Source organism: Haliotis asinina, chromosome 4 (assembly GCF_037392515.1).
Source record: "Haliotis asinina isolate JCU_RB_2024 chromosome 4, JCU_Hal_asi_v2, whole genome shotgun sequence".
In the NCBI taxonomy this organism is placed as follows: Eukaryota; Metazoa; Mollusca; class Gastropoda; order Lepetellida; family Haliotidae; genus Haliotis; species Haliotis asinina.
Window position 1 is genome coordinate 59,056,273 of NC_090283.1, and position 72,089 is coordinate 59,128,361.

Below are 72,089 nucleotides of genomic sequence, written 5' to 3' on the forward strand. Positions count from 1 at the left end.
GCCAAAAACAATCTAAAAAATAATTTTCTTGTAAGTTTACATTTTAGGCAAATAAAAACACTGGGATTTAATTTTTAAGTGGGAAAAATTAATCATATTTTTTTCATTCTTCTAAAAATACGGCAGGTGGATCTGTAAAACAAGAAATAAATTGGTCTGGCCTGAGCATTATGAAGATATAGATATGCATTCTATGCATTGAAACTACATTTTGTAAAAGAAATGTCTTCATAAGCATTATATATAGAGAGATTTTTATTCACTGACCCCCAAACCATTTATGTTTTTGAATTTTCTTCATTAACATTATGCAGGTACAGATTGCATTCATATATTTCATTGGAACTCCATTTGCTGATCAGAAATTTATTTGTATTCAAAGTTCAATCTACCATATTTCCTCTAGTAAGTGTCCAATTCTGAATGGAACTTTCCCCATACTGAATACCCAGACACCCTGCTGCAGGTAACTCTCAATGGTAACCAATGTGTGAAGCCCAATATCTGGTGTCCCCCATTATGATATTGCTGGAATATTGCTAAAAGCAGCATAAAACTAAACTCACTCACTCACTCACTCACTCAATGGTAATTCTCTCCTCCGTCATTCAATGTGTATTCAGTAACATATATGACTTTGACTGTTATGTTTTTCTGAAAAGAGGTGTTAGCCGGTGTTAAGATTTTGCTGTCTATATATTACAATTCTTCAAATGTATTTAAATGTATTTAAAAGTAAGGGCAGTAATACAAGATAACCTCTTCATATGTTTATTTTGTTTATGACATTTCAGGGTTGGTTCTTGCCCTTTCTTCCGTCTAGATATTGTTTAGCTACATACGTCTTTTTTCAATGAAAACTATTGGCAAAAACCCTTTCAACAACTATTTGGTGCTAAACAATATCTTTTCCTTCCAAATTTTTCAATTGAATTAAACATGAAGTTCAAATGTCTTTGTCCAGTCAGTCAGATTGCAGAAAAAATCCCATTCATTCGACAAAGTAGTTTAATTCCTGTTGTCTCCACCGTACAAAACATATCAACCATCATTCTTCACTCTAAGTCAAGACATCAATAAATTAAGTCAACAACAATACAATACAAACATTTCATTATGTTAACATAAATGAAATAATCAATCTTGGATGATCAAATGTTTCTTCTACGAAAAATGAATTGTAGTGTAAAGCTACAAATCCCAAGCACAGCTAGGGAGGAAACGGTACGTTCTTACCATGTTTCGGTACATGTTACAGCACAAGGTCTTCGGTGTTTGGATCATTTTGGTTCAGTGTATGAGATAAGATCATGATGCAGAAAACTGACAAGAGCCACACTTTACACTGTTTCATAACACCGAAAAAAATACCCATAATCTTTGTTATTGTGAATTTTATGACGAGATAGAAATGATGTTATGAAAACTGAAAACACTGAATTTTTGGGCTGCACTAGGGCATCCTGAACAGAAGGCATGATACTCCGGTTCTACTAATATCGTGGCATTCCATTTCACCCCTATTTACAGTCAGTAAATTTAAGCATTTAGAAGTTGCACTAATGCAACCTGAAACTGCTTAATGTAACCTCATACATATGTCAACATGCACCCAGTCCGCCACCATACAGCTGGAATTTGCACTAGTGCAACCTGAAACTGCTTAATGCAACCTCATATGTACATGTATATCAACATGCACCCAGTCCGCCACTATATAACTGGAATATTTCTGAGCGCAGCCAGGGGTGGAAAAAACCCACTGCACAACAACCCAGTCCAGTGCTGTTTTCTGCAAATTTGTACATCACGCTGTACTGGTGTCCAGTCGACTTTCCAGTGTTAATTATGTTATGTATTTAAAAAATCGACAAGAAAATCAGCCAGTATAGTGGGAAATTTATCAGGGCAAGTGATTTTACCAGTACATGTGCCACTGTATCGGAGTACACAAGCAAGTTTAAGGTTATTTTAGCAATTACAGAATACCACATAAAGGTATAGCACTATATTCCCAGTAGACTCCATCGGTTTGATATGCGTAGGAATACGCTGTTATCTGCTACAGTCAAAAAAGTAGTCTGGCTTGGCAGTATGACTGCCGTAAATGACTCTGTACATCCTACAGAAATAAACGACTGATTGAACTGAACATGACTTTATTACAATTTCGACCCCTGTGGCAGCGTACCAAGTGCATGTTTATGTTGTGCTGTACAAAGAACACAGAATGATGAGGACCTGAGGCCAGTAACTCTGATGATTACATGGACAGTGACTGAATGACTGTCACGATCACAGTGAGTGAGTTTAGTTTTATGCCGCACTCAGCAATATTCCAGCTATATGGTAGCGGTCTGTAAATAATCAAGCATGGACTGGACAATCCAGTGATCAAAAGCATGAGCATCAATCTGTGCAACTGGGAATCGATGACATGCGTCGGCCAAGCCACAGCGTCTGACCACCCCATCCTGTTAGTTGCCTCTTACAACAAGCCTAGTAAATATTCCTTTCTGAAACCAATATAGGACTTGATTTAGTGCTTTGTTACTTGCACTGGTCCAACCCCACGGTACAATGTGCAACCTGGTTATTAATCTCATTTGCACCAGGTGGAAGTCCATTTTTGAGTGGGTAAACTTATGAACAAAGCATCTAAATAATTCAAAAGCATATTTCTTTCATTACACTTTGCAATAAAAGCAGGGCATCTGCAATTTGTGTGGTGCAACTAAGTTTTTATCTTAGGTTGCACTTGGTGCAACTAGCTTTATATCGTAGGTTGCACCAGGTGCATATAGGTTAACATCTCTTCAATCAACCCTAGCAATACATAATTTGGTGGCACAACAATACATCAGTCAAATGTAAAGAAGCAAAACACTTTGTAAATATTGGTCAGGGATTGGGAAAGGCAGGGGCCATGGGCCATTTTGTTCGTTAGAGTAAGAAATAACCCATTAAAATTTGGAAGTTTACTATTGATATAAGGCAGTGGCCTATTCTAAATTGAGAAAAGGACTAATAATCCTCAAAATAATCCATTGTCAAAGTTCTCTTTAACAATCTCTGACTGGTATGAAACTTACAGGGCATGACAGCTGGGAACAGCGCTGAGGTGTTAAAGTTAATGTAGGATTTGTATGATCTCCCATGCAAGTAATTTCATATCATATCAGAATGAGAGATTTCATTTAATGATATTGTTCTCAAGACCGCTATGAAAACATCCTACTGAATCACGACATGAAACATGTATGTACAATACAAGGATAATCCCTGAGCAAACTGGCAGGATCAAGATTACATAAATTATGTCACATAAATACTAACTTGAGTAAACAAGTAAACATAACAATGAAATGGAATATATACATCTGTCATTTTAACTTTGCCATAACTAGAACATATTACACAAAGTGGACGTGGACATTTAGATTGAAGGTGAAGGTGAGTGAGTCATGTTTATTCTCTTGGTTCAGTGCTGCCTATTATCAAAATGTCAATGATTATTTCCACACCTTCATCCACTTTAAGTAACCATGGTAACTAGGGATGCCATGATACATCGATACTTTCTACACTGTATCAATATTTAGATTTGAAAGCATTGGTTTAAATGTGATTATGTATAAATTATAATTTACATTTTGCATTTGTATGTTTTTTTTAATGTTATGAGAGTTATAAATGATTTTTTTTTTCATGCACAGATGGGAAATTAGAACTTTTTAATCTCTGAGCATCAAAATAGTTGATCCTTTCATGGACAATCATAAAATGTGAAATATTAATGTTCAAAATGTAATTAATATGTATCATGACATTCCTGATGGTAACTAGAGTTTACTGAGACACAAGTGTAATCACACACTGCTGGGTGTCAGGTCTGCCCCTAAAGTATAAAGTATTAAAATGAAATCTGAGGGACAGTCTATTTGGACCCGTATTACAGAGGACCCAATTCATGAGAGTTTGCCTTAGAAGGCTGCTGCATAGTTTGACATTTATAAATATTTCATTGCTGCCTCAACATAAATTTCAATTAAATAGTTCTCAATAGATGTCCCATGGAAAATTCATTTGCTGGGCTGGTCCCACAGAAAGTTCACTTCTTTGCTGATTGGTCTCTCAAGGGCACTTTTCCAATATGTCTGCCAAAGTGATTATCTCCATTTCTAAGTAAAGTTAGTCTCAGTACTTTTGTTTACACTCCTCACCAGAGTCTAAGAAAACCTATTACCAGGTTGTGTCAGGTAACCTTTGAGTGACCTATGGCCGTCAAATCAAATGCGAGACGACTGAATAGACTTAACCAATCAGACAATGGCTACTGTTTAGGTTTTGGCGGGACACACAAAAATCCCCAGTCACTGATCCCTCAACAAATGAAAATCTGCTTAAAACACAGACATTTGACCTGTAGTACATACGCTTTCAGCTTTCTGATGACATGATTACAATTTCCCAATGTTTTCGCAAGATAACACCCTCTAATATTGACAAAAATGCTATTTTCAGCGACTGTTTACTCCCTGTTGACAGTGTTGTAGCATGTGTACCATACGCATCACTCGGAAGCAATCATACGTAAAATAGCACGCGGAATCGTTCAGGTTCAAACATTTTCTAGGTAAAAGTTCAAAAGGTATGTGCAGATCTCCACTTTCACAATTTGGCATACTGTGTTCTGAATGGTCAATCTCAAAGGTTACCTGACGCGACCTCCTACTAGGGTTTTGTTAGACTCAGATGAGGAGTGTAACGAATAATACTGAGACTAACTTTACTTAGACTGTATCTCCATCTAACTTCCTGTTTTTCCCTCTCCCTTTGCCTTTTCCTTTGTTCACTCCATCTCCTCCTTTCCTTGCTTTTTCCTCTACTTGCTCCAGTTCATCATGGAAAAAACCTCCTTCATCACTGGAACTACTCTCTGACAAAGCCACTTCATCCTTAACCTTGATCTCTGGCCTTTGACCTCTAACCTTGCCTCGACCTCTGCCTCGACCTTTCGATTTTCCTTTATTAGGCATTCCCAAAATTTCCTTTGCTCTTTGAATTCTGTCTTCATTTGTTGTAATTTGAGGTACTTCATTGTGGTATGCCCCCCTAACTTTCTTCAGGGCCTGTTTTACACGCTTACTGACCGTCTGCTTGGATTCCATGAAGTATTCTGGTTGAAAGAAGCTGTTGATTTTCACCTGAGTCTGAAAGGGTAAAAGACATGTTTTAGAATGTGTCTAATTTTTACATCCTTTGACAAATTAACTTTAGTCACATGAAAAATAGAGGAGTTAATACAATCATGAATTGAACTTCAGTGTTGTATTCAAGGATCAAACAATTTATAAACCTCTCAAAATATATGTGATGGATATTTCCACACAGTAATAAGTTATGTATGGTTATGGAATTTAGAACTTATATTTCAGCCTGGTGACCACTAAAACTGTTAATTGGCTATAAGCAAATAGAGTGTGGTAATTTCAATTTGTTCCAAATCATTGTATCTGTATTTCTACTGGTCAGATAATGGGTATGATATGTATAAGCTTGTTACATCCCAGTTGTATAACCGCTTTATACCCTATCCACATGACAATTTACCTGTCACTGACATATACATTACTGACAAGTTAAGCTCTGAGAGAGTGAGTGAGTTTAGTTTGATGCTGCACTCAGCAATATCCCAATGACATGGCAGCTGTCTGTGAATAATCGAGTTTGGACCAGACAATCCAGTGATCTTGTAATGATAAAAGTGTTCACTACCAGCCTTTGCCAATTTGTAACAGCTGAAAGTTCATGGACCTCCAGTCTTTTGTAGCACAGGACTATTCAGCTTGTATAACCCTGTAAACACTGATTCCCAGCTGACATCACGTAACTGGGCCTGACGTGGTCCTGAGATAATCTCCCACAATTCCCCAGGCAGGAAGTGCACTGCCTATACTGGGCCAGTACAGCATTGTGGTTTTGTGTTTATGTGGCCCAGTACAGTTTTGCCTGTAACAGGCCAGTAAGGTAAATACACACTGGCCCAATATTGGCTCTATACTGTCATACATTATACCAGTACCAATGGTACAGGCAAGAACGATGCCAGCACTGACCTAGTAATGTCATGTTAGCTGGGTTGTGACAGGTGTGACTCGCCATCTTGTATCAATAGAAAAATTTACAAAGCATATGATACAACAGATATACTACATAAACTGTAGGATCATTTCTGCCAAGTACAGTCTTTCATGTGGAGTAAAAACCACTGTCATATACAATATTTTAGACTGAATTTGTCTGCTGTAAAGTGTAAAACCGCTACTATGAACAATATTTTCTACTGAATTTGTCAGCTGTAAAGTGTAAAACCACTGTTTTAGACAATAATTTTATATTCAAATTGTCATCTGTAAAGTGTAAAACTGCTGTTATTGACAATATTTTATACTGAATGTGTCAGCTGTTATCAATATTTTATATTGAATTTGTCAGCTGTAAAGTGTAAAACCGCTCTTATAGACAATAATTTTTTACTCAATTTGTCAGCTGTAAAGTGTAAAAACCTTTGTTATAAACAATATTTTATACTGAATTTGTCAGCTGTTATCAATATTTTATACTGAATTTGTCAGCTGTAAAGTGTAAAACCACTATTATAAACAATACTTTATACTGAATTTGTCAGCTGTTAAGTGTAAAACTGTTATTATACACAATATTTTATACCCTATTTGTCAGCTGTAAAGTGTAAAACCGCTGTTAAAAACAATATTTTATACTGAATTTGTCAGCTGTAAAGTGTAAAACCACTGTTATAAATAATATTTTATACTCAATTTGTCTGCTGTAAGGTGTGTCTTGTTTGTTAACTGCAAATAACCTTTTCGTAAACAACTAAGACTGCATTTACAATCTGGTTGTGAGGCTAAAGACTAATAGTGGAATGACACCGTACCTCCTTCTTGTTGAGCTGTTTGAGGACAGGCAACATGAGGTCATCAGCCTTAACCTTGTTCCATCCCAGCTTCTCCTTGGCATAACTGACAAAGTCAAGGATCTTAGAGAACAATAGGTAAATTAACTATAAATTAAAATATATTTTTAAAGTCAAAGTATTATTTTACACTTGCTAACTGCTTGTCTCTTCACTTCCTGGGTTATAGTGAATACTTCTGATGTGTATAAACAGGTAAAAATCTCACCCAAACACACCCTTTCCCACTGTACGCAGAGGTTATAAAAGGTAAAAATCTCGCCCAAACACACCCTTTCCCACTGTACGCAGAGGTTATAAAAGGTAAAAATCTCGCCCAAACACACCCTTTCCCACTGTACGCCGAGGTTATAAAAGGTAAAAATCTCACCCAAACACACCCTTTCCCACTGTACGCAGAGGTTATAAAAGGTAAAAATCTCACCCAAACACACCCTTTCCCACTGTACACAGAGGTTATAAAAGGTAAAAATCTCGCCCAAACACACCCTTTCCCACTGTACGCAGAGGTTATAAAAGGTAAAAATCTCACCCAAACACACCCTTTCCCACTGTACGCAGAGGTTATAAAAGGTAAAAATCTCGCCCAAACACACCCTTTCCCACTGTACGCAGAGGTTATAAAAGGTAAAAATCTCGCCCAAACACACCCTTTCCCACTGTACGCAGAGGTTATAAAAGGTAAAAATCTCACCCAAACACACCCTTTCCCACTGTACGCCGAGGTTATAAAAGGTAAAAATCTCACCCAAACACACCCTTTCCCACTGTACGCAGAGGTTATAAAAGGTAAAAATCTCACCCAAACACACCCTTTCCCACTGTACGCAGAGGTTATAAAAGGTAAAAATCTCACCCAAACACACCCTTTCCCACTGTACGCAGAGGTTATAAAAGGTTATAAAAGCCCATCACCCGATGCCCGAGACAAGTCAGTTTTCATTTCGGGCAATCAAGTAATGGTATCTTACTTGTCCTTGGGCTACTAGATAGTTATCACTTATGGTTTCAAACTTCAAATAAACTTGGATCTCATTTTATATCTGCTCAAAATGCAGGTTATAAATTTCGGAATAATAATAAAGTAGAGTTATCTTATCTCACTTTGCTTTTTATCACTCATGATTATGTAATGAAATCAAGGTAAGCAGAAAATTAGTCAGGACGAATAACTTTCTCAAAGTCATTTGCCCTGAGGGAAGTGGCTTTTTAAAAAAAATTTGATCCCCTGGTAACCCAAAGACCAAGTCACTGCTGTTGTTCGTCTGTGATACGACTGGCGGTCCTATCAAATAATAGAGTTTTTACCACATTTTACACTTGGATTTTACTTCCTTTTCCTTATTTCCTAATATCGGCTAGGCAAGCAATTACTATGATAACGAAAAATAATAAGACTCATAACCTGCACAAGTGAGTGAGTTTAGTTATACACTGCAATATTCCAGCAATATCACTGTCAAGGGACACCAGAAATGGCTTCATGCAGTGCACCCAAGTGGGGAATCAAACCAGGGCCTTCCATGTGACAAGCACATGCTCTAAACACTAGGCTACCCCTCCACCCTGCACATGTTGAATTGTTTGTATCTTTGATTCAGGTTACATGGTAATGAAAGCAGGGTGTCACGTAAGGATACTCTCTGAGAAGGTCAAGGTCAGGTGACCCCCAGGAAAACGTCTCGGTTGACTCGTCTACTGTTGGGTTGAGATAGGCCTCCATGACTGCAGGATTGGGGAAACCTGCACAAAGAAAACAGTTACCTTTGAAGGTACAATCAAAACCATCAACACTTGTTAGAGTGCAATAATAAACCAAAGATCAAACAGCCACAACAAGCCATACAATAATACACCCAGTGTAATCAATCCAAATCACATAATAATCACAGTCAATCAGTCAATCAATCATGGTATCAATGTTCCTCCAGAAGAAGCTCTTGAAACTACTTACCCCCTTGTAATACAAACAAATAAAGCAATTTGAAACTATGATCGTTTGTTAAACAACTTTTATTATAACTTGAAAAATATTCTGAGACTTAAGTTTTCAAATGTCATGGTAAAATTATGAGGAATAGCAATCTTAATTGCACTTTAATCAATTTACTGTTTTGTTTAATGTGAAATTCATTGTTACGTTTTCACCGCAGACTATAATCTGAAATGACAACAACTTGCCAGGAAATCTTAAAGTCCAAACCAATGACACATCTACTTTGAAGAACAGCGATTCAGTTTGAAGATAACTTCCCTGAAGATAATCTGTCGATCAATACTGCCAAATCTTTAAGACAAACAAATCTTTAAGACAAACACTCACAACAATCAGTGTCAATCTGTTTCACTAATCCAATATTTAGATATTTGTCGCATCATAGAATTCTTCTGTCAAGTCGGAAGTAAGAAATAATTATGTCCAAAAGTGAACATATTTTTCAACCTTGATTGCAGCACATTTTCACTCCAAATTCATGTAGAGGGAGTACTTACAATAACCCTTATCACAACTGTCACAAATCAAGATTATTTCAGCAAAGACTGTTTGTCTTGCACAAGGACAAATATTACGTCAGGGAATTTGCTATGACTCGTCGACTGAATGGTTAAGCGAAATATTCATATGAAACTGAGCATGACATTTCATAGATAATTTCTAAAACACAACAATCTCAGAATAATTTGCAAGTATGATGAGTTGTAAAACATAATGTTTGGAACCAGAGTATTCATTTTCTGAATTTCCTAACTTCCATCTCGGATATCCCTGTTTTTAAAAGTCAACACAATGATACACTGAGGGGAAAGAAAGAAGAGAACATTGTTTCATAACAGTGTGCCTATGGTTATTCTCACCCATAATTATTTTCACCTATAATGCAATACAAAGCTTGTGAACAAACCTGGAAAAAAGCAGTGGGACACTTGATTTTTCATGAGTTCATTTATTTGTTTCCACCAGTATATTATGTAGAAGACCAGAAATCCTCCCTGTATTGTTATGTACTTCATGAGGCACTTACCCTCGTTAAACTCCATCTCCCGTAACTTGGCCCTGACTTTAGTCGTCATCGGCTTCTTATCCTGTTGCCGAGACTCATCCCACCATGCCCTGCACAAAGATGTAGAGTGAGTGATTGATTTTAGTGTCACGTCACTTTCTGCAATATTCCAGCAATATCACAGTGGGGAATACCAGAGATGGTCTTCACACAATGCAACCATGTGGGGAATCGAACCCAGGTCTTTTGTGTGATAAGCAAATGCTTTCACCTGTAGGCTATCCAACCACCTCCTTATAAGGAAGGAAGGTATAACAAGTAGAAGGCAAAATCATGTGGGGAATCGAACCCAGGCCTTCATTGTGAAGAACAAATTAGTCCTAGGCCAAATGCTAGAAAAGTCCCTATCTTTTAGAATCTCTCAGCAGCAGTAAATGTGTTATTCAGTAATTGGTATGACACCTATCACCTTCCAAAAATTCTTGTTGATGTGGAACTAGCTACAGGAGGTTTCAGGTTACTAAAAACTAACTGGGTTCAGTCCACTGTTGAAACAGTGTCCACATGTTCATAAACAAACAGCTTGAGAATTGATCACATTGTTTAATGTGTGGTGACAGGCACTGGTGTTCAACATGGTCAAGATATGCAGTATGGGTGATAAGGCTGGGTGTATCATATTGCCTGATTTTCATGATGTCTCTACATTTGGCCTAGGAGTAAAATGTTTTAATCACTGGGCACCCCAACTACCCCAACAGATATAGGAGTTATACACCAACTAAACAATTATCTCTAAATTACTCTATTCCTTTGTTTTTCAGAATAGGTTTTTGAAAAATGTATTTATCCTGCATGGTATAAGCTAAACATGGGAGTGAATGAGTGTGGTTTTACGCCGCTTTTAGCAATATTCCAGCAATATCCTGGTGGTGGACACTAGAAATGTCCTTCACGCATTATACCCGTGTGTGGAATCGAACCCAGGTCTTTTGTGTGATAAGCAAATGCTTTCACCTGTAAGCTATCCAACCACCTCCTTAACAAGGAAGGAAGGTATAACAAGTAGAAGGCAAAACTAAGTTTTCTGCTGCACGAGCTCACACACTGTATTTTAGTATTCATATATTAACATATCAATACTAGGGATGAAAATATTATTTCATTTTTAGCAAAATAATATGATGAAAACTCACACTCTTTCATTGCTACCGAAACAAATCAGACAGATTTACTCTTCAGGTGAGAAACAAGTAATTGTTGAAGTAGGGTTTTATGAAAACATTTATCATGTTTACTTGAGTGCTAGAAGTCCATCTATGTTTTGGCCTGGGAACTCTCCTAGGATCTCCAGAGCAGTGACAGGCCCCACCCCCTGAAAGCCCTCTGTGTAGTCGCTCCCACATAGGTATGCCAGCAGGATCAGCTTCTCCCTGTCTAGACCTGTAACAGACAAAGGGTGTGACATACAGAGGTCTTAACATACAGACTGTGTGACATACAGAGGGTGTGGGGTGTGACAGAGTGTGACATACAGAGGGTGTGGGGTATGACAGAGAGTGTGACGTACAGAGAGTGTGGATTGTGACAGAGGGTGTGACATAGAGAGTGTGACATACAGGAGGTGTGACATAGAGGGTGTGAAAATACAGTAGTTTAGCACATAAATGAGTGAGTTTAGTTCTGCACCGCGCTCAGCAATATTCAAGCTATATGGCGGTGGTCTGTAAATAATTGAGTCTGGACCAGATCTCCACAATTGGGAACCGATGGCATGTGTCAACCAAGTAAGCGAGTCTGACCACCTAATCTTGTTAGTCGCCTCTCATGACTTGCCTTTTAGCACGTAAAGGTTGAAACAGGCAATAGCTTTGAGGTTTAACTTACAGCAATATGGCATAGCTAGCTCAGAACATACAGAGGTCACAACAAGCAGAGGTTATGACATACATAATGGTTGATGTAATCATATAGCATCTAGTCTCAGCAGGAATAACAAGCCTGACACAAGGAGCGTCCTGACGCAAGGAGTGTCCTGACACAAAAGTTTCACAAGGGACTGAGTGAGTATGGTCTTACGCGTTAAGATTAAATTGTTACGGCTGAGTTCACTAGTCATGCTTAAGACATGGGTACGATTCCCCACATGGGTGCACAATGTGAAGGTCATTTCTGGTGTCCCAGGCTGTGATATTGCTGGAATATAGCTATATGTGGCATAAAACTATGGCAGGTTCCCATTTCGCCTATGTACCATGTCACCTACATCAGATTTTGCCTACAGTCTTAAAACAACTATTTATGGTCTGGTGACTGTTATTTCATGCATGAGTAATAAGCTAACCTCCTTCAGATATAAATGGAATCTCCCTATAAACACTGAATAAAACACTGACTCCCTTTAAAGACAATGATATCTTTTTACTCATACATTGTGAAACTGACTTAAGACAAGTCCGTTCTCTCCATCGGGGTGTACAGTCAGGCCGCATTAATCCGGACACTTCTGTTTTTCAACAAAAACTTTCAGATAGTGAAACGTACGGTCTACTGAAACTTCCCTTTGAAATAAGAACGAATGCTTGACAAGATATTTCTTGTAGTGGGCCTTGAATGTTCTTATGATGCCAGCATCTGTTGGCTGAATGTGTCGATGTGGTGTTTAGGGGCAAGAAATGAACTTTCACGTTGGTCAGTTTGACACTGGCACACTTGTGACTGGCAGCCACTGTCACAAAGTAAGATCACGTGTCAACCACGTGATCGCATCTGTTTGTCAAATGATCGCAGCCAATCACAAAACATATCTGATGTCATCCATGTTTACTTGTTAAACCGATATCAGACATACATTTCTGGATTAATGTCTCCTCCAAAACATCTGGGACGTCATGAATTTGCGATGACAAATGGCTTGATTTTGACCGATCCAGTGCCAGCCATTTTCTTGGTTGCCAGGATGTGATTTGGTCTGAGTTTATAAATAAACCCGCTTTGCGCCATTATGACTGACAAGTGTCACGTGCAGCTGATCTCATTTTGACACGATCAGCATTTTATACAGCAAGTAAGCATGACAGGCATTACTCAAACTAACCAAAAGTGAGACCTACTAATTGATCAAAATCACAAACTAACAATGTTTTCAACTCGGAAGTGTCACCTAACAATTACCACTGAATGGGGCTCATGGTGTGAGGGGATTATCCAAATCTTTTTGATGTACTGCCTGATTAATGAAGCAAAACTATGTGTAATTAGCTAATCTGTTACCGCTAACTAAAGTCCAGATATGGAGAGTGAAGCACTGGATTAATCAATCAACAGGTAATGAGTTTACATAGTAAACAAGATTGGTTACAGCTAGCTATTGTTTGGATATCGCGGCCTGACTGTAGTTTCTATTTCTCATTTGCTCCTATCTTTTCGAAATGGAATGTACGAAAAATGGGACCATATTCACTAGAATAAACCTCATTTCACTAGTTCCCAGAGTGTGTACCTGGTCCACCTTAAAGAATCAAAGATGTTCACATTTTCTGTCAGTTTTAATCAGTTTAAACAAAAGCCAAAAATAACAATCAGAATGCGTCCAAAGTACACATGTATGCACTTTAAACAGAAATAGAAAATACCGACACAACTCACCAAACTTAGCTTGAATGCCAGAAAAGTTGTAGAACTCAACAGATTTCTTCTGATTGAAGAAGTGTTTGTAGACCCTTTGACCACCAAACAGCCAGACGTCACTGTCGTCAGTGATTGTTCCATGTGTCAGCCCCAGCATGTCCAGCTTGGCGCACTGAGCTTCTGCCTCCATTGGACTTACAACGTAGGGGATCCCGAACAGCTCAAGCAGTTCCTGCAAAAGACAACAGAGTTGTTACACAAGACACTGAAAACAACTCTAGCAGCTCCTGCAAAAGACAACAGAATCACTACACAAGACACCCCAAACAGCTCAAACAGAACCTGCAAAAGACATCAGATTCGCTGCACAAGACACATCCCAAACAGCTCAAGCAGCTCCTGCAAAAGACAACAGACTCACTACACAAGACACCCCAAACAGCTCAAGCAGCTCCTGCAAAAGACAACAGACTCACTACACAAGACACCCCAAACAGCTCAAACAGAACCTGCAAAAGACATCAGATTCGTTGCACAAGACACATCCCAAACAGCTCAAGCAGCTCCTGCAGAAGACAACAGACTCACTACACAAGACACCCCAAACAGCTTGCACAGCTCCTGCAGAAGACAACAGACTCACTACACAAGACACCCCAAACATCTTGCACAGCTCCTGCAGAAGACAACAGACTCACTACACAAGACACCCCAAACAGCTTGCACAGCTCCTGCAGAAGACAACAGACTCACTACACAAGACACCCCAAACAGCTTGCACAGCTCCTGCAGAAGACAACAGACTCACTACACAAGACACCCCAAACAGCTTGCACAGCTCCTGCAGAAGACAACAGACTCACTACACAAGACACTGAAAACAACTCTAGTAGTTCTTGTAACAGGAATGGATTGCCCTCCCTTCTGGGACTGGGAGCTCCAGAAATTAACCTCCGGGCTTATATAACATGTTATAACCACACATCCTTAAAGCTTGTGTCATGTAAAGGCATCTACAGCAAGAATTAACAAACCAAAATGCTTTCAGCTGTTTTATTTTATTATTACTATGCAGAAGGGAATATCAACTAAAGAAATCATTTCAAACTGACCTACCTGTGCCTCGACATTCATCTGGTCCGAGATTGAAGTTGCCAGCCGCTCCTGACGTCCCCGTTCAGCCCGTAGAGTCTCACTCTCATTCTCCAGCTCATCCCGCATGTCCTCCAAGTCAACCTAAAGCAGACAAATGGTCATCTCTGGACACACACTGCCATAACAATAATGGGACAATACTGCTGGACTTTCGAAACCTTTAACCCTGAACCACCATTCTCTGTATAAATAAATAATGGTATCTTACTTGTCCACAGGTTACTACATAATTTCCGCTTACGGATTTCATTTCATAGGTGCTCAAAATGTAGCCATCAAATTTTGCACTGATAATAAAGTAGGGTTGTCTTTCATGGCTGTTAAACACTTTTTGATAAATTGTCCAGTAAACATCAACATCAAATACCATGTTGATTTATTCATCATAACTTGATAGTGCAATGGCATTACAATTCACTTCACTGTAGTGATGCTTCATGCCTGGGGTGGAAATATCTTCAGAATTGCTAGTGTACTCCACTACAGAAGCACATGTAAACTCACTTGTCCTGCAATTTTTCCACTATTGTTTTTCAAAGACCCATGAAGGCCTTCAGCAACCCATGCTTGTCGTAAGAGGCGACTAATGTGATCGGGTAGTCAGGCTCGCTGACTTGGTTCACACGTCATCGGTTCCCAATTGCGCAGATCGATGCTCATGTTGTTGATCACTGGATTGTCTGCTCCAGATCCGATTATTTACAGACCGCCGCCATATAGCTGGAATATTGCTGAGTGCGGAGTAAAACTAAACTCTCTCACTTGATTTTTTTAAACATAAGCAACAGAATTAACATTGGAAAGTCAACTGGACACCGGTACAGCATCATATACAAATTTGTTTGCCGGACAGAAAAAATCTACTGGACTGGAATGTCGGGCAGTGGGGTATTTCCACCCTGGCCATGCTCAGAAATATTCCAGCCATATGGTATATATTAAAATGGCTCAGAAGGAATATTTTCAATATGCCCTGGCAGCACACTTAAAATTATACTTATCATTTGAACAAATGATTCAAAACCTATTTTCACCCAACAAAACTGTTTATCAGTGGTACTCTCAATCTCACAACTTAACATGGGTGTGACCATTTTCAATGCCATTGTACATGATGGGAAATCCTGTTTTGGATGACAGCACGGTTCAGGCTTAGTAGATTGGCCCAGGACAAATGAAGCTTAACTATTCTTAAAGTCATGGCAGTGTTCAGCAAATCCATCACTCACATTCACTGGTTTACATGATGTTCACTGATTGAATAACCAGAAATTGAAATCACATTGTTTTGATGTATTCAAGAGAACTGACCATCATATAGTATGGGCACATTTCTTTTGCACATGGCACAGCTAAATCATGTGTCGTGCCCTTACGCCCCTTCTATCCTAGATTGCCAACGCTGATTCTGTTACATAGCAGTCTCAAAGTGGCTGGAGAGTGAAGTCAGAGGACACCAACTGTAACATCAACAACAACACCCACAGAACCTTCATGCAACGCCACCGAAGTAACCCAAAAGGAGAAACGACAACCAACTTACTGTAGACATTCCTTTGAACTCTTCAGACGGTCCTTGCGCATCAGTGCTGGCTTCCTCATCACTAGGGGGCGCCACCTCAGCCTCACTTTCACTCTCATCTAGCTGGTAGTCCCCTATATTGAACTCATGGAAAACTTTTGACTTCACTTCCTCTTTAGTGACCTTGTCAGCATCTACAGTCTGCTCAACTTGTGCGAGTGTCTTTTTGTTGGGAATGTTGTCAGCTGACACAGTGATGGGAATTTTGTTTGTGCCATCAGTACTTTCTGTGACTGTCTTCAGTACTTGTGATGCAGCAGGTTCGGTGTTAGATGTGGGAGTAGTTGTGTGGAACATATCAGCCGGGAACAAGTCATCGTCTGCTGCTTTTGCTGGGTCTATGGTTATCTCAATAAACCCTTCATCTTCATCTGGAAAATGCATAATGTGAGTGAGTTTAGTAATATTCAGCAGCAATAATACAGTGGGGGGACACCACAATTTGTACACATGTGGGGAATGAGCCATTTTCCAGTTTTGCCGTTTAGAGTTATCTGCCCTCTGTGACAAAATGAATGTTGACATTAAGACCGCTAACTGTCAGTGCCCAGGAGGGTAAGTGATCTAACACTGGGAAGGTCTAAATCTCATAATGATCCTTAAAATTAAATCAATTGCCTGTTTTTGACTACAGAGCATAAAACTTAAACAAGCTTAAATACCTTTAAAGCCAAATTTCCCAACTGTCTTCAGTTTGCAATGTGTAAACAATGTGCATTTATATCCTTGTTTCAGAGGATCATAGATATTTTTGTAAGTTCCTAATATTTATGTAGACGTAGTCAGAAAACTGTGAAAGTAGTTATTGATATTGCTCATTACATATTCAATATTTGTTGAAGTAACCCTTATCCTGAAAAAAAAAACCTTTATGAATATTCTTTTCACATATTTCAGTTCTGATGGAGCCTGCAGACATATAGCAGCAACACTTTTTGATATTGAAGCTTTTGAGAAAAAGAGCGTCACTGATGACCTTTCCCTTTGGACCAAAATGAGCCTGTGCCACCTAAAAGTCAAGAAAATCAGGTACAAAAAGAAAAACGAGGATATATGGGGATTTTCAAAACATTAGTCTGTAAGTGGTCAATAATCTATAACATAATCTGGTTTTAAATAAATGACAAACAACAGGAAATAAATGGAAATATTTTTAATTTTGCTATATATATAACCAATCTGTACTGTGTTGCAGTTATGGACAAACGCTTGCTGACACAAGTAGTGACTATGGCCAGGATACTTTTGATCCTCGACCAATAAGTGACAGATCAAATCTATCACTTGAACAGGTGGCCAATTTTGCAGCCTCACTACATCAGGTTAGAATGACTGAAATATTTCTATTTCAGTTTGCAACATGTGACATGCAGCTTAAGCATGAAAATGTTAAGTATTCATATAAAAGGTTTTGGAAAAGGTGAAATCAGTGAATATCTATCAGTGAAACAATGCACTTAATGCATATAACACTTCCAATGTGGAATCATGACTGGAAAGGACAGTTTTCAGTGTTCAGCGCGAGATGTAACCCAGGTGAATTATATTATATATGTATTGTGTAACTTATCCAAAACTTTCACATTTGCAGATCAATCCTAATGCTTGTGCCTTGGAGAGCCTCCTTGATCTCACTGACACACATATTCAAGCAATGAAAATTAATGAGGAATGTGTTGCTATGTCCCTACTCAAGAAGCTAGAGGCCCTTGAGTTGCCTCCTGGTTCTGACATTTCTGAGGACATCATTGATAGACTGAAATATTGTCCTGATGACATTATTTACATTGAACATGAAACAATAGGGCAGAGTGAGAATCCTACATGGTCAGTGATGAGAAAAGGCATGGTGACTACTTCAAATTTTAAACGTGTTTGCACCAGGGCAGATGCTTTTGAAAAGAACAAAAACATTGATTGCTCAAAGTTAGTGAAATGTTTGCTCCATGACAGTCAGTGCAAAACTCCAAAGGATTTATCAGTGTAATAATTAAGTTATTTCATGTATATATGCAGGTATTTTGTATGTATTTATGTTGATACACAACAACATGTAATATATTTACCAGTGCAAACTTGCTGGTTTTGTTGCTTTTAGCGATGTTATCCATTGTTAATTTTTTTGTCAACATCTTGAGGTTCTGCAGCATATCATCTGTGTATGTGCTGATGTCATCAAAACACAGGTTTGTTTGTCTAGAGGCATCAGCAGTAGATTTGACAGTGTTTTTTTAAACATGTTTACATTTGGTAGGTAAGACATCATCCTCTACACTTCTCTTTTTGCATGGAGTGTCTGAAGTCACTGGATCAGCCTGTCTATGACGAGGTGGTGGTCTTGGCTTTGAGGGCGTGGAGGTTACCGGGACTGGGTTGGGGAAATCCACAGTTGGTCCACGGCCACCTGACAGAATATTTATAAACCAGTTGTAGTTAACACAAGCACTGAAACAACAGCTTAAAACTATGCATAGGTGCATTATTTTACAACATGTAACCACTTATAGATCTGTGACTCAGGTTGTTTTTTTTCCTTGTTTGAGAAATTAATCATTTGCATAGACGATACATGCTCAATTTTCACTTTCACCTGATGCAAACAAACACAGCAGAGTAGCATATTCACAAAAAAACTCACCTACGAAGTGTTTGGAACAAATGTAGGTGTGCCTCGTGTAGCTTTTCACATTAAATCCCTCTTGACCACAGGCCCTCGTCCACCTCAAACATTTCTCCGGTTGACTCTTCGGCTTCGGAAAAGGAATAAAAATTACGTTTTCCATATCATGGCGATCCTTGTACCTGTTATCAGGCTTGCACAAGCCATAGCAACAGTGGTGGTAAGGCATCTTCAACTTCTCTCGGTGTACACGTCAGATAGTGGTCGGTGAACCGTCAAACACGTTACAAAATTTGACAGCCGTTTGTTTTGACTGTTTGCCCGCGATCACATGGTTTTGCAAAGGGACATCACTCTAAACGAACTTTTGTCGCGAAACTGGAAAATGGCTTATTGAACCAAGCTCTTTGGCTTGATTGGTGAGTACTTTAACTGTCCTGCCAACCTCCAACATATATAGAAGATATGTCAACACAAGATAGTTGTTATTCGGACCACTTGTGCTCCACTCTTCTCAGAGATATTTTCTCAATATAAATATAGTCTGGGGACAAGTCAGTTTTTTCTTTCAATAACATAAAGCAGTTGAAATTTCACATGATCTAAGACAGAAGCACAGAAATGTCAATGGTCAATGGAAAAAAATGTTTTACCAAAGACCAAAACACTTTTGTAACTGATTCAGTAAATTAAATGCTAACATATCTGTGACAGCTAAATACATGCATTCAAAAGCAGTAACCATGGTAACATCAAGAACACTTTGGGGACTTTTTCCATATGCTACAAACTATTGAAACTGATAGACTTGCCTGATAAAATTTGGTAATTATTTTGAATACAAAATCTGTTTATTTCTTCTCATGAGTTTGATACAATGAATATTACTGTGTTGCTCAATAAATATTTTTCTTTGTACTTTTTAGACATTTGCACACACTGAATAAGGCGTCATTATGTTACACAATTGACATATGATACAACTGGCAAGTTAGCTATAAAATGGTCACAAAGTAATGACTTAAGGTGTTTTTCCTTACCAGATTCAGATTCCTGTTGGGTCTGTGGCTTATCCTCTGACGCCATCCCTGCACTGACGTCTGTAACCTCCACATCAGCAGCCATCTTGGAAATCTTGGTCTTCCCAACTTCACCTTCCCTAGTTTCAACCTTCCTCTTCATATTGTGGCCCTTGTCAATATGACCTGGTTCCCCACTCCCATCCTCAATAATCTGAACTTCCGACTCAGCAAACAAATTTTGTTTTGAGTTGTCTGTTACATCTTTCTCCACTTTCGTTACGTTGACATCATCACTATCGGAAGAACTTCCAACACTTAGCACATCTTTTGAACCAGCACCTTTATCATTTTCAAAAATATCTGGACCAATATTAATACAACAGTCATTTTCCCGAGAATTTTCAGCTGCCTTGGAATTATAGTTTTTCTCTTTGTCACTATCGATCAGTAACTCATCAGGTTCTTCCAATATCTTTCTCTCCTCCTCTGTCACAACATTTGCCACAGCATCAGCATCAACTTTGGTGACGACATCCTCACATCGGGATGCCTGCTCCACTTGCAGCTGTTTGCTGAGGCCTTTGATTAGTATATAATGAGAGGCATCTTCTGACACCACACGACGAGACTCAAACTCTCCTGCTATGTATTCGCTGCCAATGGCCTGGGAAAAGTCAGCACTGCTTTGGGCGTTCATCTCTTTACGGACAGATTCAATATGGTTGGTCAGTCTGCTCTGGTTTACAAGTTTCTTCATTTGGTAGGAAGAAAAGTCATCAGAATTCTGGAATGATAACAGTAATAACAACTATATTTATGATCAAAATAATAATCATAATAACGATCATATATTAATAATAACAATCGTTAAGTAAGTGTCAGATCCGGAGTGTAGTCGGGTTCTCATTTTCACATATATTTCATTAGGTTGTCTACAGGTTTCAAACAAGCGAGTGAGTGAATGAGTGAGTTTTATGCCGCTTTTAGTAATGTTCCAGCAATATCACAGCGGGGGACACCAGAAAATGGGCTTCACACATTGTGCTCATGTGGGGAACTGAACCCGGGGCTTCAGCGTGACAATCAAACACTTTAACCACTAGGCTTCCCTACCGCTCCTAAAGGTTTCAGGCTGCTGAGTTGACAGGGTAACTACTGGGCCTTAATCCTTTACGTTCCCTGCCTCTGAAAGGCTTAATGATGTTGCAAGCATGTCATATTTACTTTGGTCTGAATCAGTTAGAACACAGGTATTTATTCACTTTGTTCATTTTTCCTATCCAGTGTTGCAGCAGACACATAAAACAACTTTAGAGTTATTCCCCTTGATCTGTTTCTGTAACTATCCGGAAAAATTGTATCCTGCATCATTACTTTGATATGAGTGGTGGCTGTTGCTCAAAACATTCTTAGCGATAATGTGATTAGAACTTCCATAAATATCCCATTATTGAAAGACTACGTTTGTTGACCAATGGCACTCTGTTCCCCTGATACTTGAGTGAGAAACATAAGAAATGTACTTAACCTGAAAATTAACAAAGGGTTTTAGTAAATGAGAATCTGACATTCATGCAAAAGGTAAGATAGAGCAACTAAGATGCATGTAATCCATAAAGAATGTTAAGAATAGACAAGGCTGAATTCTTCAGCATCAATCTCTATGTACCTCAGGCAGTGGCACTCTCTTGCCGAGTCGCCGTCTCTTCCTCATCTCCTTCATCTCGGTGAGAATCTCATGCTTGATCTCCGACGGCAGAGAACGGAAGTCAGCAGACTCTATGTCAATACTGTCCAGAGATTGGAACTCCTCCTGGAGATTGAACAGGTGTAGAGTTGGTTGTTGCAAATAGACATGAAGCTGACATTATGACCCAAACATGCTTGTTCTTTTTACTTCAGTCCTTTACATTCATGTCATTGGTTACATAGTGTTATATGTGTGTGTTGCACAGTACAAAAGTATGTATCAGTGTTAAGAAATCATAGGAAATACACTGGTCCAAAACAATAAAAAGTCTTCATGTTTGTGTGTGTAAAATACTTCCTGAAATATTTTGGCTAAATAGGTCAAACAGAACATTTTGAAAGAAAAGACAGTATTCGATGTATTTATTCATTCTCATATATCATGTCTGAGTGAGCGAATGAGTAAGTTTAGGGTGGGTGAGTGGTCTGACAGCAATAGAACAGTGTCAGCTATGAGGAAGACATGAAATTATGCAAGTCTCAGAGGTCACATTGGTGAAGAGTAAGGGCACATGAACAGAGCTATCAAACCTAAAACATAATCAGGAGAACCCGAACAGTGCTATCAAACCTAAAACATAATCAGGAGAACCCGAACAGTGCTATCAAACCTAAAACATAATCAGGAGAACCCGAACAGTGCTATCAAACCTAAAACATAATCAGGAGAACCCGAACAGTGCTATCAAACCTAAAACATAATCAGGAGAACCTGAACAGTGCTATCAAACCTAAAACATAATCAGGAGAACCCGAACAGTGCCATCAAACCTAAAACATAATCAGGAGAACCCGAACAGTGCCATCAAACCTAAAACATAATCAGGAGAACCCGAACAGTGCTATCAAACCTAAAACATAATCAGGAGAACCCGAACAGTGCTATCAAACCTAAAACATAATCAGGAGAACCCGAACAGTGCTATCAAACCTAAAACATAATCAGGAGAACCCGAACAGTGCTATCAAACCTAAAACATAATCAGGAGAACCCGAACAGTGCTATCAAACCTAAAACATAATCAGGAGAACCCGAACAGTGCCATCAAACCTAAAACATAATCAGGAGAACCCGAACAGTGCTATCAAACCTAAAACATAATCAGGAGAGCCTGAACAGTGTCATCAAACCTAAAACATAATCAGGAGAACCCGAACAGTGCTATCAAACCTAAAACATAATCAGAACCCGAACAGTGTTATCAAACCTAAAACATAATCAGGAGAACCTGAACAGTGCTATCAAACCTAAAACATAATCAGAACCCGAACAGTGCTATCAAACCTAAAACATAATCAGGAGAACCCGAACAGTGCTATCAAACCTAAAACATAATCAGGAGAACCTGAACAGTGCTATCAAACCTAAAACATAATCAGAACCCGAACAGTGCTACCAAACCTAAAACATAATCAGGAGAACCTGAACAGTGCTATCAAACCTAAAACATAATCAGAACCCGAACAGTGCTATCAAACCTAAAACATAATCAGGAGAACCCGAACAGTGCTATCAAACCTAAAACATAATCAGGAGAACCCGAACAGTGCCATCAAACCTAAAACATAATCAGGAGAACCCGAACAGTGCTATCAAACCTAAAACATAATCAGGAGAACCCGAACAGTGCTATCAAACCTAAAACATAATCAGAACCCGAACAGTGCTATCAAACCTAAAACATAATCAGAACCCGAACAGTGCTATCAAACCTAAAACATAATCAGAACCCGAACAGTGTTATCAACCTAAAACATAATCAGGAGAACCCGAACAGTGCTATCAAACCTAAAACATAATCAGGAGAACCCGAACAGTGTTATCAAACCTAAAACATAAGCAGGAAAACCCGAACAGTGCTATCAAACCTAAAACATAATCAGGAGAACCCGAACAGTGTCATCAAACCTAAAACAAATAAACAGGAGAACCCGAACAGTGCCATCAAACCTAAAACATAATCAGCACCCGAACAGTGCTATCAAACCTAAAACATAATTAGGAGAACCCGAACAGTGCTATCAAACCTAAAACATAATCAGGAGAACCCGAACAGTGTTATCAAACCTAAAACATAATCAGGAGAACCTGAACAGTGCTATCAAACCTAAAACATAATCAGAACCCGAACAGTGTTATCAAACCTAAAACATAATCAGAACCCGAACAGTGCTATCAAACCTAAAACATAATCAGGAGAACCCGAACAGTGCTATCAAACCTAAAACATAATCAGGAGAACCCGAACAGTGCTATCAAACCTAAAACATAATCAGAATCCGAACAGTGCTATCAAACCTAAAACATAATCAGGAGAACCCGAACAGTGTCATCAAACCTAAAACATAATCAGGAGAACCCGAACAGTGCTATCAAACCTAAAACATAATCAGGAGAACCCGAACAGTGCTATCAAACCTAAAACATAATCAGGAGAACCCGAACAGTGCTATCAAACCTAAAACATAATCAGGAGAACCCGAACAGTGCTATCAAACCTAAAACATAATCAGGAGAACCCGAACAGTGCTATCAAACCTAAAACATAATCAGGAGAACCTGAACAGTGCTATCAAACCTAAAACATAATCAGAACCCGAACAGTGTTATCAAACCTAAAACATAATCAGGAGAACCTGAACAGTGCTATCAAACCTAAAACATAATCAGAACCCGAACAGTGCTATCAAACCTAAAACATAATCAGGAGAACCCGAACAGTGCTATCAAACCTAAAACATAATCAGGAGAACCTGAACAGTGCTATCAAACCTAAAACATAATCAGAACCCGAACAGTGCTACCAAACCTAAAACATAATCAGGAGAACCCGAACAGTGCTATCAAACCTAAAACATAATCAGAACCCGAACAGTGCTATCAAACCTAAAACATAATCAGGAGAACCCGAACAGTGCTATCAAACCTAAAACATAATCAGAACCCGAACAGTGCTATCAAACCTAAAACATAATCAGGAGAACCCGAACAGTGCTATCAAACCTAAAACATAAACAGGAGAACCCGAACAGTGTCATCAAACCTAAAACATAAACAGGAGAACCCGAACAGTGCTATCAAACCTAAAACATAATCAGGAGAACCTGAACAGTGCTATCAAACCTAAAACATAATCAGAACCCGAACAGTGCTATCAAACCTAAAACATAATCAGGAGAACCTGAACAGTGCTATCAAACCTAAAACATAATCAGCACCCGAACAGTGCTATCAAACCTAAAACATAATTAGGAGAACCCGAACAGTGCTATCAAACCTAAAACATAATCAGGAGAACCCGAACAGTGTTATCAAACCTAAAACATAATCAGGAGAACCCGAACAGTGTTATCAAACCTAAAACATAATCAGAACCCGAACAGTGCTATCAAACCTAAAACATAATCAGGAGAACCCGAACAGTGCTATCAAACCTAAAATATAAACAGGAGAACCCGAACAGTGCTATCAAACCTAAAACATAATCAGAACCCGAACAGTGCTATCAAACCTAAAACATAATCAGGAGAACCCGAACAGTGCTATCAAACCTAAAACATAATCAGAACCCGAACAGTGCTATCAAACCTAAAACATAATCAGGAGAACCCGAACAGTGCTATCAAACCTAAAACATAATCAGAACCCGAACAGTGCTATCAAACCTAAAACATAATCAGGAGAACCCGAACAGTGTTATCAAACCTAAAACATAATCAGGAGAACCTGAACAGTGCTATCAAACCTAAAACATAATCAGAACCCGAACAGTGCTATCAAACCTAAAACATAATCAGGAGAACCCGAACAGTGCTATCAAACCTAAAACATAATCAGAACCCGAACAGTGCTACCAAACCTAAAACATAATCAGGAGAACCTGAACAGTGCTATCAAACCTAAAACATAATCAGAACCCGAACAGTGCTATCAAACCTAAAACATAATCAGGAGAACCCGAACAGTGCTACCAAACCTAAAACATAATCAGGAGAACCCGTACAGTGCAATCAAACCTAAAACATAATCAGGAGAACCCGAACAGTGCTATCAAACCTAAAACATAATCAGGAGAACCCGAACAGTGCTATCAAACCTAAAACATAATCAGAACCCGAACAGTGCTATCAAACCTAAAACATCATCAGAACCCGAACAGTGCTATCAAACCTAAAACATAATCAGAACCCGAACAGTGCTATCAACCTAAAACATAATCAGGAGAACCCGAACAGTGCTATCAAACCTAAAACATAATCAGGAGAACCCGAACAGTGTTATCAAACCTAAAACATAAGCAGGAAAACCCGAACAGTGCTATCAAACCTAAAACATAATCAGGAGAACCCGAACAGTGTCATCAAACCTAAAACATAAACAGGAGAACCCGAACAGTGCCATCAAACCTAAAACATAATCAGCACCCGAACAGTGCTATCAAACCTAAAACATAATTAGGAGAACCTGAACAGTGCTATCAAACCTAAAACATAATCAGGAGAACCCGAACAGTGTTATCAAACCTAAAACATAATCAGGAGAACCTGAACAGTGCTATCAAACCTAAAACATAATCAGAACCCGAACAGTGTTATCAAACCTAAAACATAATCAGAACCCGAACAGTGCTATCAAACCTAAAACATAATCAGGAGAACCCGAACAGTGCTATCAAACCTAAAACATAATCAGGAGAACCCGAACAGTGCTATCAAACCTAAAACATAATCAGAATCCGAACAGTGCTATCAAACCTAAAACATAATCAGGAGAACCCGAACAGTGTCATCAAACCTAAAACATAATCAGGAGAACCCGAACAGTGCTATCAAACCTAAAACATAATCAGGAGAACCCAAACAGTGCTATCAAACCTAAAACATAATCAGGAGAACCCGAACAGTGCTATCAAACCTAAAACATAATCAGGAGAACCCGAACAGTGCTATCAAACCTAAAACATAATCAGGAGAACCCGAACAGTGCTATCAAACCTAAAACATAATCAGGAGAACCTGAACAGTGCTATCAAACCTAAAACATAATCAGAACCCGAACAGTGTTATCAAACCTAAAACATAATCAGGAGAACCTGAACAGTGCTATCAAACCTAAAACATAATCAGAACCCGAACAGTGCTATCAAACCTAAAACATAATCAGGAGAACCCGAACAGTGCTATCAAACCTAAAACATAATCAGGAGAACCTGAACAGTGCTATCAAACCTAAAACATAATCAGAACCCGAACAGTGCTACCAAACCTAAAACATAATCAGGAGAACCTGAACAGTGCTATCAAACCTAAAACATAATCAGAACCCGAACAGTGCTATCAAACCTAAAACATAATCAGGAGAACCCGAACAGTGCTATCAAACCTAAAACATAATCAGAACCCGAACAGTGCTATCAAACCTAAAACATAATCAGGAGAACCCGAACAGTGCTATCAAACCTAAAACATAAACAGGAGAACCCGAACAGTGTCATCAAACCTAAAACATAAACAGGAGAACCCGAACAGTGCTATCAAACCTAAAACATAATCAGGAGAACCTGAACAGTGCTATCAAACCTAAAACATAATCAGAACCCGAACAGTGCTATCAAACCTAAAACATAATCAGGAGAACCTGAACAGTGCTATCAAACCTAAAACATAATCAGCACCCGAACAGTGCTATCAAACCTAAAACATAATTAGGAGAACCCGAACAGTGCTATCAAACCTAAAACATAATCAGGAGAACCCGAACAGTGTTATCAAACCTAAAACATAATCAGGAGAACCCGAACAGTGTTATCAAACCTAAAACATAATCAGAACCCGAACAGTGCCATCAAACCTAAAACATAATCAGGAGAACCCGAACAGTGCTATCAAACCTAAAATATAAACAGGAGAACCCGAACAGTGCTATCAAACCTAAAACATAATCAGAACCCGAACAGTGCTATCAAACCTAAAACATAATCAGGAGAACCCGAACAGTGCTATCAAACCTAAAACATAATCAGAACCCGAACAGTGCTATCAAACCTAAAACATAATCAGGAGAACCCGAACAGTGCTATCAAACCTAAAACATAATCAGAACCCGAACAGTGCTATCAAACCTAAAACATAATCAGGAGAACCCGAACAGTGTTATCAAACCTAAAACATAATCAGGAGAACCTGAACAGTGCTATCAAACCTAAAACATAATCAGAACCCGAACAGTGCTATCAAACCTAAAACATAATCAGGAGAACCCGAACAGTGCTATCAAACCTAAAACATAATCAGAACCCGAACAGTGCTATCAAACATAAAACATAATCAGAACCCGAACAGTGCTATCAAACCTAAAACATAATCAGAACCCGAACAGTGCTATCAAACCTAAAACATAATCAGAACCCGAACAGTGCTATCAAACCTAAAACATAATCAGGAGAGCCCGAACAGTGCTATCAAACCTAAAACATAATCAGGAGAACCCGAACAGTGCTACCAAACCTAAAACATAATCAGGAGAACCCGAACAGTGCTATCAAACCTAAAACATAATCAGGAGAACCCGAACAGTGCTATCAAACCTAAAACATAATCAGGAGAACCCGAACAGTGCTATCAAACCTAAAAAATAATCAGAACCCGAACAGTGCTATCAAACCTAAAACATAATCAGGAGAACCCGAACAGTGCTATCAAACCTAAAACATAATCAGAACCCGAACAGTGCTATCAAACCTAAAACATAATCAGGAGAACCTGAACAGTGCTATCAAACCTAAAACATAATCAGAACCCGAACAGTGCTATCAAACCTAAAACATAATCAGGAGAACCCGAACAGTGCTATCAAACCTAAAACATAATCAGAACCCGAACAGTGCTATCAAACCTAAAACATAATCAGGAGAACCCGAACAGTGCTATCAAACCTAAAACATAATCAGGAGAGCCCGAACAGTGCTATCAAACCTAAAACATAATCAGGAGAACCCGAACAGTGCTATCAAACCTAAAACATAATCAGGAGAACCTGAACAGTGCTATCAAACCTAAAACATAATCAGAACCCGAACAGTGCTATCAAACCTAAAACATAATCAGGAGAACCCGAACAGTGCTATCAAACCTAAAACATAATCACGAGAACCCGAACAGTGCTATCAAACCTAAAACATAATCAGGAGAACCCGAACAGTGTCATCAAACCTAAAACATAATCACGAGAACCCGAACAGTGCTATCAAACCTAAAACATAATCAGGAGAACCTGAACAGTGCTATCAAACCTAAAACATAATCAGGAGAACCCGAACAGTGCTATCAAACCTAAAACATAATCAGGAGAACCCGAACAGTGCTATCAAACCTAAAACATAATCAGGAGAACCCGAACAGTGTTATCAAACCTAAAACATAATCAGGAGAGCCCGAACAGTGCTATCAAACCTAAAACATAATCAGAACCCGAACAGTGCTATCAAACCTAAAACATAATTAGGAGAACCCGAACAGTGCTATCAAACCTAAAACATAATCAGAACCCGAACACTGCTATGAAACCTAAAAGATAATCAGGAGAACCCGAACAGTGCTATCAAACCTAAAACATAATCAGAACCCGAAAAGTGCTATCAAACCTAAAACATAATCAGAACCCGAACAGTGCTATCAAACCTAAAACATAATCAGGAGAACCCGAACAGTGCTATCAAACCTAAAACATAATCAGGAGAACCCGAACAGTGCTATCAAACCTAAAACATAATCAGGAGAACCCGAACAGTGTCATCAAACCTAAAACATAATCAGAACCCGAACAGTGCTATCAAACCTAAAACATAATCAGGAGAACCCGAACAGTGCTATCAAACCTAAAACATAATCAGGAGAACCCGAACAGTGTTATCAAACCTAAAACATAATCAGAACCCGAACAGTGCTATCAAACCTAAAACATAATCAGGAGAACCCGAACAGTGCTATCAAACCTAAAACATAATCAGGAGAACCCACAATCATATGATCAAATTCTGGTCAGCCCAACAGACCCAAGACTGCACCGTGAACCAACACCTTAGACAAGTGAACAGTAGAGGGCTTTTATAGCAAGAGGAAAGTACAAAGTGATGGGCTGTACATCTTAAGCTTCTACACAGATGCATAGTGATCAGGAACCATTATTAAACCAAATCTGTGATTCATTACGTAATTAGCTAATACAACATACTGCAACTGGGTCATGGATTTCTTTTCAACTTTTACTCAGGGATAAATAGCCCTGTGGTTAAAGCGTCTGCTTGGGTTTTGTTCCCTGCAAACATACAAACCCCACTTCTTATGTCTTTTCCTGTGAAACTGTTGGAGTATTGATAAGAGGCATAAACCCTTAGTTATTCTTTTACCCAAGTGAAACAAAATGGATGTTAAGAGCAAGAAAGAATCTGTGATAAGCAATGTACCACATCACCATGGTTACAGCTGTGAAAGGTATTTGTCTTTCCTGATGTTCACATATTCATGGAGTATTTCACTGCAACACCTGATACGACACTCGCAGAACATCCAAGACTAAAATAACCACTGACACCATCAACACCACCAACACCTCATACCTCCACAATCCTCTGCTGCAATTGTCTCTCCTCCCAAGGATCAACATCATCATCATCATCATCATCATCGTAGTTTAAGCCACCTGTTGTCCTGAAACATAACAAACTCTGGAGGTGGCAGAGAGTTGCCATCCTTTTCTTGTATCCCCATTGCCGTCTGATACAGGTAAATATTCGAATCTTTCAGTGTGCAAAATCGTTTCTAAATTTTGCTAGCCGATCGGGCTATACGTTTGCATGTGAATCAAATTTGGAGCTATTATAATATCATCAGGATGTTTATCGCCCAAATCTTCAAAAATATGGGATGTTTTTTTTTAAATTACGACTTGGACTGGACCGTGCACAGATTGAAGTGAAGTGCATTAACTAGTGTCAACAAGTCTGAGTACCCATTCCGCTTATCACCAAATACAAGAAGAGTTGCTGAAGTGTTGCTGTTGTCCTGGAGACAATCAGATAAAGTGACAGAAACTAAGACATGCTTCCTGAAAGTTACAGTAGTTCTAAAATAGTACCATACAGAGCAGTGATCACCATATGTCATCAAGAAGAGTCCTTACTTACTCCTTGTCCATCTCTGGCAGGGGAGGTAACTCAAACAAGTCCCTTCCCTTGCTGGAAGACCTGACTGCCGCTAACTCTGAGCTGGTGCTGCCATCTGTTGGCTGTCCAAGAGCGTGCTTGATAGCTTGACTGCGGATGAGATTGTGCAGTAGTTTCTTGGTGGCCTTGTCACCTTCCTGCTCAGCCTCTACCCTCCTCTCTCGTCTCGCAGTCTGACAGTTAAACAAGACAAGAACATACAGCAGGCCTTCCATCAGACTGTCAAACCAGATGATGGACAAGTCTGCTTTCTTGTGGCATATGGCTTGCTTCGACCACATTGATAAGAACCATTCTTTAATGATTATTTTGCTTTCTGTGAGTTTATATGGTTTACAGGCTAAACATTTTTATTAGAATACATTGCTGTACAGGTTAAATGTGTTGCAATACATCAGGAGCTAGTGTTTGAAATAATCGCTGGCCCAGAGGCCCTGCATCTGCTGTTATTGTATCAGGCCACCAGGTTCAAATATTTGCATACCTTGTGACCATCAGTAAATTATCAGTCATCTGGTGTTTTTTTCAACTACAATATTTCCCCAAAATTTTTTCTTTTTTTTTCATTGTTCAGGAATCACCCAAGATCCATCATGTCACAATAACTTACAGTTTCACATCTTGGTACTTCAGCGCTTTGGACATAGGAATACCAACACCAGTCTTGAACAAATAATAACTTCTCTCTTTGCCAAAGACTTCGCAAAATAATTTTGTAAAAACCATGTGGAACCAGTCTGTTTTGGTTTCACTGGTTTGACGTTCACAAAATGGGCCGGCACATTTCATTCAGGGCCTGTAGATTTTAAAGCTTGCAGACAGCAACAGGAACTGATGGCCAAATGGCAAGTAAAGTACCACAAACACTGCCAGGAGGTGAGTGAAAGAGTGAGGGTGACTGAAACTGATTGTTCATGAGAGGCGGTGTTGTAGTCAAGTGCCTAAAGCTTTCGCTCATCAGAGTGACCATGTGGTGTGATTTCCCACAATGCGTGATGCCCATTTCGGACGTGTCCAGCTGCGATACTGCTAACAGCAGTATAAACCCATACACACTTCCTCATTTTTCATGAAGATCCAATTTTTTTATCTATTATTGTAGTGTAGAAAGTGTAATCACAAAGATAACATGTTAAATTTGACCACTTTCTAAATGGCATTGTGTAATCATACCTTTCGGCTGTTAGAGATGTGCCAATTATCAGATGAGTGAGTGAGCGAGTTAATATTTAACATCACATCTGCCATATTGCAGCCATGTTGTGATGAACTTATCAGACGCATACACAGTAGTACCTTCATGATATCTTTTGTTCGCGCCCAACGGACACACATGACGACATGCAAGTAGTTCTAATCACCCGCTATATTCTGACGTAGTACACCAGTTACGTAGTACACAAGTTTAATGTTATGCACATAACATGATTTCAGATGCTGTAAGCTACACAACTATTTTAGAATACTACATACACAAAGTCTGCAAAGGAGAGGAAAAATATACCATTTGTGATTTTTTGTAGTTTCTAGGCTAAATGGTACAATGATTAACAATTGTTACAGTTTTCTTACCCAGTACACAAGAACACAGAAAACATATTCATACTAAAACAACTTGTGTTTGTGTTCTGTCATTGATGGTGAAAGTTTTACGCTACTACTTTATGTGAGAACATGGCTAGATTTTACCCTAAGGAGGTTTTTATACAGAGAGTGGCCTAACTAATTCAAATCGAGAAAAATACTCAATAATTTAAGAATGAAAAGAAATTTTGCCATATTTTGTCCATTTGTCTAGATTAAACAGTAATACTGTGTAAAATTAAGTACCCATCTTGATAAATTGTTCAGATATATATGTTTATGAATTTTAGTTACTTGTGTACTACCATTTGTGATGTGTGAGATTAAAATTAAGTCTTGAAGAAATGAAGTCTTGAAATGAAGTATACCAGTGTCTGTTTCTTCAATCCAGGAACGCCGCCATCAAAGACAAACACTGGCTTGATCTTGTAGAACAGGAGTTTACACACACGGCTGAACAAACTCTGGAGGTGGGCGTTGGGCAGCGGGTTGCCATCCTTGTCTCGCATTCCCTTTGCTGCCTGATGCAGCCAGATACTGACATCTACTGAGTTAAGGAGCTGATAAATACACTCAAGGATAAAATTGTGATTAATGAGGTCAAAAGATGGTGATGGAACAAATTCTCAGACTGGTGCTGACACTGACACCAACACCGGCACCGACACTCCTTATATCATCCTATGATGCTGAAGGAAACACTGGACTACTGAATGTTTATCAAAATGAAAGGTGGACATCACTGGGGATGACTGGTTTGTTTGTTTGTTTGTTTGTTTGTTCATTGTGCACTGCAGCAATCAGATGAAATTTGTAAATTATCAGACAATCTAGTCATCAACATAATGAGAATCGATCCGCATACTCCGGATATGCTGGCATGTGTCAACCAAGTCAGCAAATCTGACTACCTGATCCTACTGCCAAAGTTGAATTCTAACACAGATCTTCACATGCAGGCAAAACAAGTTGTTCGCAAATGTAAAGCTACAAATAATAAAAACAAGACAAATTGTAACACAATCCTCGCAGGTTGGCACATTGAGTGCATAAATATAACTGGACCAGACAATCTAGTGATCAACATCATGAGAATCGATCCTCATACTTGGGATATGATGACACATGTGTCAACCAAGTGGGAAAATCCAACCACAGATGACATTGCCAAAGATGAATTCTAACCCAGATCTTCACAAAGAGGCAACACAAGCACACATGTTGTTTGCAAATGTAAAGCAACAGCTAATACAAACATTTTTTTAATGCACACTTAAGATTTGTTAGGAAAATATACAAGATATTTAAATACATATGTTTGATTTCAAGGCTGCATGTAATTTGAATCTAATTGTTAGAGGATACCGACTGCCAATATCTTCCCCTCCAGAGACTCGAGTGACACCGGCTTCCCTGCTGCCTGGAGGAGCTGCCATAAACCCTGAACTCCCATGATGCCTCAGTAATGACGTCTACAAGATCTACAAACAGAACATGTTGCAAGTAGACAGGAGGGAGTGGACCGAAAACATAGAGAAAGGGGTCAAAATCTGAATAAAGTGTAACTTCACTCAACATTAAAATAGGGAAACTAGTTTTCATATAGCAGTTCTCATAACTGCCCCTTCTTTCCATTACTGAGTATCCCAAAGTGGCTCAATTCAATACATGTATTGTGGTGATTTCAATGATTGCTATATCGGAGGAGTATGTGCACAGACGGAGTGCTCAAGTCGCTGTCGTGAGAAGTGGAAATCTGGAAGTTACGTTATATAGAAAGCAAACAAACATCAATATTTTTTTCTGAGATCATTAATACCACTTCAGATGCAAAATCAAATGTCAATACAACAAAAAGTAGCAAGCAAAGACTCAGTATGATCATTTGACTGATTGTGACAGGCAATGTGTAAATAAGATGCCACAGTTGTCCATGTCATCAATGCTATTTTTGTATGGAACACTTGATATTTTTTTTATGAAATAGAGCAATAAATCCTTTATCATTTAAGGATAGTAAAATATAATTCTTAAACGTAAGTAAGATACCACTATTTGATTGCCTGAAATGAAAACGGACTTGTCACGGACGTCGTGCGATGAGATTTTTTAACCATGGTTTGTCCTCAATAATATTTACATTACTCTTTTCACAGTGACTACACAGCCGTAGATGTCTATCAGTATTAGTGTATCTTTCTGTTTTTATGGCAATTTTAAAATTTGAGCATCTAAATGTTGTAATCATATGCTGTAGTAGATACCAACCATATTCACATAAAAACAATGCTTGCTTGATGAAAGTAGATTTGTTGACTTTAAGAAAATATCTGCAGAAAGCAAAATGTAGTGTTATTTTTATAGTTTTACTATAATGTAATCCCTAGACTTCTGAACCATAACATAAAATAGGAGTAACCATTGAATCGAATATCTTAAAAAAGATTTCTGTAGAAGGATGATGTTAAATCTAAATTGTTTTCTGTATATATTATCATATTGGCTTTTGTCTGTGGGGCTTTGGTCCTGTTGGGTTTATTGTAAGGCAATTGGTGATGTACAGCTGAAACATTTACCCAACATGCCAACATGTTTCAAAGCATTTAAGAGAACATGGTGTTCCCAAGTGTCAAAAGCTTTAGAAAATGAATATTTTGTTGTAATAGCACTACAATTAAATACTAGTATGTGGTCTCTTGTAGAATAGCAAGGTCTAAAACCTGCTTCAAAATCACCTAGTACATTATTTTCATCACACAGTGGCTGCAGCCTTGTGTTAAGTATTAAAGTGAAATACTTTACATAGTGGGTCAATAAGTGAAATGCCCCTGTAATTATTTGTATCTGATTTGTTACCTGACTTAGACAGTGGACATATAATGCTTTTTCCCCATGCAGTTGGAAAATGACCAGTATCAAGTATGCAGTTAGGTATAAGGCTTCAAAGCCTAATCACAGGGTTTGGGTAAGGAATGTATGACTTATGCCTTTATCCCCCCCAAATTGTATCAATGAGGAAACATTTCCTTGAGTGGCAGTTTTAGAAGTCTTTCGGGATGTCAAAATACAGTCAAAGAAACGTCTTAAAACTCATTGTTATCAGATGAGGAATACATAACGATATTGGTATGATTTGACTAGAATAAAATGTAAGGGGGGTACGGGCACATGTCTTTACGGATACATGACTGGATTTAGTGAATGAGTACCTGGCCTTATGATCACTATCACTAGCATTTGTAAAATAAAATATCCAAGTCTGACGTATGGGAACAGGTCAAAATGGTCACACAAAAAAAGTCAAAATGGCCACAACCCCTGGTCAAAATGGCCATACTAAAGTCAAAATGGCCATACTAAAAAGTCAAAATGGCCATACATTGTTTTACAAAAGTCTGTTGCGCAATGTTAATGCTTCATGATTTGTTTAATTCAGCTGATTCAAAAAACATTTTGTTATTATATATTGACCTCTTCTATAAATCTTGGTATTTTTGTTCACTATTTTCGATCTTTCATGATGGTGGTATGCCATCAACTTGGCGGTCATAATCCTGGGCGCGGGGGAGGCGGGGGGCACCGATTACGTCTGCCAAGTCTGTTAGTGTTGAGAGATATCGAAGTTTATTTCAGAACTATTTATTCCATCTTGCTCCACGTTTGTTTCAGATATATGTTATGTGTCTAGTAGGTACTTACACTCATGACAGTATTGACAATAAGTTACTCCGTGCCCCCGATTTCCGACGACACAAAATAATCTGTCGAATCACTTATTGCCAGTGTCATCGAGTTTCCTTGTTTACCGCACATGTTCAAAACTTCCGGTCTTCTTGCGCATGCGTATATTTTATTTAAATGATAAAACCCGGAAAATAATGATGGAGAAGTCTTATGTTACTGCAACAGAGGCGTTAAGGAAATACAATGTAAACACGATTTAATAATATTAGTGCTAGTTATTGAAAAAGAGAAGTGGCTAATACTCGTTATCAAAGTAACCAAAGTTGATTTGGAATTATATATTAATACGATATACTAATTTAACGTTCCTTGATATTATCATGCAATGTTTTGTAATTTTTCATTTATTTCGGAGGCCCGGTTTAACAAAATATTTCTGAAAAGAACAGGAGGTTTAGAGCTTAGTAACAGCAAAACTTTGTGTTAGCTACGCAAACAATTATGCATTAAAAGGAGTTTTGCACAAATTATGGCTACAGTTATATTTTGAAATGTTCTGTCTAATACATAGAGAATCTCTCATAGCGGCAGTTTTTACTTTACCCTTGTATATTGTTTTGACCTGCTCCGCGTGAAATTCTTCAAGTGTTCCATGTTAAAATTTGAACGTCACGCACAAAATTTGATATTGATAATAGTGTTAATTGTTTTATATAATTGTTTTAAAACAAACTCTAATTATTTCTCTTTTAAAATGATATAAATCAGTGTTAGATCATAGTTCCCACAATGTAGATGTCTACATGTATTCTTATAGCAAGTATAATGGCTACACAATAGGAGAGTAAGCACAAAGTTATCCACCCTTTTACTGCGGACTGACCCGGTTGAGGTCCTCCGGTTTGATTCAAGTGAAACCCACGTGTTGGAAAATGGCGGACGCAGGCGGTAAGGCATCTTCAGGAATTGAAGCGTTATGCATTGCACAAATTTAATTCCTTTGAATTTCAACGCTTTTGTTAGTATGATAGTTTAGGCGAAGTTGTATCTCTATCACGGTGTTATTTGTAGCCAGTGTTACTCGGCCTCTTGGTTGCATTATGATTTTAAACTTACGTCCACGTGCTCTCAACACAAACAAACTATAAAGTAGTTATCGACTGGCCCTGATTAAACATGCTGTTTGTCGGCACGATAAGCGAAGCTGAAATCAGCTTTTTTATTTTTTTCTTTGCATTTAAAGCTAAAAAACCAAATCAAACATACTTACAGTTATCCTCAGTTAATGGCAGAAACCGCAAGAAAAAAAACGAAATTATTTTTTGGACTTAACAGAAATCGAACGTTCATGGTATACCACGGAACAGTTTAATTTATTTACAATAATTCTAACATAGTTGTAGCTTAAGAATGGTTTGTACATCCAATTACAAACGAAAATATGCAAAGGATATTACTTATGAAATCCACAAAGTAGAAATTTGCATGACAAAGGCTATATTGTTGTTTGTCCAGTCTAAATTGCGAATATATTTGAACCATATATATAATATGATGTTTGTCAATAATCATGCTATCATGTAAAATGTGTTTCCTGTTTAGAATCCAAGAAAAAGCACAGGAAGAAGAGTGGAGAGGACTTAGGGGTAAATATATTATCTATGGATGTGCTGACCAAAACCTTTCATGGATAAATCTTCTTTAGTTTAACCTTTTACACTCAATGTTTCAGAGTCATTCCAGATCCCTTGCATTGTGTGTAGAAGATTAAATTAAAGTGTTATCAATAAAAGATCTTGGTCATCTATGGCACCTTCTAAAAGACATTTTGAAGATGTTAGCATTATATTCTGTACCTTTCTTCACAGTGAAAAGGGAACGATGTACAATTAATTTGTATAATTTGGCAAGTTTTACCTTGATGTAAGTTGCATGACACTGACTATAACATGAACCTAGAATTCATATGTAGAGGAATTATAGCTTCTGTTGCAAGAAGTCTGGGGCAGATAAGGTACTGGTGTAATGTTGAAATGCATGGCTGACAGAATCATCCAGTTGTTGTTTTTAGACCAATCACAGCCTGATTCCACAAAAACCTATGTCTTATTTCCATGTGTCTTATCATATCTTAAGTTATAGATTTAAAAGATTGAAGTTCAGATGGTGGACACGTGGTGAGAAGTAGAGGTTCTTTTACTTAGTGATTGGATGTCATTTTTTATTTACAGTCTATCCAGCATTCAGAAAATTTTCTCATTCAACCATCAGAGAAGGCAGCCAAACTAGACACATCTCAATGGCCGCTGCTGCTCAAGGTGGGCTGTTAAGTATGGCTGTTAAGTTTCACTCCCATATTCAGTGACTTGAACCCTTATCTTCTCATGAATTCATCAGTGACAATCAGTAGAACTGATTATTGCATCCCAGTGCAACTGTAAATACTTGATTGAAACCTTTTGTGTGTGAAATTCTGTGTAGTTCCAGAAATGAGGTTTCTGTTTAAAAAAATGTTTTGTAAACTTTTGTTGAAATACCATTATACCATGTATACAATATGACTTGACAAGGGCAATGTATCAATGATAGTATCAATCTCTAGAACTTCATCAGTTTTATCATAATGTGAAACTGTACATGACTGCATGTCAGTGAATGAGGTAGAAGTAGTTCTTGCATATATGTTTTTAAAGTTCAGGACCTATCGGTTTGTCTCTATGATTTCCCCAAATCTGAGTCGCACTGTGAAAAAACTTCACAGTTGCAACCGCAATCTTTGTTGACACTGGGAAGCTTGGTGCTAACTGCAGCTTAGCTGATTGGCTGAGCTGAATATGAATCCAGGATATAGTGGAGACTTATTGGAATGTATATCCTGGAGATATTGAGGATGTGTTTGTGAAGGATGTTTCACTGCTTCATGTGAAAAGTTTAATTCTTACATAGGTCAATTATTACTTCATTTCCAGAATTTTGACAAGTTGAACGTGCGAACCAACCACTACACACCCATTCCATCTGGATGCTCTCCTTTGAAAAGACCCATAGAAGATTATGTCAGGTAATGTTATGTCATTGTAGATTGTAGCGTTGACAGTGTGTTTGTTGTATATTTTTTATATGTGTCGAACAGTTCTTGTTGTAAGCCTGTTATTGTAACAGTCAGAAGTCCATGGGTTCCAATATCGGTGGAGCAGACGTGAAACACCCCTTTGCCCTCCTTAATCTCCAAGGGCAGTGGAGTGGCCTGGTTGATAGTACGTTCGCTATCACTTGGTAATCCCTGGTTCATTTCCCACATAGGTGGCAGTTTGTGGAGCCCATTTCTTCGCAATGTTAAAGAATGGGAGTTAACCTTAGTAAGGGTTGCTTCGTGAAAGGAACCCCAGATTTTACATGTCCAACTTTATCCAATCTCCAGGAGTGGTGTGATCAACCTCGACAAACCAGCTAACCCATCATCTCATGAAGTCGTGGCCTGGATCAAACGTATTCTGCGTGTTGAGAAGACTGGTCACTCGGGTACACTTGACCCCAAGGTGACAGGATGTCTGATCGTGTGTGTAGAGCGTGCCACCAGGCTGGTCAAGTCCCAGCAGGGAGCGGGCAAGGAGTACGTCTGTATCTTCAAACTACACAGTGTTGTCGAGGACCAGAAGAAAGTCAAACAGGTCAGAGCAAATCTTAGATAAAACTTTACAAATGTGTTTCAATTATGGTATGGTCAAATGACAACCATGAGCACCTGTAATTCATGAGGTCAAGGTTTACAGTTATGATCTTGTTTTGTATAATCAATGAAGAAAGCTACTTTTAAAAGCTCCGTGGACATGTTTTTATAAAACGTCTCCCCAACTGGTGTCTATATACAAATACCAGGGCCTTGAGCAAGCAATAGTTACATGGATGTGTGGGCTGTACAAATCCTGTAATACTACTAATAATAATATTCTTGAGTGTCATTTGACAGGTTACTTCTCAACAAGCAACAGGGCAGTGAGGTAAACTCGCGGTTAAAGCTTTTGCTCATCATGCTGAAGACACTGGTGCAATTCTCAACATGGATAAAATGTGTGAAGCGCGTTTCTGGTGTCCCCCGTCATGATGTTGCCGGAATATTGCTAAGAGCAGTGTTAAAACAAACCAAATCCAACTCCTTTACGTAGAACAGCATCATAAGCATGATAATCTTGATGCATGGTACTAATATATTTTGTTGACAAAAAGCATTGTGTATCTTTCCTGATGAAAAGGCTCTTAACGTTTGTGTTCATTTACAGACCATTGAAGGCATGACGGGAGCTCTGTTCCAACGTCCACCTCTCATCTCTGCCGTCAAACGTCAGCTTCGTATCCGTACAGTGTATGACTGCAAGATGATGGAGTATGATCAAGAGAAGGCAATGGGCAAGTTCTCTTGCACTACTTTCTTCAAACAAGCAGGATTATGATAATCATTTGACAAACACGTTTTTTGTATTATTTAAATATAAAATATTAAATACCAAGTTTATGAAACTTGTGTACTACCCTTTGTACCTGACCTTGCTTTTGCTCAGTCATGCATCATAGGAAGTTTGTTAGTTTCATAAAATTAGTACATTTTATCTGGTATTTATGCATATGTACTACTTTTAACGTACCCTCAAAAACATTGCTGAATATTTTCTTCTGCAGTAGCTAACAACTCAAAACCTTTTTGTTGGTGTGAATATGTATGGATGAGTACTGACTGTTTTTTTTTTAATTTTTTTTTCTTGCTCTTGTTCTTTTATGCAACACCAATCTGCAAATGGACTCCAGGAATAAAAAAAAATTGTATCTGAATAGTTAAGTTGTAGTATTTTTGGCAATGAATCAAGTAAGAACAGGTTAATGGTTTAACCATTCCTGTGGTATGACTGATTATTCAGTCATAAGGAATCAAAGTGGGGGTGAGAAGAACATGTGTCGTACAAATTATGCATCTTCTTATGTGTCCACCTCATGGGCAGTAAGGGGAATAATTTAGAAAATATGGCACAGAACCCATTCAAAAGCTCATTCTTTTTATATAAAGGTTTATTTTTAAGGTCGTATTTGGCCTGTGGTAACCATGGCAACTATTTCTATGGAAGCGGCAACTTAACAGATTGGATTGTTATGCTCTGTGAGTTAGTTGCATCTCATTGCTCATGACAATCACTGGTCTGTCTGGTCCAAATATGATGTTTAAAGACCGCTGTCATATAGCTGGAATATCGCTGAGAGTGATGTCAGGCAACGCAGCCTTTATGTTAGAGTGTTGACTATGTCTTGAGTGACTATATAACAGAAGGGTGGTTCTCTGTGTTTGCTCAGGTATATTCTGGGTGAGCTGTGAGGCGGGCACCTACATCCGAACCATGTGCGTCCATCTTGGCCTCTTCTTAGGGGTCGGAGGTCAGATGCAGGAACTGCGTAGGGTTCGGTCAGGGATTCAGTCTGAGAAGGTACGTAGTGGGCGGCGATATGTACGTTTTGGGAAATCAAGCAGGATCCCTTCAAGTATAACTTTGTTTGCAGCCATTTATGTCATAGGTCAATCTTGTAACTAAATAATTGTCAATGTAATCACTTTTGTACATAATGCTGTGAATGTCAATGATTTAAATGCTCTCCCATGTGTTAGAGCTTGGAAGAAGGTGGCATGTCACACTTGACTTTGCAATAATGTCTTTATTTCACAAAGCATTCGAAATAAAATTCCAATGCGATGACTTGTAGTTTGTTTGGCTCAAAAGTGGACTTGCTCGAAAACTAATAAACCTAACATATTCAATGAAACGCTGATCATAATCAGAATTTCATACCAACTCTGTGAGGTTTTTGCAGAATATTTTTTTTTAAATGAAAAAGGTCTTTAACAAACGTATTAAAATATTGACACAGTTCACTATTTGTTACAAGGGAGGAGTGCAGAGGAAGGGACAGCCAGATGTGCAAGGAAGCGTGGAGACAGCACAGCACAGGCTAATGAATAAATAACTTTCTTGGCACTTGTACACGTGCTTCTCGAACACCTGGCTGTGCCTTTCTGTGCATTCCTCCCTCGTAGTAAACAGGGAACTATGTCAGTATTGTAATGATAGTTTGTTAAACAACTTTTTTATTATTAGGACAAAAATTCTGCGAAAACCTCACAGGCTTGTTATGATGATTTGATTATTATCAGTGTTTCATTGAGTATTTTATGTTTATTAGTTTTCCAGTTACATTGCAATTCATTGGTCCGCTTTTTGAGCCAAACAGACTCTACATAAATTGATGGTTGAATGCTGAAAAATGCTTTGTGAAACCGGATTTGGATTGTCGAGGGCATGGTTTCACAAACCTATTGTAGCACTGACAATCATAAAAGTCTGCTACAATATATGATAGCTTTGAGAAACTGGATCCAGGTCTTTGCTCTCGATGACTAACTTTATAATGAAGTTTGTAATGTACCTGCTCGAAATCTGTGAAATATATGAGACCTCCCCGAAGCATTGTAGGCAACGATACAGCTTCTGTGTCTACTTCGATATTGATCTGACTTCCAAGCCCCCAAAATATCTGTATGTACACTCTGATAATTGTGTCTTCATTCCAGGAGGGGATGGTGACAATGCATGACGTGATGGACGCCCAGTGGGCGTACGACCATCACAAGGATGAAGAGTATCTGCGCAGAGTTATTCGCCCCTTAGAGTCTCTTCTCATCTCTCACAAAAGAATGATCATGAAAGACACTGCTGTATGTACACTTTCAGTCTGAGGGTGGTGGATAACCAAGTATTTTAAAGTGTTTGATTGTCGTCCCAAGGACACAGGTTTGATTCCCTGCATGGATACAGTGTGTGAGGCCAGTTTGAAATCTCAGATTTTGACAAGGATTAAAATGCCTTGATTTGGAATATGCCCTGGTTTAAGATTTGATAGGTGATTTTTCCAATCCTATTTCTTTTGTGCTCCATGTAGTGACAAACCTATTAAATCTAATTTCCATAAAGATATCATTGACCATACCCCCTGAATGTCCATTTTATGGTGAATCTCCTTGTAATGTTGACATTCGTTTTCTCTCCAGATTAATGCTGTGTGTTACGGAGCAAAGATCATGTTGCCTGGTGTACTGAGATACGATGATGGCATTGAGGTCAACGATGAGATTGTCATCGTCACGACGAAAGGGGAGGCTGTAGCATTGGGTGTGTAACGCGTCTGCTGCTCTCCATATTTGTGGAAGGAGTTCATACCTGACACTAACAGTGAATAGATGGAGGATGATTTGTGTTTCTGCAGGAAGTGGCTTCTGCGAGTGTCGTAAAAATGCATCCAATCTATGTCTACATTGCCTTTGTAAAAGTTTCTTTGTTAATTTCAGTTACATCTTCCAGAATCAAAAGCTATATATCTATATATCTAGCTATATGCTAGAGACATATAAGTGAAGTCATTTTGGTTCTGTCTGCTATGATTGGGTATTAAGGTCCTATCACTCACCATCAGGAGGTATTGAATGTGTAATTGCAGTCAAAAGATAGCTAGAAAGATTTAAATGCATGTGATTTTTTTTCCAGCCATTGCACAAATGACAACGGCAGTGATCTCCACATGTGACCACAATGTTGTGGCTAAGATCAAACGGGTTATTATGGAGAGGGACACCTATCCTCGCAAGTGGGGCTTGGGGCCAAAGGTGTGTGATACAGTGTCAAGATGTCTTGGTAATAGAACCGCGAGAATTCAAGTTAAATTGGATATTCAGTAACCCATGCTTGTCATAAGACAGCTAAAGGGATCTGATGGTCAGGCTCGATGACATGGTTGCCACATGTCATCGATTCCCAAGTGCGTAGATCGATGCTCATGCTGTTGATCACTTTGTCTGGTCCAGACTCAATAATTTACAGACTGCTGCCATGTAGCTGAAATATTGCCAGTGTGGTGAAAAATTAAACATCATACATGTTTACAGATAGGTGGTAGAATATTGTTAAGTTTTGTGTTATGAAACTCTAAAATGTTTATGCTGTTTATTGATGCTTTTCCAAATCTTCCCTATTTTTCAGGCTTCTCAAAAGAAGAAAATGATTTTAGATGGGAAACTTGATAAGTATGGTAAACCAAATGAGAAGACACCAAAGGATTGGACCAAGTCATATGTAGATTTCAAGTGAGTGTCTCATACTCGATGAAAAGGACTGAAATTGTTTGAGGTGGCTAGATATTTAACATGACTCATTGATTCAGCAAGGAGATTTATCAGGTTTATTTGATAAAACCCAAACTTATCTGGATGACATCTTTCCCTCATGAGTTGGACCTAATACAGAGTAATTGTTCATTGATTTGGTTTTCATGATCTGACAGTGCATCCATGCAAAATGTTTACGAGGCTGATGCCATATGAGATACTGTCACCAAACTTGGCACATCGACAGCTTCAGTGCTGGAAACAGCAGCTCAGCTCACTTTCAGAGTAGACTTGGGGAACTGCATAATTATTGTTCTTGCAACATGGCACAGTTAGGACAAGTGCTGTATATACTAGTAATAACGTATAAGTGCTGTATATACTTGTAATAATGTATGGGACTAATAAGTTAGGACAAGTGCTGTATATACTAGTAATAATGTATAAGTGCTGTATATACTAGTAATAATGTATGGGACTAATAAGTTAGGACAAGTGCTGTATATACTAGTAATAACGTATGGGACTAATAAGTTAGGACAAGTGCTGTATATACTAGTAATAATGTATAAGTGCTGTATATACTAGTAATAATGTATGGGACTAATAAGTTAGGACAAGTGCTGTATATACTAGTAATAATGTATAAGTGCTGTATATACTAGTAATAATGTATGGGACTAATAAGTTAGGACAAGTGCTGTATATACTAGTAATAATGTATAAGTGCTGTATATACTAGTAATAATGTATGGGACTAATAAGTTAGGACAAGTGCTGTATATACTAGTAATAATGTATGGGACTAATAAGTTAGGACAAGTGCTGTATATACTAGTAATAATGAATGGGACTAATAAGTTAGGACAAGTGCTGTATATACTAGTAATAACGTATAAGTGCTGTATATACTAGTAATAATGTATGGGACTAATAAGTTAGGACAAGTGCTGTATATACTAGTAATAATGTATAAGTGCTGTATATACTAGTAATAATGTATGGGACTAATAAGTTAGGACAAGTGCTGTATATACTAGTAATGTATGGGACTAATAAGTTAGGACAAGTGCTGTATATACTAGTAATAATGTATGGGACTAATAAGTTAGGACAAGTGCTGTATATACTAGTAATAACGTATGGGACTAATATTTACCATTCCACAAGATGCTGGATTTTGTCATATTTTCCATCATGAAAGAACAGAGTATGTATATAATTGATGTATTTCCTTGTTTCAGTGTTAAGAAAGAGGAAACATCAAATGGCTCAGGAGATGCGCCCCTGTCAACCCCAGGGAAAGCCACAAAGGTGAGTTCTTTTATACGTTGTATCTTATATGTTAGAAGTTTGTATAGCACCAATATCAAGTTCACAAGTTCAGCTGCTAAGGGGGCTTTGTTTTTCCCCCGATCATTGTTGTCCATCAACGGCACATCGTATTTTCAATCTCAACTCCCTGGGGATCATACAACTCTTGCAGCCTGCTAGGTGCACCTTGTTAATGTAGCTTTCCCAACCTTAAGAGGTACCCATTCACAGCTGGGTGGACTGGGACACATAGTCACAGTACTTTGTCCATGTTTACTGCATGTTGCTGTACCTGCAACTAGATGCATGCATGTATTCATGTGGCCACTATCTGGTTATATACAAATGGATTCTTTTAAGTGCATAGGTTTGTATACTGTACATTAGGGGTTGTGACAACACTGAGAGAGTCTGCACACAAAGTTGACTCCAAGGTGTTTCACTTCAAAGGAGTCTGGTAACAGTGTTTGCACTTTTCCAGTTGGCCATAAGAGCCTGCTGCGTCCTGGGCCTACAGACTTATAAACATTGGTTGGTAGGTCAGAGCTCAGTGTAACCGGTCAAAACTGGCACTGGTGCAACCCAAAACTACAGAGTGCAACCTGATATTTTATACCACTGTTTGTGTCAAAGTTTTTGCTAAGCAGGTGCTATTTCGTATGTCTGTCTACCAGGCCAAAGTGTCGTTATATTGAAGGGTGAATAGTGCAGTATACTTCACCATGTAAGGGTCTAACAGAGATCGCCGAATGTTGCAATGTGGAACATTTTGCTTTGCCAAATGTTGCGTGGTGGGATATATCGTCTTGCTGAATGATGCATTGTGGGATGTTATTATGGGTGAAAGTTCAGAGCTTATGGGTTTTGATTGCAAGATGAGTGCGAGTAGGTTTCTTTTCCTTAATTGGCAATTCCTTAAATCCTGAAACATGGGTACTTCCACTGCCATGATAATGCCGCAGTATTGTCAGGAATGGTACCGGGTATTAGGGTAGTCTGTGTTTAAAGTGTTCGCTTGTCGTGCCAAATACCTGGGTGTCGATTCCTTACATGGGTACTGGATTGTCTGGTCCAGGCTTGATGATATAGACCACTTCCATTTAACTGGAATATTGCTAAGTGTGGTGTAAAACTTAATCGCTCTCAAACTGTTGTTTTTCTTTAATTCACCTTTGTGATGCATGTGTGATAAACACCTGGCTATAGTAACGTTCACTACAACTCACTTCATAATGTATGTGTAATATTCCTGACTCATTGCAGAGGAAGCTCGATGCCTCAAGTAGCAGCAGTTCCGATGAGGAAGTGGCCACACCCGCTAAATCGCAGCCACAAGAGACACCAGAAAGTAGTGAGAAGAAGAAAAAGAAAAAGAAGAAGAAGGACAAGAAACAAGAGGAAGCTGAAGAGGTGAGTCATCCTCTTCTGATTTCTTCATCAAAAAATACTTTACCTCATCCTGATTCATAGTATTTGCTTCTCTCTGCCCTAACTTCAAGATACTCCCCATTTGGGTACTACAGGTTAAGCTCATTTCTGGTGTTCTCTGTCGTGATAATGCTGGAATATTGCTAAACTTGATGTAAAACTCAACACACTCACTAACTGAAACACTAGACATTGCACAATGGGCAAACAACTAACAAAACAAAAATCTCAAATCAAGTTTGTCTGTAGTAAAAAGAGTTCATTTTCGTATGAGTTCAGAAATGGATTCCTTCCTGTGTGATTTTTTCTGTAGTGTGTCCCTGCGTCGTGAGATATGAACTGCTTTCTAGGTTTTGTTATGCTCGTATAATGGAGCAGTCTGTCATCTTTATTCCAGCCTTCAACAGAGAAGAAGAAGAAAAAGAAAAAGAAGCAGAAGAAACACGAGTCTGACTCTGACTAGATCATTTTACTCCATTGCTCCCATCAGGGAGGTATACGACAGATATCGCACAGGATATATGAGATACCACATGGGAAGTAGACAGAACTGTACAAGGTGCGACACTGGATGTGTAGGGTCGCAGTACAGGATTTGTGGAGCAGTATGCGCATAACATAGGACAAGACATGGTTCCTTGTGAAGACGATGTGATCATGGTGACAGACAAGGTTGCTGGTGATGACAGCCGAAATAGTTCAGGGAAGACATAATACAAACCCCCTAGTCTCAGTGCTTCTCTGTTATCTTACAATACACACCTGTCAGTTCATTCCTTTTGTTTAATCAGTCATGTGTTCTATGTTCGTTTGGGTTTTGTTCGGTTAAACATACACATCTGAGATATCTCTTCATATTCGAAGTACTTAATCGATTTGTTGCAAAAATCAGTGGTTAGATGAATTGGAACCCTGTGAAAAAATGTTCTTAAAAAGGTTTTGTTTAAGATCATGGTATTTTTAACTTATTTAAAACAGGAAATTGTTTTGAGAGGATTTGGTTACTGCCATGTTTTGTATGTAATATACAGACTATTTGTGTTTGTTTTAGTTTAGTGAAATGATGGATTTACACCAACATTACGTAGTGATAATTCACACTGAAAATCAGTGAGATTAAAAGGTTTATGCATTTCTGAATCATTTGATTAATTTTAGTTTCTAAACACAGAAGAATGATTTTGTCACTAAAGTTGACATCAGAGGATTGACAAGAATTGGGTTGAGTGTTGATAATAGCAAATTGTGAACATAATAACAGTGTTTGGCGGAAGTACTGATCAAAGGTTATTACAGTGTTTAGTTGTTATGGTTTTTCATTTAGGTCGCAATGGTCTTTTCTGACTAAGTGCATTTAACATTCTTAAACCTTACACTGTTTTCTGGCATTACCAGTCATATTCTCAAGAATTCATTAATGCAAAGTTATTTTGAATGTTGTGAAATATGTATGAAAAGTGCCTAAATTTTCGTCATGTGAAGAAAGTGGGGAAAATAATGAACTTTAAGAATGTGCCAAATTGGCTGAAAAATAACATCCCATAGGACAGGCTTACCCCCATTTTCAGGAGGGAAAAATATCAAATATGGAATTAGATATTTCTTGGATTCTGAGACAGACAGAACCTTGAAATATTGCTTCCTATAAAGTAGAGTAATTGATTCAACAAAAGTTAGAGAAATGAAATGTTTTATTATAAGATAAAGAAGCTAGATTACATGGTGATAGGTCGCAATGGTCTTTTCTGACTAAATGCATTTAACATTCCTAAAGCCGTAGTGCGAAGGAATGTCAGTCATGTCTAGCTACCTGCGAGCTAGTGTTATCAAGATTTCGCAGAAGGTATGTAAGGCAGTGTTTGAGGGATGTTTGGAATGATGGGCATGAAATGTGCAGTTCTGTCATCTTGGCATTGTTTCATTGTATTTTGTAAAACATACTGTAAATAAATCATCATGAACTAATTGCTTGATGTCTTTTACAAATTATTACTGGTTAAACCTTGCCCTGGGAACTTGGGCCTAGACCAGACCCCTCTTCCCTTCCCTCCCCTCCCTCTGTCTCTCTCACTCACTCTCCCCTTCCATAATCTAGTAAACCCCCCTCCCCCCACTTTAATAATTAACTTATGTCCATTTCTTTTACTCTGATGTCCATGATCCATTCAAAATTTTATCCCCTCATGGCTTAAATATGGCATCCATTTTGGCAGCTGGAAGCATAAGTAAACATCAATATCTATGTCAAATGTTGTATGATCAAAAGTGCCTTATTCAACCTGTGAAGATCTGGACTAGAATAGGTCTTCAGCAACCGATAAAACGTAACTGCTGGTTGTAAGAGGAAACAAACAGGATCGGGTGGTCAGGCTTGCTGATGTGGTCGACAAGTCATCAGTTCCCAATTGCGCAGATCAATGCTCATGTTGTTGTTAACTGGATTGTCTGGTCCAGATTCAATTATTTACAGACCACATTATTTGAACAATAATTCTCGTCGGTAACAATTAAATTTTACCTGTACCGAAATTTTTGGACTCGTCGACCTTGACCTACATGCCTTGGCGGTAATAGTTATTGGCAGTGACATTGCAGTTAGTGAAAGGGAAGATAGAGGAAATGGCGGCGCTGGATAACTGCATTTTGTTGAAATCTGAAACTGATGTTACCAGACTGGGAGTGTTGTGTGACCCCAGCAGAACTGAGGAATAACACCGTTTCTGACCAAACGGTGCTTGCAATTTTGTGCCCTGTCCGTTTCATGATTTCGCGGGTCTCAGCACCCGCGTGTGATAGAAGAGTGACCGTGGTGGCACGTACATAGTGATTGGTGTAAACCTTTCTTAACCCTGCTTCTTTGGAAATTGTCTTCATCATTTGTGATAAGACATTGTGGCCTACTGGTTTTAGGGTATACCAACATGAGTAGAACTCTTTCACGGATTTTCGAGGATATTGAAAGAAACATTCATTTCCTGGATGTAGTTTTGATACGTAGTTTTTGAATGCCGCCACAGGGCACGAATCAGTGTTGGTAGCATACATGCGGGATTTGGCTCGTAAATCGCCTTGGTGATTCTTGGTGGCCTCAGAATGGGCACAGGGCACGAATCAGTGTTGGTAGCATACATGCGGGATTTGGCTCGTAAATCGCCTTGGTGATTCTTGGTGGCCTCAGAATAGGCACAGGGCACGAATCAGTGTTGGTAGCATACATGCGGGATTTGGCTCGTAAATCGCCTTGGTGATTCTTGGTGGCCTCAGAATAGGCACAGGGCACGAATCAGTGTTGGTAGCATACATGCAGGATTTGGCTCGTAAATCGCCTTGGTGATTCTTGGTGGCCTCAGAATAGCCACAGGGCACGAATCAGTGTTGGTAGCATACATGCGGGATTTGGCTCGTAAATCGCCTTGGTGATTCTTGGTGGCCTCAGAATAGCCACAGGGCACGAATCAGTGTTGGTAGCATACATGCGGGATTTGGCTCGTAAATCGCCTTGGTGATTCTTGGTGGCCTCAGAATAGCCACAGGGCACGAATCAGTGTTGGTAGCATACATGCGGGATTTGGCTCGTAAATCGCCTTGGTGATTCTTGGTGGCCTCAGAATAGCCACAGGGCACGAATCAGTGTTGGTAGCATACATGCGGGATTTGGCTCGTAAATCGCCTTGGTGATTCTTGGTGGCCTCAGAGTAGGCACAGGGCACGAATCAGTGTTGGTAGCATACATGCGGGATTTGGCTCGTAAATCGCCTTGGTGATTCTTGGTGGCCTCAGAATAGGCACAGGGCACGAATCAGTGTTGGTAGCATACATGCGGGATTTGGCTCGTAAATCGCCTTGGTGATTCTTGGTGGCCTCAGAATAGGCACAGGGCACGAATCAGTGTTGGTAGCATACATGCGGGATTTGGCTCGTAAATCGCCTTGGTGATTCTTGGTGGCCTCAGAATAGGCACAGGGCACGAATCAGTGTTGGTAGCATACATGCGGGATTTGGCTCGTAAATCGCCTTGGTGATTCTTGGTGGCCTCAGAATAGGCACAGGGCACGAATCAGTGTTGGTAGCATACATGCGGGATTTGGCTCGTAAATCGCCTTGGTGATTCTTGGTGGCCTCAGAATAGGCACAGGGCACGAATCAGTGTTGGTAGCATACATGCGGGATTTGGCTCGTAAATCGCCTTGGTGATTCTTGGTGGCCTCAGAATAGGCACAGGGCACGAATCAGTGTTGGTAGCATACATGCGGGATTTGGCTCGTAAATCGCCTTGGTGATTCTTGGTGGCCTCAGAATAGGCACAGGGCACGAATCAGTGTTGGTAGCATACATGTGGGATTTGGCTGGCCAAAATCGCCTTGGTGATTCTTGGTGGCCTCAGAATAGGCACAGGGCACGAATCAGTGTTGGTAGCATACATGCGGGATTTGGCTCGTAAATCGCCTTGGTGATTCTTGGTGGCCTCAGAATAGGCACAGGGCACGAATCAGTGTTGGTAGCATACATGCGGGATTTGGCTCGTAAATCGCCTTGGTGATTCTTGGTGGCCTCAGAATAGGCACAGGGCACGAATCAGTGTTGGTAGCATACATGCGGGATTTGGCTCGTAAATCGCCTTGGTGATTCTTGGTGGCCTCAGAATAGGCACAGGGCACGAATCAGTGTTGGTAGCATACATGCGGGATTTGGCTCGTAAATCGCCTTGGTGATTCTTGGTGGCCTCAGAATAGGCACAGGGCACGAATCAGTGTTGGTAGCATACATGCGGGATTTGGCTCGTAAATCGCCTTGGTGATTCTTGGTGGCCTCAGAATAGGCACAGGGCACGAATCAGTGTTGGTAGCATACATGCGGGATTTGGCTCGTAAATCGCCTTGGTGATTCTTGGTGGCCTCAGAATAGGCACAGGGCACGAATCAGTGTTGGTAGCATACATGCGGGATTTGGCTCGTAAATCGCCTTGGTGATTCTTGGTGGCCTCAGAATGGGCACAGGGCACGAATCAGTGTTGGTAGCATACATGCGGGATTTGGCTCGTAAATCGCCTTGGTGATTCTTGGTGGCCTCAGAATGGGCACAGGGCACGAATCAGTGTTGGTAGCATACATGCGGGATTTGGCTCGTAAATCGCCTTGGTGATTCTTGGTGGCCTCAGAATGGGCACAGGGCACGAATCAGTGTTGGTAGCATACATGTGGGATTTGGCTCGTAAATCGCCTTGGTGATTCTTGGTGGCCTCAGAATGGGCACAGGGCACGAATCAGTGTTGGTAGCATACATGCGGGATTTGGCTCGTAAATCGCCTTGGTGATTCTTGGTGGCCTCAGAATGGGCACAGGGCACGAATCAGTGTTGGTAGCATACATGCGGGATTTGGCTCGTAAATCGCCTTGGTGATTCTTGGTGGCCTCAGAATGGGCACAGGGCACGAATCAGTGTTGGTAGCATACATGTGGGATTTGGCTCTTAAATCGCCTTGGTGATTCTTGGTGGCCTCAGAATGGGCACAGGGCACGAATCAGTGTTGGTAGCATACATGCGGGATTTGGCTCGTAAATCGCCTTGGTGATTCTTGGTGGCCTCAGAATGGGCACAGGGCACGAATCAGTGTTGGTAGCATACATGCGGGATTTGGCTCGTAAATCGCCTTGGTGATTCTTGGTGGCCTCAGAATAGGTCATAGTAATGTACTCTGCGCCTACATCATCCCTTTGAACTTCAAAAGAATTTATTTTGAGATTCCTTTGATTTTCTTTACCCCGACGACCCAACCTCAGAATCCTGGAGCGTCAATCCGGAATTGATGCCGTCTGATTTTTCTGAACAGCCAATCATAATCCAGTATTTTCGTGAGTCATGGTAGAATTTCTAATGACCGTTTACTTTTTTGTCTTTGTCCATCTTGTAACTTTCGTTTTTATGATTTAATTCTACAGCTCGTGTGCCACTCTGGGTGGAGTTTTTTTAGGTAAATACAGAACATCTTGAAGAACTTGGCAATTGTATGCATTTTGCCGAGTTGTTATAGCAATACATGTCTTTTGGATGAAAACACCTCAATTACCCATCTGCCTTGATCCACTGAACACAAATCAAACAATGTTTACTGCCGAAAGGACTTCATGAGTCTTCCTGATATTCACGGGTGGCCATTATGTAGAGCAGAAATATCTATGTATTATTTTACTAATGCCCCAGGACTGAAAACTGCTATTTTCTTATTTATATAGAACAATTTTTAATTAACAGTCGTCATAACCAATGCTTGTGCCAACTGTAGTTTTACCCCTGTCCACACTAGACCCGCCCCCGTGCATGAGTGAGTGAGTGAGTGAGTGAGTGAGTGTGGTTTTATCCCAACATCACAAATTGGGTCACCAGAAATGAATGTGGCATATTGTACCCAATTAATCTCGAATTTAGGGGGTGACGATTATCGAATAGATCTGCATCAGAAAGAGAAGGAATCTATTCCAGTGGCATTGTCCTTCCGAATACCTGACTTCAAATATATTATGCTGCACATTATTATTTCGTCTCTATACCCAGAGGACCAGTAACATCACTCTTCCAACTATACATTTTCCATTGTGTGCATAAGGCTAAAATATTTTATGACTGCTTCATTGTGCAAATGTTATGCACGTTGTTAAATATGCGACTGGACAAACCTCTCATGGGTTATTGTAATGATACTTCACAACCTGTTAACCAGTTCATGTTCTTCATTGCCATGGTAAATAGAAACAGCTTTCAAATTCCGTCTTTCATCGTGTTTCTGACTTTTGAAAGTGTACATTGTAAGTGACAAGATGGTCCATTGCTGCACTGAATTGATACATTGCTGACGAGTAAGTGAGTGAGAGTGAGTTTAGTTTTACGCTGCTTTTTAGCAATATTCCAGCTAAACACCAGATATGGACTCTACACACTGCACCCAAGTGGGTAAGTGAACTGAACCCGGGTCTGGGGCGTGACAATCGAACACTTTTAACCACTGGGCTACCCCACCACCCGAAGACACAGAAGAGTGAGTGATTGAGTGAGAGTGGTTTTATGATGCTTTTAGCAATTTTCCAGCAATATGACGAGGGAACACCAGAAATGCCCTTCACACATTGTACCCACTTTGGGAATGGAACCCGGGTCTTCGGCGTGACGAGTGATCGCTTTAACCATAAGGTTGCCACACCGCCAACAGACAGAAAAGAACGTCTGCAACCTCGTGAGAACTAAATTTACTGAAACTAATATCTTCACACATTGTGCCCATGTGGGGCTTTCGGCGTGACGAGCGAACACTTTACCATTAGGCTACCCCACCCCTATTGCTGGTGAAATGTACAGCATAATATACGCGATAAAATATATTCAATGATACAGCGATGTATATAGCAGTGTTTTCTCGGGCCAGCTTTCATTGGATCATTGTCTTTAGATAACTACAAGGACACGCTCTGGAGGAGGAGGAAAACTAACAGTAAACACTGATCAGTGATAAAACCCTGGTACAAGGTTCAGATTTTACATCCTTCTAATGAAGTTCAACAACAGCTGATAATACAATCAGAATAACGAAAGACAAAGACTTACTTGTGAGAAATTGGAAATTTATTTTGGCAAAAGAGTAGTATTTACAGGTACAGATGACTCATTAGTGTCACATTTCCGGGTAACAATTAGCAGGAATATACTCCAGATATTTTCTAAACATAATATATACGTATATATATTAATAAACATGATATATACATAAACGAGTTTGGCAAATGACATTGTGAACGAATACCTAAAAGCCAATACAAGCACATTGTGCAGCTGTGATGTCTAACCTCGGGCTACCTTGCCCAGTGTGAGAACTTTGTTTGGTATACTTGCACTGAAATCAGTGATAGTATATAACTGATACATCACACAGCAGTTTACACTACTCTATTACACAACAATACATACAACTCTTTATCACACAACATTATTATATACACTACTCTTCATCTCGAGCTTTCTTCAGCGCATAGCAGTATATCCTATATATGACACAACAGTATAAACTATATATCACACAGCAGTATAAAATACTAGTGACACATCAGTATAAGCTTCTGTTTATTATGCAGGAGGATAAACATGACTTCAGCGTACCTTGCTTAACCCTGCTTCTTTGGAAATTGTCTTCATCATTTGTGATAAGACATTGTGGCCTACTGGTTTTAGGGTATACCAACATGAGTATAAAAAGGCCAGAGAAGACACAGCGAGTTGCACAGAGGAGGAGACACCGGACACTGTCTCTCCACAGGAGGAAGGAAAACTGACCAGATGAAACATTACTTTCAATTTCTGATTCTACAGGGTCAACGAGAAATAAAAAAAATACTGTTGGTTTTGTCTTTGATTGCATTCGTTAAAAGTGTATACCTGTAGTTTTTACGTCGAGGAAGACCCAGGGGCTTCCATATGAAGTCCCAGGTAGTTGGTAAAAAAATTATACATAAAGTAATAGAGGTAATTACCAAGTACCCGGGTTTTCATGTAGAAGTCCCTGGGGCTTCCTCGAACTAAGATGCATTCGATGTTTTCATCACGTTTGAAGGAACCTACAAGACAAAGAGAAATCATCTCAAGAGGTTTATAATGACACAATCTTTGCAGACGTCTTTCTCTTATACAGCGGTATCTGTTACTCTATATCACTTAACTCTTTAATACCACACACCGTTATATAATATCTGTAAAATAAGGACTGCGATTGTCCAAGGTTAGTAGACAATACTAGAAGATACAAACAGAAGTGAATGAATCGTGGTTAACAATAAGAATCTTTGAAAATGTCAAATGCAACACTGACGCTTTTCGCTATATTTTTGGGACGGATACACGCACACACGTACGCACGCACATCCCTGAAACATTTATGGGAACAGATTCTGAACCTATGGCTCAATGTACATCTTGAATTTGAATGTGAATGTTGATCATCATACAGTGATTAGTATCAAATATAATTATAGGATATAAGCAAGGATATAGCCATGACAGGGTATAAACAAACAATGATACAAACTCTGTTCGCACTGTGACCTTATTTCCAGATCACATAATTGAATACAGTCAATGGCCTTTGAAGGTAAGGAGGGTTATACGTTTAACAAAACACTAAATGTATATTTAAGACATGTACCAGAGTATTGTCCTTACCATAGCCGTTATTCTATTTGGGTTTCAACCTCACTACAAATCCGTCACCGTGCATCTTGGAATATATCAGTTGCTGATAGCCTCTCCAAGTTTCAGCCAAAATATGACCTGATCCTCTTCATTATCAGGGTATTCCAGGTAAGAGTCCGACCTCATCAGATACAGCAGCTCCCGAGGTACATCAGCAGTTGAGACGTCTTCAATCTTGACAACGATAAGGACACTTCTGGAATCGTACACTGATTCCATTCTAGCCATCTCAAACTCATAGCGACACCAGTGGCTGGCCAGGAAACTTCCCGACAGTATCAAGATGGTGTGCCTGCTGGTCTGAACAGATTTAACAATATTGGCACCGATGGGTTCCCCAGGACGAAAGTCCCGATGGTGGACAATCAGACGCTTCCCTTGACCCTCAAGGTTGTTACACAATGTGTCGACGAAATCTCGATCTTCACTAGCATAGGAAATGAAAGCATCAGATATAAACTGCCTACCGACATCATCTTCATGTGTAAGTAGATTATAACGGTCTCTTGCCATGTAATAGAGATACATGATTCTCCATCGATATCTGTAGATCAGTCCAACCACAGTGACGGACAAGAAAAATGCTACAAAACATAATCCTCCAATGACAACACCAGCAAATGATTTGCAAGTTTCCTTTTTCGTATTTATTGTATCTTCGTTCAGAGGTACACGTTTGCTGGATTCACCCATGCATGTATACGAGTTGAAATTTTGAAAATTTACTCTCGTTTTCAATATCCACTCCAAAAAGTCAACACTGTCACAAGAGCAGTCTAAAGGGTTATCTGATAGATCAACAGTTAAACGATTCCTCTTGTCCATTGCATCAAACATGTCGCGGGTGGATTTGGCAATGCTCCTTATTTCATTCATCCGTAGGATTATCAATGTGAGGTTTATGTTTCCTACGTCTAACTCGAAATTTGATATTGAATTCTGACTCAGATTCAAATACATAAGATTTGTGTTATTTATCAGTAATGTGGGATGTAAAATACGGAATCTGTTCGCAGACAAATCAAGGTTTTCAAGCTTTGTCAGTGAGCTAAACACTGTTGTGAAATTGGAATCTGTGAAGGCATCTCCCAAATAGTTATTGGAAACATTCAAAAATCGAATGTTCATTAAGGTATCGAAAAAGTTTGCGCTTACTTTTGAACAATAATTTGATGACAGGTCAAGTATTTCTAAATTGCTAAGTCCATAAACGGGTCCCCGCCAGAAAGAAACCCCGTTGTGGGAGATATCAAGTGATTTCACACTGTTCACTCTGGAAAAGTACACGGATGGTATTCCGGCATGCATGATCATATTTCTTAGGACAAGTTTCTCAAGATTTGGAGGCAATGGAAAAGACGGTATCCAAGGACTTGCATACATTCTATTTTCTTCAGGCAAAAAATTGCCATGGCCAAGGACATTGTCACTGACATCTGCATACATTAATCCTGTCAATTTATTTAGCTCAAAGATGTAATGGCCAAACGTAAATTTATTGTCACGAAGTGATAAGAATTTCAAACTTGGTGGGAAATAACTCAACGTCCCTGCCTCTACCATTCTTATCTCATTATGCTCTAAAGATAGCTCCTGGAGTGACGTATTAAACAAATAGCGGAAAGTGTCGTGGGGTAGTATCACACAAACCGAATATTGCTTGTATATGCTGTTTAACTTAAGGACTCTAATTTGTGTGTCTCTCAAACCATGAAACACATGTGTTACATTTAAACCGAGTTGTTTGTTTTCGGACAGATCTAATGTTTCAATGTGCGGAATTTTGGCAAAGGATTCTTTGTGGGCGTCGATGATGTGACAGTCGGTCATCCTAAGAAAGGTAATGTTAGGTGTATTGACAAACATGTCTTCCTGAACATAATCGATATAACATCGCTTAAAATACAAGCGTTTCAGTTTGCCCAACTTTCTAAATCCAAGTCCAAAAACACCATTGGGTAAACCATCGACTGATAATTCTTGTAACGCATGAAGTTTTCCTATGGCTTTATCAGGATAGTTAAACACACCATGTGGTTGTAAGAACCAATCAAGGCCAACATTGTTCCCAATCAGTAGGCTCTGAAGTGATACCAGTCCCAAGAAACATAGATCAGGGTATGCGTTGTGGGTGAGATTCAGGACGTTGTATTCAAGATCCAAACTTTCCAAACATCTGAGGCCAGAAAATGAGTGATTATTAAATGCCTTGATCTGATTATCAGACAAATCAAGGTGCTTCAAATGTGCATATCGTTTAAAAGCAAATCCTTCAATTTCCACCAGTTTATTACGGGTCATGAACAACGTGGTGATGTTTTCAGGCAGTGTTGAAGGAACTGACGTCAAACCTCTGTCACTACAGTTGGCAACTTGGTTGTTCACGTGAAACAGATCAGCACGTGCAATCACAAGCATTTGTATCAGGACGAGCTGATCAAGGACATTCTGTGGAAATATAAGCCGTTCCATTTCCTCTGTCACCTGAGGGACATTAAGCACATGTTTAAGCATTTACATAATAATTGCAATTTGCTTTATCTAAATGAACACTCTATGAGGAATTATTGCATTGTAAATTCTCGGGAATCTAATACAAAATTAATAGAGTGGGTGGGGTGTTTACACCGTGATATTGCTGGCACACTGCTGCAAACGCCGTGAAATCTTACTCACTCACTCAATCAATCAATCAATCACTCTGCGGATACTTTTTAGCTGAGTGCGGAGTATTGAAACAACCAAACCACAACAAACGGTCATCACAGGAATAATTAGTGGTGAAAATGTCTGACTTGGATAGAAGGTTTATGATTCATAACCTAAGGTCGAAACACACACGAAACGTTGCAGTTTATCCAGTTATTTAGATCTCAGCAATATGTATTGCTGATTTTCATTTCCTTTGGTAACGAAACGTCACAGAAGGCAAATGTCAGGAATAAATCCTGAAAATTCGTCATAGAGGACATCGCGGTGACGATTGGTGTTTGCCTCTTTCAAAGACAGCTGCGCACATGGCCCAGACAAGGGAGGTAATACCCGTGAAAATCCGGGTCAGAATTACTCTCCAGCATGCCATGCTTGTCCTAAGAGGCGACTAACGCGATCGGGTTTCAGGCTCACTGACTTCGTTCACTTATAACATTGTGTTCCAGTTGCAACCGTAGATGTTCATGATGTTGATCACTGGATTGTCTAGTCCAGACTCCATTATTAGGGGTTGGAATATTGCTGCGTGCGGCGCTAAACCGTACAGCAAACAATCGAACAAGGTCTCATCTGAAATGTATTCTATGACCCAAAATACATATCAGGTGTTCAGTCTGGAAAATCTGAACAAGCAGACACTGTTCAACATACAAACTTTACATGTACATAGGTTACAGTGGCGGATACAGCTTTTTGAGAAAGTGTGTGGGGAGTGTGCGCACTATTGAGATAAAGGTGTGTGTGTGCACATTTCATTTTCGCCCGAGCGACAAACAAAATTTCAGGACAAAAAGGGAGTGCGGGAGTGCAGGAGTGCGAGAGTGCGCTCTCTTTGATCCTCGTCTGGATCCGCCTATGGGTTATCCTTACCGAAGCAATGGTAAAGAAAACGTCCATAATAGTATATGTATGTGCATGTGCATGTGCGCATGTCCGCCTGTGCGCATGTGCGCCTGATGTTCATTAACAATTATTCACATGAACAGTGAACAAGGAGTCTCCAGAACGTCACCTACTTCAGATACACTGACGTGAACACAGGCGAGGTATGTTGCTATGTGTTGAAATATGAGGAAAACGTGCTCTTATACGACCATTCTGTCCAAGGTCAAACGTGTACATCCAATCAGCTTCGACGTTTCCACGTGATGTTTAACTAACTCGATGGACAAGACATTGACGACTGTTCAGATGCTTTTTCCGCATTTAATTGCAAGGGTTACAAGGGACATTAACTTATGACACATTTGAATTTCTCATGCAAGTATCTAGGTGAGGCCAATTAAGACAAAATCTCATGTATCTTGTGTGCGAGAGTCATTCAGGACGTTCATAAAATTTACGTTAAAATAAATACACCTACTGGGACGTGTAAACATTGTATCATGAATCAATGTACACGGTCGGCATAGGCCAGTGAAGGAACGTGTTGACCAACAGTCCCCCTGGAACGCTGTTCTGTGTTGGAAACAGTTGTTTGTTGTTTAACTCGGGAATCTACATTGCAAATAAATTGAATGTATAACGACCACGGTTGCCTTAGCAGCGATCCTTGTCTTCTAGTGCATGTAGGGCGGCGGTAAAGCGTTCGATTCCCCACACACATGAACCCCAATTCTGCAATATTGCTAAAAGCGCGGCGTAACTCACTGTTGTCCAGATTTGGTGACCATCATCCTTTAACACTTAGCTGAATGATGAAGATGATGATGATGATGATGACGATGATGATGATGATGATGATGATGATAATGATGATGATGATGAGTGGTACGGTTGCAGATGGGGGTATTCAATGCCATGATTAACCCCCGGGAATCAGATGGTCGACCCCGATGACTGGCTCATTGCTTTACACTGCCGGCGTGGATGCGTTGCTCATGATGTCAATCACTGGAGTGACAACTGTTTACAAGCTTCATGTGGGTTTCATGTAGCAGCAGACCAACAAATATATTATCATTCAGTAGTTAGTAGTTTTCCTTAAACATTTCAACATTATCAATACATCGAACAAAAGTATGAGGAAAATGTTTAGAAGGAGGAAAATGATATGTTGCACTGGCTGCTGAGTGAGTGAGTGAGTGAGTGAGTGAGTTAAAATTTTATTTCATATCGGCAATATTTTAGCCAGAGCGTAACTAAATCAAGTAACAGTTGTATCACCGGCAATATTTTAGCCATAACAGTAACTAAATCAAGTAACAGTTGTATCACCGGCAATATTTTAGCCATAGCGTAACTAAATCAAGTAACAGTTGTATCACCGGCAATATTTTAGCCATAGCCTAACTAAATCAAGTAACAGTTGTATTACCGGCAATATTTTAGCCATAACAGTAACTAAATCAAGTAACAGTTGTATCACCGGCAATATTTTAGCCATAGCCTAACTAAATCAAGTAACAGTTGTATCACCGGCAATATCTTAGCCATAGCGTAACTAAATCAAGTAACAGTTGTATCACCGGCAATATTTTAGCCATAGCGTAACTAAATCAAGTAACAGTTGTATCACCGGCAATATTTTAGCCATAGCGTAACTAAATCAAGTAACAGTTGTATCACCGGCAATATTTTAGCCATAGCGTAACTAAATCAAGTAACAGTTGTATCACCGGCAATATTTTAGCCATAGCGTAACTAAATCAAGTAACAGTTGTATCACCGGCAATATTTTAGCCATAGCGTAACTAAATCAAGTAACAGTTGTATCACCGGCAATATTTTAGCCATAGCGTAACTAAATCAAGTAACAGTTGTATCACCGGCAATATTTTAGCCATAGCGTGACTAAATCAAGTAACAGTTGTATCACCGGCAATATTTTAGCCATAGCGTAACTAAATCAAGTAACAGTTGTATCACCGGCAATATCTTAGCCATAGCGTAACTAAACCAAGTAACAGTTGTATCACCGGCAATATCTTAGCCATAGCGTAACTAAATCAAGTAACAGTTGTATCACCGGCAATATTTTAGCCATAGCGTAACTAAATCAAGTAACAGTTGTATCACCGGCAATATTTTAGCCATAACAGTAACTAAATCAAGTAACAGTTGTATCACCGGCAATATCTTAGATACAAAGATAGATCACAGATACAAACTTAAACCAGTAATTAAATCAAAGACAGTTTCATCTCAAAGACAACACAGTATATTACCCGGGGTATAGATCGCCAACAACGGACGGGTAGATCACCATAGAAAAGTATAATACTTTATGGGTAAGAACTTCTTTATTTCTATGATGCGACGTTACGGTAAAGGTTCTTATACCGTTGTCAAGCAAGAGTAAAGCAACACAGTATATTACCCGGGGTATAGATCGCCAACAACGGACGGGTAGATCACCATAGAAGAGTATAATACTTTATGGGTAAGAACTTCTTTATTTCTATGATGCGACGTTACGGTAAAGGTTCTTATACCGTTGTCAAGCAAGAGTAAAGCAACACAGTATATTACCCGGGGTATAGATCGCCAACAACGGACGGGTAGATCACCATAGAAGAGTATAATACTTTATGGGTAAGAACTTCTTTATTTCTATGATGCGACGTTACGGTAAAGGTTCTTATACCGTTGTCAAGCCAGAGTAAAGCAACACAGTATATTACCCGGGGTATAGATCGCCAACAACGGACGGGTAGATCACCATAGAAAAGTATAATACTTTATGGGTAAGAACTTCTTTATTTCTATGATGCGACGTTACGGTAAAGGTTCTTATACCGTTGTCAAGCAAGAGTAAAGCAACACAGTATATTACCCGGGGTATAGATCGCCAACAACGGACGGGTAGATCACCATAGAAGAGTATAATACTTTATGGGTAAGAACTTCTTTATTTCTATGATGCGACGTTACGGTAAAGGTTCTTATACCGTTGTCAAGCCAGAGTAAAGCAACACAGTATATTACCCGGGGTATAGATCGCCAACAACGGACGGGTAGATCACCATAGAAAAGTATAATACTTTATGGGTAAGAACTTCTTTATTTCTATGATGCGACGTTACGGTAAAGGTTCTTATACCGTTGTCAAGCAAGAGTAAAGCAACACAGTATATTACCCGGGGTATAGATCGCCAACAACGGACGGGTAGATCACCATAGAAGAGTATAATACTTTATGGGTAAGAACTTCTTTATTTCTATGATGCGACGTTACGGTAAAGGTTCTTATACCGTTGTCAAGCCAGAGTAAAGCAACACAGTATATTACCCGGGGTATAGATCGCCAACAACGGACGGGTAGATCACCATAGAAAAGTATAATACTTTATGGGTAAGAACTTCTTTATTTCTATGATGCGACGTTACGGTAAAGGTTCTTATACCGTTGTCAAGCAAGAGTAAAGCAACACAGTATATTACCCGGGGTATAGATCGCCAACAACGGACGGGTAGATCACCATAGAAGAGTATAATACTTTATGGGTAGGAACTTCTTTATTTCTATGATGCGACGTTACGGTAAAGGTTCTTATACCGTTGTCAAGCCAGAGTAAAGCAACACAGTATATTACCCGGGGTATAGATCGCCAACAACGGACGGGTAGATCACCATAGAAAAGTATAATACTTTATGGGTAAGAACTTCTTTATTTCTATGATGCGACGTTACGGTAAAGGTTCTTATACCGTTGTCAAGCCAGAGTAAAGCAACACAGTATATTACCCGGGGTATAGATCGCCAACAACGGACGGGTAGATCACCATAGAAAAGTATAATACTTTATGGGTAAGAACTTCTTTATTTCTATGATGCGACGTTACGGTAAAGGTTCTTATACCGTTGTCAAGCCAGAGTAAAGCAACACAGTATATTACCCGGGGTATAGATCGCCAACAACGGACGGGTAGATCACCATAGAAAAGTATAATACTTTATGGGTAAGAACTTCTTTATTTCTATGATGCGACGTTACGGTAAAGGTTCTTATACCGTTGTCAAGCAAGAGTAAAGCAACACAGTATATTACCCGGGGTATAGATCGCCAACAACGGACGGGTAGATCACCATAGAAGAGTATAATACTTTATGGGTAAGAACTTCTTTATTTCTATGATGCGACGTTACGGTAAAGGTTCTTATACCGTTGTCAAGCAAGAGTAAAGCAACACAGTATATTACCCGGGGTATAGATCGCCAACAACGGACGGGTAGATCACCATAGAAAAGTATAATACTTTATGGGTAAGAACTTCTTTATTTCTATGATGCGACGTTACGGTAAAGGTTCTTATACCGTTGTCAAGCAAGAGTAAAGCAACACAGTATATTACCCGGGGTATAGATCGCCAACAACGGACGGGTAGATCACCATAGAAGAGTATAATACTTTATGGGTAAGAACTTCTTTATTTCTATGATGCGACGTTACGGTAAAGATTCTTATACCGTTGTCAAGCAGGAGTAAAGCAATACAGCACAGAACCGGCCTTTATACATGTAACAGGGATTAGGTAAGACAACACAAGGGAGTGTATCTGCCATGTATACCTTGTTCCGCCTCCTCCCATTGTTATTGTATTATTACCTATCCCATTGTTGTTTACCCGTGAAGGTCCAGGGGTAGAATAGGCCTTCAGCAACCCATGCTTGCCATAAAGGCGACTATACTTGAGTTTACCGAATAACGGGATCGGGTGGTCAGGCTCGCTGACTTGGTTGACACATGTCATCGGTTCCCAATTGCGATTATTTACCGAAAACTGTGAGTGCAGCGTTAAACTAAACTCACTCCCTCACTCATTGTTGTCATTGTTGATCCTTTTGAGTGTATCTCAGTCTCCGAGAGTCAAATACAGCGGATTGACAATCATTGCTGTCTTCTCCTCAGTCATGTTGATGTCGCTGCCCACTACAAGTCTCATGCTGACAGTGACGAGATGTGGGTTATATACCCCGAACATCGGCCACAATGGCGGACTGGAGTCTACATTGTCTCACGCCATTACTTCCTTCTCAGTTTGTATTCTCCTGCAGAAAGATGTTTTCAAAAACATCTGAGACATTTTTCCCAACAAGCAGAAAAGGCACTACTGATCCTAGTCATGCGAACACCGTCAGGTGCGCCATAAATAGCCTGTCAAAGGTGATCATTGCTCCCACCTATAATACTACTTGTATTGTACAAACCACTCTCAGGGGGAACGCTCATCCTCGAGGTTGGTGTGTGCATGCCGACCCTGGCCTCTGTCGCCTAGTACCGGGGACACCCAACCGCTGGGAGGGGGATAGTGCTGCGTGTCACCCTGTAGTTCTACAGTCTCCCCTCTCTACTCCTGCAGACCTGGTGTCCGACTTCCTGTTGACCAGGTCACCTTCAGTGTTGATGAGGGTTAAGCTGGGATTGACCATGTCCTTATCATACTTAATATATACCCTAGAAAACACGAATGTAGTTTACTTTAAAGAGTGTGAGACCATTGTAACATTTTTATGGTGAAGTATCAATTTCAAAGCATCTCACTGCTGTCTGTTTACTGTTTATAATACAATAATCGCTTACCACAGACTATGACAAGAATAAGTGAAGTGAAATATAGATACAATGAAGGATAAATAAGTCCAGGTTGCCAGGATTTAGGAAATAGATTCCTAAAGAAAGTTAGTTTACTTCAGGCTTTAGTTTACGACACCTGCGACGTTGGCCCATTTTCTGCATAACGAGGTAGACCCACTCATGCCCAACATTAGGAGGTCACATTATATGCAGAGAGTTGAAAATGTTCTCACCTAGTGGTTCCAGCTGATTCGAACCTCTATAACACGTTTCCTCTCTATTTTGAAGACATAAAAGAGAAGCACATTGTATATGACAATGGCTTTTGTAATCGGAGTCGATCTTTAACATAAACATGACATTACTTGCACTAATACCATGACGTCAATACTTTTCTAGAATTGAAACCTACATGTCTTTATATAACAGTGTCATCTGGGCATGAACTACACCGCTAAAGGACATCATCAGCAATGATTACTGACAAATGTCCATCAGACCTTGCAACTTCTTCCTTAATGGAAAGGTGTGTTGCTATTGATAACCAGCATTTCTTTGAAAGCGTATCAAGTTATTCCCACATTCTGTTATATAAATCTGTTAAAAGTCTAAACTAAATGTGAGGATTATCTATTGCTAATTATTGTACCAGTTTACCGTATTGCACTCTGTAATGCTCTAGTCACGCACTGCTAATTATTGTACCAGTTTACCGTATTGCACTCTGTAATGCTCTAGTCACGCACTGCTAATTATTGTACCAGTTTGTTGTATTGCACTCTGTAATGCTCTAGTCACGCACTGCTAATTATTGTACCAGTTTACCGTATTGCGCTCTGTAATGCTCTAGTCACGCACTGCTAATTATTGTACCAGTTTGTTGTACTGCACTCTGTAATGCTCTAGTCACGCACTGCTAATTATTGTACCAGTTTGTTGTATTGCACTCTGTAATGCTCTAGTCACGCACTGCTAATTATTGTACCAGTTTACCGTATTGCACTCTGTAATGCTCTAGTCACGCACTGCTAATTATTGTACCAGTTTACCGTATTGCACTCTGTAATGCTCTAGTCACGCACTGCTAATTATTGTACCAGTTTACCGTATTGCACTATGTAATGCTCTAGTCACGCACTGCTAGTTATTGTACCAGTTTGTTGTACTGCACTCTGTAATGCTCTAGTCACGCACTGCTAATTATTGTACCAGTTTACCGTATTGCGCTCTGTAATGCTCTAGTCACGCACTGCTAATTATTGTACAGGTTTACCGTATTGCACTCTGTAATGCTCTAGTCACGCACTGCTAATTATTGTACCAGTTTACCGTATTGCGCTCTGTAATGCTCTAGTCACGCACTGCTAATTATTGTACCAGTTTACCGTATTGCACTCTGTAATGCTCTAGTCACGCACTGCTAATTATTGTACCAGTTTGTTGTATTGCACTCTGTAATGCTCTAGTCACGCACTGCTAATTATTGTACCAGTTTACCGTATTGCGCTCTGTAATGCTCTAGTCACGCACTGCTAATTATTGTACCAGTTTGTTGTACTGCACTCTGTAATGCTCTAGTCACGCACTGCTAATTATTGTACCAGTTTACCGTATTGCACTCTGTAATGCTCTAGTCACGCACTGCTAATTATTGTACCAGTTTACCGTATTGCACTCTGTAATGCTCTAGTCACGCACTGCTAATTATTGTACCAGTTTACCGTATTGCACTCTGTAATGCTCTAGTCACGCACTGCTAATTATTGTACCAGTTTACCGTATTGCACTATGTAATGCTCTAGTCACGCACTGCTAGTTATTGTACCAGTTTACCGTATTGCACTCTGTAATGCTCTAGTCACGCACTGCTAATTATTGTACCAGTTTACCGTATTGCACTCTGTAATGCTCTAGTCACGCACTGCTAATTATTGTACCAGTTTGTTGTATTGCACTCTGTAATGCTCTAGTCACGCACTGCTAATTATTGTACCAGTTTACCGTATTGCACTCTGTAATGCTCTAGTCACGCACTGCTAATCGGGGGAGGACGATAGATCGGACAAGCACGGAGCAAAAGATTATTGCCTTTTTTGTGTTGTACCCATTATTGAGTCTAAATATCATTTCATCTTAGAATGTAACCTTTATAATAATTTTTGTCAGGCCCATCTCCTTTAGTTGTAATAACCATCTCCATCTCTCCATTAATTATTGTCATTTTATGATGCTTCTCATATTAATATTTTAGCTAATTATTTATTTCCAGCTTTTAAGAAACGCCTACTGTATTGATGTGTGTGTGCGTTTGTGTGTGTGTGTGTGTGTGTGCGCGTGCGTGCAAACAAGGGGTGTGAAAAAGAAGGGCAGGAGTTTCTATGGTCATTCAGACAGACAGAGAGAGAGAGAGAGAGAGAGAGAGAGAGAGAGAGAGAAAGACACACACACTAATACATAAAAAAAGAACACACACAAACACTCCGACACCCCTCAACCCCTCTGTATCCGCCTATGTTAAACAGTGCATGAAGTAGTGCTGGATAATGCATACCCTTACTGTATATAGTGTACACAGCTTACACTATATCGTTGTTTGTATTACCCTCCACCATAAATTGATAGAAACTGTGGCGAAATTGTCGACAGTATTATTACTCTGCATTTCGCGAGTCAAGCAAGGTCTAGTGCCATTGCTACAGCGGCATGAACATTGTGACGTCATAACTGTGAAGCGTTATGACGTCATGTGTCTAGCGGTATTACACATGTGCAACACTGCCGAACAAATATTACACTTAGGAGATAAACATCATGTGTTGGGACACCTGCAGTTTACGGGTCCCTGCCTTCGTCAGTCACCCGGAAGTAGAAATGTAATCTATAGTGACGAATTTAGAGGTCATTTTCGTGTTTACTGGCAAAAGTTTAATTTAAAACTTCGTCTTAATGACGAGAGTTTTAAACACGTTTTAAAGACGAGAGTTTTAAACACGAATGTTAGTAATGCTCCAAAACATCAATCCAATCGTTAGTAATCAAAGGGAAATCCTCATGACGTTCATTTTCTCTGATTGGTCAAATGTGGACGCACGTGTCGAATGTTCCAAATAAGATAGTGGGTAACTAGGAATGTCACAACTTGAATGAGATGGCATACGAGCATGTGACAGTAAATCATAGTACGGAATTTGTGAATGCAGAGAATGGTACGTGCACTAATAAAATTGCGAGTACGTGGAGAGTGGTAAAAGTGACCCTGCCCAGGTATGGAACTGCGAAAGGATTGTATGATAGTTATTTTGTGGAGTTCATCGTGAGGTAAAAATATTTACGTTGTTTTGATGATCCTTTTGTTACATTTCTTACGTTTATCCGCCGTGCGTTTGACCCCCAAAACTCATGCATAGTTTAAAATGATTGAAATTGAAAATAAAGGAAATGGTTTTCAGAATTCGGATGAATTTAATGTAAGCGGAGGACTGTTCTTGTAATGTAAGTGAAGCATTTTGATATTAGACATCAGATAAACTTACCTCTTTTTGTTTATTAGGAATAGAAAAGAAATGATAAGTAATATGTAAAAATAATGTAGCGGGGCGCCTGCCTCTTCCCTCCTCCTCCCCCCCCCTTCCCCATTCTGTTGAAATATGAGATTGGCATGCAAAAAAAATCATACATTCGGTTAGCACTGGGAAATCGTATATCGTGATCTTAAAAAATGAATAAACACTGCAATTGACAATACCATGACATAATACTGACCCTAAAATAATGTTGAAGAATGAAGGTCTTGAGCTGATACTCGATTATAATCCAACGATAATTTTATAGGTCAAACAAGGCCATAAAACAGCGGCAGTTATTCGCCGGAGTAAACTAACAATGGCGTCAGCGTTAGTGCTCGCTTCGATGTAAATATGGCTTCTGCGCATGTCTGTCACGTACACTTCCTGGGACCCGTAAAGTGCAGTTTACCCATTAAAGTGCAGTTAATACCATTTAATCATGTTTTTCAACCAACCAGATTACAGAATACAGTAACTTTTAGTTTACAATGCAGTATCTTACACAGGCGAGTAATAAACAGCTCACACTATTATCGTTGTTCACTATGCACGTGTGTGCGGCCCTTAAACCCCGACAGGTCTTAAGTCCCGATTGAACATGAATAATCATTAGTGGGCGGGGCTTATGTGTTACGTCACATATGGACAACAATGGTTTCCTTTGAACCAGGGAGCCTATATAGAGATATAGAGTATAGAGATATAGAGTTATAGAGTATCCCTGTTTGAACTAAGGATAGAATACATGTCTCAATAACAGGCCTCTTTGCGTTATGCAATGTCTCAACCTCAAGATGCATACGAGGTGTGTGTAAGTATTTAGTATATGTGCCGTTTATTCAATGTAATGTGCTTTTGAATTTTTTAGAGGTTGCTTTAGCATTGGCGGAGCTGAAGCGATTTCGAAAGCCATCTCGAGAACATCCACTGGCTGACATTAGACTATGCCATGTCTCCGCCCAGCCCTAACTTTTCTTTGCAATCCTTCCATACACAGTAAAATATATTGTCAGCGGACGTAATACTTATGCGATGCGTATTGCCACACCTAATTAGGCTATTTCCGCGCATGTCAAAAAAAACTCTGATAGTGCACTGATGTAAGACAGGTTACCCAGGCCGAAGCAATGCTAGTCACGCTATCAGCTAGTTCACATTTTGAAAAAAAAAAAGAAAAGAAATGTATATGTCCCCAATTTTTCCTAGAATGACATTTTTCTGCATTTTTCAGGTTGTGATGACAGGTTGTGGCAGCTGCTCAGGGGAGATCCATCCAGCCCCAGACACCCTAAGAGACTGGTAGGAAATGAAAAGCATCTTCATCAGCTATAGCAGCTCTTAAACTCCGAAACGGTCTTAAGTCCCGGTTGAAGTCTTGCCCCCTACCTGGCCCCTCATGGTTGATTGTGGCTGGTGCAGACCATTCCCCTGATCACTTGGAGCTGTACAGCCTTCTGTAGACCAAATATTTCATTCACTCTCTGTCCCATTTCAGTCACCACTTTCCGCACTCTCGGCGCTTTAGGACCCTCTCTGCACCCTCTTGGTTTCTTTGTCTTGTGCAGAGACCCCACCGCATCCCTTTTACCATGTACAATCCCCTCTTGACTCAACATTTCATTCATTTTCTCTCTCATCCCAGCCCACTTTGGCCACTTCCTTGGCATGTCAGGCAGACAGTCAGAGTGTACCTCGGACCTGCAGCCAGCAGCCCCAGGAGAGCTTCATCCAGCCCTAAGCAACTCTGGGACTGGTAGGAAATGAAACGCATCTTCTTTTTGCTGGGTCTGTTCTTGAAATGTATTGTGTATAGCCTTCAGTGCTGACAGAATCATCTGACAGCTGTGATTTGATGATTTTGTGTAAGAATTTTGTGTTCTTGGAATTTTGTATCCATGCAGTAATTAAAACTAATTTCTAATATTTAGTATTTAGTCTGATGACTTCTGTGAAATGTGTGCAGAGAAAGTTTTAAGAATGCTGAGTCAAAAAAGAAATATTCTTTCTTTAGGGCACTATAAAAGAACCAGAGATGGTAAGATGGTTAAATTGTTATTATTTCATCGCTGAGAACTCAGTGATGTACTCGATACACTGACAGTGCCACAATCAGTTCCAATAGGCTACACCTCCTTTCCAAAACATGGGTATACAGAATGTCAAGTCACAATATGGACGTTGAGAATGGAGACTGGCTGCCCGTAAATGATTTCAAATGGTCCGTGAGGACAGTCGACCTCCTAACATCTCAGCCCTGGTTCGTGTAGCCAGCAGATATCTATCACGTAGGTGACATAGGATGATTTGACGGTCTTTTGCTCGTGTCGTCACACATGGACAACCCGACCTTTTGCAATCAGAGGTGGTGCCAGTTGTTTTATAGATGACCTCTCAAGTCATACACAGTACGATATCTGCATCCCATTGCTCTTGCGACGTCAATAACTGATCTTCCCGCTTTTCACATGCCAACGGCACATTCACGTTGCACATTTGACAGTCGTGCCATTTAAAGTATCGTTAGAACTGTGGTTTAAAGGTGTTTTTTATCCCCCGGCATGTAATGCGGGGGATATAGTCGACGCCTCGTCTGTCCGTCCGTCCGTAATAATTTTGTTTCCGGAGCATAACTCAGAAACCATTCAATATTTTTAGACCAAACTTGATAGATATAGTAATCTCAGCCTATGGTTGTGCTTTTTGCTATTTACAGATTTTTGGCATTTATATTTTTTTTTGTTTTTTTTCCGTGGAACATTTTGGTGTTAGTCTTATGATGGCGTAGGCTTCGTTTCCGGAGCAGAACTCAAAAACTATGCAATATGTTTCTGCAAAACTCGGTAGATATATCAGTCAGAACCTGAAGTGGTG

At 39.5% G+C, this 72,089-nt stretch overlaps 2 protein-coding genes across 2 annotated transcripts; one reads left to right on the forward strand and one right to left on the reverse strand.

Annotated features, from left to right (window-relative positions):
• Positions 1-2,142: 2,142 nt before the first annotated feature.
• Positions 2,143-36,391, reverse strand: LOC137281733 (DNA excision repair protein ERCC-5-like). Its single transcript, XM_067813314.1, has 15 exons — positions 36,268-36,391; positions 33,934-34,049; positions 32,937-33,112; positions 30,946-31,157; positions 30,379-30,469; positions 21,681-21,824; positions 20,030-20,795; positions 16,331-16,740; positions 14,749-14,868; positions 13,651-13,864; positions 11,301-11,445; positions 10,024-10,112; positions 8,641-8,743; positions 6,962-7,046; positions 2,143-5,213 (listed from the first exon to the last, which is right to left on the reverse strand). The coding sequence occupies exons 2-15, from the start codon at positions 34,019-34,021 to the stop codon at positions 4,794-4,796; spliced, it is 3,063 nt and encodes a 1,020-aa protein (XP_067669415.1). The 5' UTR covers positions 34,022-34,049; positions 36,268-36,391; the 3' UTR covers positions 2,143-4,793.
• A 768-nt stretch (positions 36,392-37,159) lies between these two features.
• On the forward strand, positions 37,160-49,157 carry LOC137281734 (H/ACA ribonucleoprotein complex subunit DKC1-like). Its single transcript, XM_067813315.1, has 14 exons — positions 37,160-37,200; positions 37,855-37,898; positions 38,484-38,570; positions 39,222-39,313; positions 39,674-39,923; positions 40,533-40,659; positions 41,593-41,723; positions 42,863-43,006; positions 43,340-43,460; positions 43,833-43,951; positions 44,325-44,428; positions 45,694-45,763; positions 47,027-47,173; positions 47,589-49,157. Exons 1-14 carry the CDS (start codon positions 37,185-37,187, stop codon positions 47,652-47,654), a joined length of 1,518 nt encoding a protein of 505 aa, XP_067669416.1. The 5' UTR covers positions 37,160-37,184; the 3' UTR covers positions 47,655-49,157.
• The last annotated feature ends 22,932 nt before the right edge of the window (positions 49,158-72,089 follow it).

Excerpts from the sequence above, each read along its gene's own strand:
- LOC137281733 (XM_067813314.1), bottom strand. The coding sequence starts at position 34,021 with ATGGGAGTTCAGGGTTTATGGCAGCTCCTCCAGGCAGCAGGGAAGCCG. Across the intron at positions 31,158-32,936 it reads GATTGAAGAAACAGACACTG|ACTGCGAGACGAGAGAGGAG; the intron begins GTATACTTCATT and ends TTTAACTGTCAG. Across the intron at positions 16,741-20,029 it reads CCAACAGGAATCTGAATCTG|ATGAAGATGAAGGGTTTATT; the intron begins GTAAGGAAAAAC and ends TGCATTTTCCAG.
- LOC137281734 (XM_067813315.1), top strand. Across the intron at positions 43,952-44,324 it reads AGTGGGGCTTGGGGCCAAAG|GCTTCTCAAAAGAAGAAAAT; the intron begins GTGTGTGATACA and ends CCTATTTTTCAG. Across the intron at positions 47,174-47,588 it reads AACAAGAGGAAGCTGAAGAG|CCTTCAACAGAGAAGAAGAA; the intron begins GTGAGTCATCCT and ends TCTTTATTCCAG.